At 45.5% G+C, this 70,308-nt stretch overlaps 5 protein-coding genes, 1 long non-coding RNA gene and 1 pseudogene across 12 annotated transcripts; 5 read left to right on the top strand and 2 right to left on the bottom strand.

Moving 5' to 3' along the window:
• Positions 1–18,775: 18,775 nt before the first annotated feature.
• On the top strand, positions 18,776–20,236 carry LOC123135354 (vegetative cell wall protein gp1). The gene has a single exon (XM_044554389.1). It carries the CDS (start codon positions 18,811–18,813, stop codon positions 19,963–19,965), a length of 1,155 nt encoding a protein of 384 aa, XP_044410324.1. The 5' UTR covers positions 18,776–18,810; the 3' UTR covers positions 19,966–20,236.
• A 1,593-nt stretch (positions 20,237–21,829) lies between these two features.
• LOC123133051 (protein disulfide isomerase-like 1-4) lies at positions 21,830–23,900 on the top strand. Its single transcript, XM_044552597.1, has 4 exons — positions 21,830–22,381; positions 23,096–23,225; positions 23,366–23,552; positions 23,673–23,900. Exons 1-4 carry the CDS (start codon positions 21,942–21,944, stop codon positions 23,774–23,776), a joined length of 861 nt encoding a protein of 286 aa, XP_044408532.1. The 5' UTR covers positions 21,830–21,941; the 3' UTR covers positions 23,777–23,900.
• Positions 23,901–32,066: 8,166 nt separating this feature from the next.
• LOC123138555 (protein disulfide isomerase-like 1-4) lies at positions 32,067–40,202 on the top strand (annotated as a pseudogene).
• LOC123133052 (protein disulfide isomerase-like 1-4) lies at positions 32,505–33,232 on the top strand. Its single transcript, XM_044552598.1, has 3 exons — positions 32,505–32,713; positions 32,818–33,001; positions 33,091–33,232. The coding sequence occupies exons 1-3, from the start codon at positions 32,585–32,587 to the stop codon at positions 33,192–33,194; spliced, it is 417 nt and encodes a 138-aa protein (XP_044408533.1). The 5' UTR covers positions 32,505–32,584; the 3' UTR covers positions 33,195–33,232.
• Positions 40,203–42,102: 1,900 nt separating the features above from the next.
• On the bottom strand, positions 42,103–46,735 carry LOC123135355 (uncharacterized). 6 transcript variants are annotated; one of them, XR_006465960.1, is made up of 4 exons: positions 45,335–46,735; positions 45,149–45,259; positions 42,876–43,448; positions 42,103–42,726 (listed from the first exon to the last, which is right to left on the bottom strand). It is a non-coding gene; the product is annotated as an uncharacterized lncRNA (long non-coding RNA). The 6 variants fall into 6 exon arrangements; XR_006465959.1 differs by lacking the exons at positions 42,103–42,726; positions 42,876–43,448 and adding an exon at positions 43,457–44,001 and having other exon boundaries at positions 44,118–45,259; positions 45,335–45,735; positions 45,852–46,720; XR_006465958.1 differs by lacking the exons at positions 42,103–42,726; positions 42,876–43,448 and adding an exon at positions 43,457–44,001 and having other exon boundaries at positions 44,118–45,259; positions 45,335–45,735; positions 45,838–46,720.
• A 4,440-nt stretch (positions 46,736–51,175) lies between these two features.
• On the top strand, positions 51,176–55,743 carry LOC123133053 (protein disulfide isomerase-like 1-4). Of its 2 annotated transcripts, none has more exons than XR_006465143.1 (12): positions 51,176–51,822; positions 51,930–52,032; positions 52,326–52,491; positions 52,605–52,723; positions 52,822–52,902; positions 53,069–53,155; positions 53,291–53,337; positions 53,616–53,684; positions 53,768–53,848; positions 53,936–54,070; positions 54,772–54,828; positions 55,198–55,248. XR_006465143.1 is itself a non-coding variant. In XM_044552600.1 (12 exons), the coding sequence occupies exons 1-12, from the start codon at positions 51,224–51,226 to the stop codon at positions 55,378–55,380; spliced, it is 1,770 nt and encodes a 589-aa protein (XP_044408535.1). In that variant the 5' UTR covers positions 51,176–51,223; the 3' UTR covers positions 55,381–55,743. The 2 variants fall into 2 exon arrangements, 1 of the variants encoding a protein (XP_044408535.1); XM_044552600.1 differs by having other exon boundaries at positions 53,573–53,684; positions 55,198–55,743.
• A 9,351-nt stretch (positions 55,744–65,094) lies between these two features.
• LOC123135356 (FAM10 family protein At4g22670) lies at positions 65,095–69,288 on the bottom strand. The gene is made up of 10 exons (XM_044554390.1): positions 69,010–69,288; positions 68,722–68,907; positions 67,955–68,042; positions 67,764–67,844; positions 67,521–67,585; positions 67,176–67,316; positions 66,966–67,082; positions 66,513–66,866; positions 66,352–66,409; positions 65,095–65,504 (listed from the first exon to the last, which is right to left on the bottom strand). Exons 1-10 carry the CDS (start codon positions 69,271–69,273, stop codon positions 65,407–65,409), a joined length of 1,452 nt encoding a protein of 483 aa, XP_044410325.1. The 5' UTR covers positions 69,274–69,288; the 3' UTR covers positions 65,095–65,406.
• Between the last annotated feature and the right edge of the window lie 1,020 nt (positions 69,289–70,308).

Here is a 70,308-nt window from a genome sequence, read left to right on the forward strand (position 1 = left end):
TGGACGACCCTCTCGTAATCCCTTTGACTCCAGCGCCTCCTCGCCTCGCAAGAACGCCAGAACCAGGCCTTTCCGCTTCAACTTCCCGAATTTATTATGCATGGGCCTCTTCTCCTTCCATCCCCTGCCGATGTTCCAATCCCCCGATCTCCCCATCACAACACCTGTCGAGGGTCTCCTTCCGTTGAGGAGACAAATTGGAGCCCTGTCCGCCACCTCTGCGCATCACCGCGGCCACCGCGAGGGGGCTGCTTCTTCTTCTTCCCACAACACCACACCTCTGTGCATCACGGGTGGATCTCCACCACATCCCCTTTGGTGAGGCGCTTGCTGTGGATCAGTGGATGTGGACTTGCAGGCGCTCCTCCATGCCGCCGACGGTGAGCTGTCCCACCTGAACTGCGCGGACGGAGTGTCCAACACCATGCTATTTGTCATCAGCATCCGGCTGCGAGGCGAAGGTGGAGACGACCCATTGCCTTTCGCAAGAAAAAGGCCATGGTACCGGCTCCTACTTCCTCTCCTTCCTCCTATTAGGATTGTTCAGTAAGAAATTAGTTCATTGACTGAAAGCTAGGTTATATGTTATCTGTAAATGTTTTATTTTGTAGTTAAGATCAGACGGTGACGCTCGGGACATTCAACCATCGGCAAGAGCGTTATACACATAAGGCTGAAGAATATACCACTCCAACTGGTATCTTTGCAACGGGTTCGTATTCTGCTAAATCAAAGATAATAAGGGCATTTGTCAGATATAAAATTCTTTTTATAAGGAGATGGTGTGCAGTTATTTTGTTCCTGTGAATCTATCTTATACGGAAGTATGTATGCATGTGTGAATTTTATTTGCAGTTTCTGGACGCTGATGGGAAAGTGTACGTAGACATGAGGTACTCCTTTGTGAATAGGAAGGACTCGAGAGGAGTAGCCTAATTAAGAAGAGCCAGTAGTACTACTTTTGGTTATACAGTGTACGATATGTATGGCTAGCTGGCTGTAAGGATGGTACTAATCCACGGTCTGATGAGCTTGACTCAAGTAGATCTCTGAATCCTATTAGCTTGAAACATCTGAATTTGCATGTTATTCTCTCTGAACAATTAACCTGCCTGGCTCAGTTATCACACAGTGCGCTCTGTCCTCTCCGTTGCACTGGTGAGTGGCAAGTAAGCAGATCGCCATCCCTTTACACAAGATCCAGCCATCGTCTGCCTGTATGTGCTGCTGCTTATGTAAAATTTGATTAGTATTTGGCTATTTGTTTTTATTTGAGTAGTAATACCAATATCTTTGGGCTGCATTAGTCTACTAAAATTAAGTCACCCACTCTTATGTTGTTTGTGCAGATCTTTGTTTTGTGAAATTCAAACAGGCTGCAACTGAGGGTTGACCCATGTAATAATCCCATCTCCCTCATGTTTTTCCTACATATATTATTTTTAGTCTTTTTTACTATCTGATTTAAAGACTATTGTTGATCATGTAAGAAAGCTAAAAATATTTCACTAACATGATTAGTGTAACCATACATGTTAATATACATAAAAAAGTTAGACGTGTGCTTCTAACTCATTGTCAAGTTGTTTTATACACAGGAAAACCAGAAAATCAAAGACAGGGTAGGCAATATCCAAGGAGCAAACTAACAAACATTCAAGTAATCTGTTGGCGAGAGCCTTATTTGGGTTTGTGTTTCTCACGTAACAAGCTATCTTAATTATCTACCAAGTTTGTATTATGTCCTGGTTGAATTTCTCGGCTAGAATTTATTGCAGTATAATTGGTTTTGTCCTATTTAGATAATACTCCATCCATTCAATAATATAAGATTTTTTAGACATTGAATATGGAGTACGCACGAACTGAAATGAGTGATCAAACACACCAAAATGCGTCTATAAATTTCTGAATCAGAAAAAGGTTGGAACATTTTATATTTGTGAATGGAAGAAGTATTATATTCAACCTTGGAGTTGCGACAATGACACATTACCAATTCCATTTGTTTTCACATTAAGGGGCTCTATATGATTGTTCCAGCTGTCATCAACAACCACGAGCTAGCCATTTTAATTCTATATTGTCATGTGCTATATTTTTCATTTTAATCAATTTCTAACCATAATTTGCCGTAGCAACGCGCGGGGTATCATCTAGTATTACAAGTCAAGGGCCTCGAGGGCTCGAATACATAAGCTCGAATACAAACGAGTCAGCGGAAGCAACAATATCTGAGTACAGACATAAGTTAGACAAGTTTGCCTTAAGAAGGCTAGCACAAAAGCAACATTGATCGAAAAGGCAAGGCCTCCTGCCTGGGAGCCTCCTAACTACTCTTGGTCGCCGGCGGCCTCCACGTAGTAGTAGGCGCCCTTGGTGTAGTAGTAATCGTCGGTGGTGACATCTGACTCCTGGACTCTGTCATCTGGTTGCGTCATCCGAGAAGAATGGAAAAGGGTAAAAAGAGGGAGCAAAAAAACCGTGAGTACTCATCCAAAGTACTCGCAAGCAAGGATCTACACTACATATGCATCGGTGTCAATGAAATGGGTAGTATCTGTGGACTGAACTGCAGAATGCCAGAAGAGAAGGGGAAAGCCTAGCCTATCAAAGACTAGCATCTTCAAGCAGCTTCAAGCATCTTGGAGCATCAGGGAGATAAGAGTAGCATAAAGTAATGTAGTAGTAGTGTCATCAACCTCACCCAGAGATCCTTCCTCGACTCCCTGCGAGAATATCCCAGAGCCATACTATCCATTTCTCATATTCATTTCTCATCTCAATTATCCAGTTCTAGTTGTATTCATCGGGATACAACTCCGAGTGTCCGTTACAGTAGGACAGGCTATCGATAGATGTTTTCTTCCCTGCAGGGGTGCACCAACTTACCCACCACGCTCGATTAACTCCGGCCGAACACACTTTACTGGGTCATGCCCGAACTCGGCCAAACAATACGCCGCAACCTGACCTAGGCTTAATAGAGAGGTCAAGCACGCCGGACTAAACCTATGCCCCCAGGGGTCTTGGGCCATCGCCCCAGGAACTCCTGCACATTGTGTGGGCAGCCGGTGAGCAGACCTAGCTACCTCCTTAAAAGGCAGGTGCTTACCAGTCCAACCCAGCGCGCGCCGCTCAGTCGCATGACGTCTATCAAGTTTCGGCTGATGCATACGACACAGAACGTCCATACTATGTCCACGTGATGGTTAGTGCTATCAGGCCAGAGGCCCATCGGATCAAATATCCAAATCGTAGTGGATTAGGAGCACGCGGTAACGAGCAGAGACTCATGATCGATGTGACCCCATCGCCCCGTCTCGAGAACTTGAGGCAAGGGCTAAGAATGCCCGGCCATGCCTCGTAATTATCTCGCGGGCACCTTCCAGGTCAACCCGACCCCACATCACTCACAATTAAGCTCGTGCGGGTACCCCTCAGGGCCGACCTGTCTTTGGTAACATGGTTCAGTGTAAAGTCATAGTAACCATAGTAATTGTGTGTCCAACGCCAAGGGGAACCCTGAGGAACCACCTTCGTTGGATTAAACTCGATGTAATCATCAAGGTGAAGTAAGAGGAACCACCCTCAAGGTTCACACTTGAGGGGTTGCACGACAGAGGCGTATCGGAAGTGGTTAAGACGGAATCACCCTCGATGACCACGATCGAATAGCTACACTACAGGGTTAACATCAGAAGTGCTGATGAGGTCTCACCCCCGGCACTCGATAGTAACCCAGTAGTGTCGAGCAACTAAGGGGAAAGTGATGTGCAGTGCTGGGGCCTGGTCTTCGATCCCATTGATCGGGTCTTCGATGATGAAGCGGCGGCAACAAGGACAAGGTGGGGGTCACTGATGGATCACTAACCAACCTATACTAAGCAGTTTAGGATAAGAAGGTAAGGTACAACAACAGATACAAAAGCAGGCTATGCATCAGAATAGGAGCAAACAATTACAGTAGCAAAATCTAATGCAAGCATGAGAGAACAGAATGGGTGATATCGGGATGATCAAAGGGAGGGCTTGCCTGGAAGCTCTGCTGAAAGAGAAGAAGGGTCGTTGTCGACGTAGTCGACCACAGGGGCGGCATCGGTCTCGGGGTCTACCGGAGAGAAGAGGGGAAAGAAACAATAAATATAAAGCAAACAAAGCATCACAAAGCATAACATGGCAATATGATGAGCCGGGTGCGACCTAACATATGGCTACACGATAAAGGTGAAGGGGGAAATCAACCGGGAATGTTTTCCCGGTTCCGGACCTGTGTAGACAGATGACCGGAGGGGGAATGTTCCATGTTTAGATAGTTAGAGGCATCTGACAGGTAAACGGACCGCGTACCCGGATTTGTCTCGTTTTTGTGAGCAACTTTTATGTAGAAAACATTTTCACCCGAGTTACGGATTAATTTCTATGAATTTTAAAAGATTTAAATATTTCCTGGAATTATTATTAACTAAAAAAGATAATACTGCATCAGCATAACGTCATCCTGACATCAGCAGTCAACCAGCAAGTTGACTGGTCAAGCTGACGCCAGGCACCCACCTGTCACAGTAATCTAATTAGCTAATTAGGCACTAGACCCACCGATCATTGGGGCCTTAGGCTAAACTAATTAATCTAACTAACTTAATTTAACTATTATTATTTGTTATTTTAAAATCTTTTTTTAACAAAACAGGGGTGTGGTCCTTGTGGTCATAGCCACAGGGCTAGCCATCGTGGAGGGTTAGCGGGCGCCGGATCACGCGTGGGCACCCGGCGCCTGTGCCCGGGCATGGTCAGGCTGATGGGGAGCGACGGGGCGCCAGCGCAGGGGGTCGAGGGCGCGGTGGCCCTGGGCGGAGGCGGACGCAGGGGGCGGTGGCACGCGGGCGCGGGTGAGGCTGCGGCCGGGCGCCGGCCAGCGTGGTAGTGTGCGAGCGGGCGTGCGGTGGCACGGCGAGTGCGGCAGCACGCCAGAGCGGTGGGAGGCGGCGCGGTGAGCGGCGCCAGGGCAGCAGAAGAAAGAGGTGGGGCGAGGCTCGCGAGCAGAGGCGGTTGCGGGGACGCGGTCAGCGAGCGGGCACCAGCAGCAGAGTTGCAGACGGAGGCGGCAACAGCAGCGTGTTGGCAGGAGTGAGCTGCGGGCGCGGGCACCTAAGGCGGTGGCAGCGAGCGCGCTGCGGGAGAGCAAGAGCGGGACGGGCACGGGGCCCTGGCGGGCGCGGCTAGGCGAAGTGAGCGTACGAGACCGCGGGGAGCATGGCTGCGTGCTCGGGCAAGCTCGTCGGTGAGGATGGCCACGAGTACGGGCACGATGATGGCGATGGGTACGGCCACGGCAGGAACGACAGTTATGAGCGCGGACAGAAGCAGGGTAGTTAGGGGAGAGGGAGAGGAGCTCACCTGGGGGACGCACGATGGTCCGGTGGAGGTTTAGGAGCTGCATAGCTCGCTGTAGACGGAGAAGACGCCTAGGTCGAAGGAGAACGGCGGTGGTCGAAGGAGGAAGACGGAGCCGTTAGCATCGGTGCTTCCCAACTCCAGCAGAGGGCACCAGAAGACGAGGCGGAGGCCAGCGGGGTCCATGGACACGAGCTACGAACGCTTAGATGACGGCGGGCGCGGTAGCGTAGCAACGATGGCGACTGGCGCATCGGCGAGAGGCGGATCTGGAGGGGGAGGTGGAGAAGGAGGGAGCGAGGGGACCGGTGAATCTGGGAGGCGAGGAGGCAAGTGGGGAGGGGTGGGATCGAGGGGTCGGGGCGTGGCGCCCTTATCCCCTCCCGGCGTCGGCGTCGGCGAGGTGGTCCGGTTGACCAAGCCCCTGTAGCGACCTGGTCGCATGAACAGGGGAGAGAGGAGGGTTCGGTGAGGATGGGCCGGTCTTTAGTTAGGTGGGCTAATAAGCCCAGTAGCTTAGGTCCTCCTCCTTTTCTTTTCTGTTTTCAATTTTCTCTTTTCCTTTTGCATTTTCTTTTTGTACCAAATGAGTTTTATTTTGCATAAAACTTGGCACATAAATATAACACAATATATTGAGATGGAAACAAAAAATATGGGGTCAAAAGGAGTTGTCTAACCATTTTTGGAAACTAAAAAGGCCCGTTTAATTGCTGCTGGAACAAAATTTAATTCCCAGGGGCATTTTGGGAATTCAAAAGAGGTTGGTTCCAACATGAAAAATATCCAGGGATTATCTTCCACCCTTTGAACATTTTAGTTTGCATGTTAGAGAAATTTGAATTTTGGACTTTAGTTTGATCTTGAATTTGAATTGTGATTTGGATCAAGTGAAGATTAGCAACAGTAACATGATGACGTGGCACCATTAACATGACACTGGGGGTGTTACATCTATCTCTCTCTTCCTCTTCTAATCCTTGTCTCTTTTTTTTAGTAGCAGCAAAGGAGAGGTGTGGAGAAGAGTTGGATGGGGAAGCACCATCACCATGGACGACTTCATCCCCTCCAGGATCAGCATCGACCATGAATGAAGAGAACGATGACGCCTAGCTAGCAGCAGCAGCCATGGCTGGAATTTATTTTTTTAATTCCTAATTAGTTAGCAATAGTGAAGGTCCCAGCCCACGCTACTACTAGTTAGTAGTAGCGCGGGTAGTATCCACGCTACTACTAACGGATATAGTAGTAGCGCGGATGACACCCGCACTACTACTACCAGTTAGCTATAGTGTTGTATCAGTAGCGCGGGCACCCGCGCTACTGATATACCTAAAACTCGCGCTACTGCTAGGCTTTTCCCTGGTAGTGCAATGTTGGTGGCAATGATGTTGAGCGTAAGATACTATTACATTAAAGTTACTCATAGACTAAGGTAACTAAATAGGCAAATAGTAGGAAATTTATCGCACCTGTCCAAATATGTTAAAAAATAGTTTTGTGAAGGACCGAGAGGTTTTAAGTAATCTATTTGAGTAACTCACGGACTAATGTAATCAACCTATATATATATGGTCCATGGATTTAGGTTTTAAGCAGTGTTTCTAGTATAAATGAAAGCTTCATGTGCACTTAGAATTTAGTATATTTATTAAAAACTCTATGAATTTTGCCTTTAAGAAATTTTTTAAGAGACTAGACATATTATTATCGCTTCCAAACATAACTCTATTACTCCAGGATACGAAGTTCTCAATTGTTAAATGAAAGCTTCAAGTGCAGTTGACATAGTAAATATCCATCGAAGTTCTATACGACGATGCAAATCTTGCAATTGCAGAAGCCGAAGACCACACCATCGCACCAATACTGCGTGATTTTATAATACCAACGATGTTGGCAATGATAGAGGCATTCAGACTTTATACACAATGTCATCCTGTCGCGCTTAATCTCACAGTTCTCTGTGCATCTCAAATATATTAAGGGTTAGACCATAATAGTGAGACATCAATTGTGACAACATACCATGTCAAACTATTGCATAATTGGTAACAAGTATTATCCCTCCATGGCATAGAAACAATGTGCTTCAACATCATATTTAAGAAAACTTCCAGTTATCCCATAAGAAACCTACTTCAGAAGAACAAAAGCTAGAACATACCTACAGTCATACTGCTTCCTAACAACACAAGCATCACCATAAAACAAGCAATGGCACGCCGTTTTTCCATCCTTGAATTCCACACCCGACGAGGCGCAAGGAACGATATATAATGTCAAATGGATAAGGAACGAAGTATCTCATCTATAAGACTTACAAGAAAATAAAGTTGCATCCAACAGATATCATGACCACGTATCGGCAGGTGGTCCCCACTAAGGCTAAAGGGATAGAGGATCACAAATGGATATGGTCCAGCAAGCCATCTATAGACCTCAAAAAGGGACATAATGAAATGCATGCAAGAGATAACATGACCAAAGAAAAACCAATTGTCTTGACTTGCAGTTAATCTATTATATTTGAAAAGTACTCCCTCTGTCCTATAATATAAGAACGTTTTTGGCACTACACTAGTGTCAAAAACGTTCTTATATTATGGGACGGAGGGAGTACTAGTCACCAAGTGTACAAAAAAAATTATTTAGTGCTGGGCCAAATTGTTGTTGGGACCACATGCCATGCTGGAGAGGATACCGTGGCCCCAGCGGATACCTGTGAATGTCACCCTTTATTTATTTATTATCGAAAATTAGCCAAAAAGAATCCATGCACTTTCTGTCATGGGTGTTACGACTCAGTAAATTTCACATGTAAAATTCATCCCAGTTGTAGATATCTCTGGTGGGCTGATGAGTTGTTCCTTCCACGAACGCATCTACCTCTGATTGTTACTCCTAGAGGATTTATAGAATGATGATAGTAGTATGCCACACATATCCTGATTTTTTGTCGGTAAAGCTTCTTTTCCAAACTGGTTTGGATGAGGCGGTGTTGAGTATCGTGATTAGTTAGGAAATATGAGATGGACTAAGATTTGTTCTGACTAGTCTTGTACTTCAAATTGATCATGTACTCCTATATATACGCCCACGAGCCTCAAGGAATAAACAATCATTCTAATAGGTTTTCTCTCTCTCGCTGATCAATTGGTCGGTGATCTTTTTTTGTTCTTTGATATAAGATCGAATTGAGTTGCCCGTCCACCGTTGTCTCACCCTGCATCTCTACTCCAACATTGGGCCATGGCCTCCACAACTAGGGGAGGGCATTTGGTAGAAACCAAAAATTCGGTTTATACTATTCGGTTAATTTTCAAATTTGGTTTACAAAAGTAGAAAATGAAATTAACAACCAAAAATGGCTAACCAAAATTTCAGTTAACTGCAAATTTGGTTCGGTTTTCAGTTTAAACAGAATATATACTTTGTTGCTTACAAGCTTACAACTCAGCTGTGATCAAACTCGTTTGTGCACCCCCACCCTCTTCTATAACTGAGCATGTTGTCCCTTGAGAGTACCTACACGATGTGGGACTAAACAAAGTCGTTGCACACCACCGGCTCTCAGAAGTAGGGTTTTTTTAGACAAAGAAGTAGTGGTATTAGTTATTCCGTTTGAGGCTTTGGCCATGCAATTGGTAAAAGGCCCATACCTAGAACGCAAAAGGTTGGCTTAGCTCAGACTAGGTCGTCTGTACGGGCAAACCCTATTTGGCGCTGCACGCGTCCATTAATGTGTATTTTGCAAACGGGCCCCTGCAGCGCCCCGCGCTAGGCCGACCCATTCTAACATTTTCCTCTATTTTTTGAAAAAGTCAATAAATGGCTTAGCTCACACTGGGTCGTCTGTATGGGCGAACCCTATTTGGCGATGCAGACACCCATTAATGTGTATCTATAATACCTAAATAGTTCATCCCCACTATCCTATTTCTTTTAACATGCAAGCTATCCACATCATCATCAGTGCCACATCAGCGTTTAGTTAGAGGATTACATGTGGGACCAACCACACTAGAAAACAGCCATGTTGGCTTCAGTTAATGCGGGTAGGACCGGCGAGAGACCGGTGAGAGAGGCTGCCCACGCACGTCTATTTCCATCTGTGGCGATTCCCATCGCATCCTTCCCAACAGAGCGCCTCACCAGTTCCCCACGGCAGCGGATTCCCCTTCATCTTCGTCTTCTCCAATCTCCATCAAATCCCACTACACATTTACTCTGCCGATTCAGTTGCTCTTACAATCTGGTAGTATTTCTATCCGGAGCGCTTGCGATTTGTTAAGGTAAGTGATGGCGAGGGCGTGCCCCCTTGCAACGAGATCCGCACGCGGTCGTCCGAGCAGTGCTCCGGCTTCCCCGACGTAGGGGCCCCCGCCTTGGAAGAAGAGGGCCTCGTGGCGGATGCCACTGCGCCGACATCGACCCCAACCACTATCGGCGTTTACCTTGCCGTCGTGTGTCGGGTGCCTCGACAGAAGGCCGTGAAGGCTTCCCGTGGAGCTGCTAACCCTTCTCGGTGCCGCTCAACTTCCCCACCACGCATCCGCTGGGCTCTCGCCTGGATGGACGCTCTTCCCGGCAACTCAACCATGGAGGACGTCGCGCCGGGGAGGTCTCCAGCCGGTGGAAGTTTTTCTTTTCGGCCTCGAAGGGTTGGGCTGGTGGTGACATCGGGTAGGGCCTCCATTGGCATTGATAACCATGACTTGCAGGAGTGCTAGATCGACGCACGCAGGTGCCGCCTCGACTGATACAGAGACGACATTGACTGCGGCAATGGTGGCCCTTCCTGGCAAGTGACGTTCTACTGCAGCAATGGTGCCTTTTTTGTTTTGGGGCAAGCTGACCTCATGCATCTGCACAGGAAGTTTGGCTCCTTTCTACCAGCGATGGATTTGCAAGGTTCAGTACCTGTTCTTCAGTACATATTTGGTATTCTGTCTTCAAAAAAAATCTTTTTCAAAAGAGATCACACGAACCGTACAGGCGTACACACCCACTGCTTTATGCCTTCTGCCTTCTATATTTAACAGCCTACTTCTGAAGAAACAACAACCTCTCTCATCTATAGCTTTTGTTGCAGGTATTCAGTAATTGATGTTTGGCGCTTCCTCTCCTAATAATATCCGAGATGGTACTTCACTTCCTCTTCCCGTGATCTCAGGTGGTGCGTGTTGTACGACAACCAAGTAGTCATCTTGGTCGGCCCGATCACTGCATATGCATACTCTGCAGATTTTTGTCTCCTACTGGTATATTCTTCCCAAGTTCCCCTCCATTGCTAATTCTGCATTTTTGTTTGCTTCATTCAAATCTGAATTAATATTTCTTTGGTTGGATATGTAAACTTGCATTCTATACAAGTACCCTGTGTACTGTGTGTTTGGGGCTACCTTTCTAGAGATCGTCACTGTTGTTAGAGATTTCACCAGAATACAATCCATTTGGTTGCTGACGGATAACTTTTCAACATCATTGGCCTGCTTAATATGTGATATCTTTAGTGTGAGCTTTACTTATATGAATTTTGTTTTTTCATGAATGGAAAATTTGATAATGAAACATTTCTTTTTCATCAGGTCACCTGCAGAAGATTATAACCGTTTCACATGCCCTCTCTTTGCATACTTTGAGGGCATAACCACTTGAATTATCGTGTAGTTTCTTTTCAGCAGTAGTATGTACAATTTCAATAATCTCAATTTTGTTTAAAAGAAGTTCAAAACTATCAAATAAACCGTGAGAGCATAATGGCGCAGGCTTTGCCCAGTGATGTCAGATCCATTTCGTGTCTACTATTTGTTTCCTTGACTACAAATTCAGAGTTCATTTGAATTCTTGTGACCGGTCTTTGTGTAAGAGCTAACATTACCGCATCTGTCGCCGACACCACACACCACTTACAGTCTCCTCCAAGCATGGCATCAATGGCATGCCTGCCTGATCCCACAACCGTTGTTTCCTCTCCGATGACTTTCTAATTAATCTGAAAATCAGTTTTTGTTCCCTGCTCATGCTACAACTTGGACCATGGCATCTTCTGACATGGATGTACTCCGATTTTGGTTCTCAAGAATTTACTAATTGATGCTTATTCTATACATTTCTATTTTTAAAAATGTTGATTCAAGGTTTATAGGTTTCCTAATGATGTGTGGTAAGAAGTCTGCTATGAACCAAATTTGGAATTCTTGAGAAGGTACATATGTTTCTCTCCTTTTTAACATTTATAATATTTGTCACCTACCTGTAGCTATTTCTGCTTGCTCTAACCAGTTATACGTCTGCAATGATTTGTCCAAGTTAATTCCCTCTATCTTATTCCGTCAACTAGATCATACAGGGGTTCAAACAGGTTTTTGAAATGGCTATTTTTATACTGATAGTAACTCAAGTATAGCACCTATTGTAGTACAGTTATGTTATAGCAGATATAAGTAGAAGTTGTTTGATTTCAGGTGACGATTCCCCTTTCCCCAATACTTACTGATAGTATATTGCTTTTTTCGTTCCATATCGCAGTATTGAGACTAAATTGGAGAGAGAGAACAAACTTTTATACACTTGGTAATGTTGGTCATCCGAAGGCTTCAGGAATACTCCCTCAGTTCCATAATTATATATGTATTATTGAATGGAGGGAGTATCATTTAGTGACTGGGAAAATCTATTGATGCGTGTACATAATATCAACAAATGTTACTTACTCATTTTATTGTCATGTAATACAAGCATTTGTGAATGTGCTGTATCTAACTGTGATCTATTTTGCACCAACATCTACAAACATCTAAATGGCTGAGAGGATGTAATGTAACTGAAACCTTTAGCCTAACTTGAAGCATGGACATAAAAGATCATTTTTTATTAGCCACTTTTTTTGCGGGTGAGCCACATTTTTTGGATGAGCTGAATTATTCTCAATGTTCGAAACACCATTTGATGCACTGATAACACAACATGGTGCTTCTGCTTTATTACATTATTTTCTTTCACATGTATATCATGTAGTTGGCATTTATTCCTTACAAATTATTTGTTCAAACTTCCCGCAGCAACGCGCGGGGCATCATCTAGTTTTGCAAACGGGCGCCTGCAGCGCCCAGCGCGGCGCTGGGCTGACCCATTCTAATACTTTCCTATGTTTTTGGAAAACGTCAATAAATGCTGGCACTAGAGTTCGAACCCGCAGCCCCTCCATTGCACCCACTACGGTATAACCACCAGGTCACCACCGCGCTAGTGCAAAGATAGTTAGTTTTTCTTCTTTTATGTGTCATTCAGTTCCGTTTATTCTTTTTATTTTTAATTTTTTTTCTCATTCTTTTTAGTTTTCTTTAATGCATGTTTTTTATAATTTGTGAGCCTTTTACCTAAATATATGAAGTTTTTCTATCAATTTCTGAATTTTTTTTCAAATTTGATCATTTTTTAAAATTGGTGATGTTGCAAAATTTCGCTGAACTTTTTTCAAATTGGATGAACTTTCTCTGAATTTTGAATAACTTTTTTCAATTTTAATGAACTTTTCTCAAATTCATTGAGCTTTTTTTTTCATTTTATGAACTTTTCAAATTCAATGAATTCTTTTTCCAAAATCCACAATGGTTTTTCAAATTCTTAATGAACTCTTTTTAAAGAACAATGAACTTTTTTTCAAAATAGATGAACTTTTTCAAAACGGATGAACTTTTTTAAAAAATGAATATTTATTTTTTGAAAATGATGAACTGTTTTAAAAACTGATGAACTATTTTTCAAAATCGATGAACTTTTTATAAATCGATTAATTTTTCTAGTTCATGAAAATACTTTGAATTCGTGAACCTTTTTTTAGTTCGTGGTTTGTTTTTTAGTCTGTGAATTTTCAGATTTTTTCAAAATCATGTTTTTCTAATTTATATATGCAGTAAATAGTATGGTTATACTTACGTCTTAAACAGATCGCGCCTTGATAATTCACTAGAGCCTGTTTGGTATAGTGGTTGGCAACCGCATTGCAGGTGGACGACGTGACATCGAATCCTCACGGGAGCTAAATTTTTACTGTATGAAATCAATTTTTCTTTCGGTTATAGGTTTCATACCGAACCGAGCAATTTAATTTCGGTTATCATAAGGGAAAACCGAATTTCACTGTACCAACAGCAAAAACCAAAAAATTGGTTTTTCCGGTTCTGTATCGCTTTGGCATTTTGTTGGTTGGTTTTTGTGCCCACCCTTATCCACAACTCTCATCCATCCAGATCGGTTGTTGCATCCTTGAAGGAAATATGCCCTAGACGCAATAATAAAGTTTTTATTTTATATTTTCTTATTCATGATAAAGGTTTATTATTCATGCTAGAATTCTATTGATCGGAAACTTAAATATATGTGTGAATACATAAACAAATACTGTGTCCCTAGCAAGCCTCTACTAGACTAGCTCGTTCATGAAAGATGGTTAAAATTTCCTAACCATAGACATTTGTTGTCATTTGATAATGGGATTATATCATTAGAAGAACGATGTGATGGATAAGACCCATCCGTTAGCTTAGCATATTGATCTTTCAGTTTACTGCTATTGATTTCTTTATGTTAAATACATATTCCTTCGACTATGAAATTATGCAACTCCCAGATACCGGAGGAATACATTGTGTGCTATCAAACATCACAACATAGCTAGATGATCATAAAGATGCTCTACTGGTATCTCCGAAGGTGTTTGTTGAGTTGGCATAGATCAAGATTAGGATTTGTCACTCCGAGTATCGGAGAGGTATCTCTGGGCCCTCTTGGAAATACACATCATAAGCTTGTAAGCAAACGATTAAGGAGTTAGTCATGAGATGATGTATTATGGAACGAGTAAATAGACTTGCCGGTAACGAGATCGAACTAGGTATGAAGATACCGACGATCGAATCTCGGGCAACTAGCATACCGATGGACAAAGGGAATTACGTATGTTTTCATAACAGTTTGACCGATAAAGATCTTCATAGAATATGTAGGAGCCAATATGGGCATCCAGGTTCCGCTATTGGTTATTGACCGGAGAGGTGTCTCGGTCATGTCTACATAGTTCTCGAACCCGTAGGGTTCGCATGCTTAACGTTCGTTGACGATATAGTGTTATATGAGTTATATGATTTGGTGACTGAATGTTGTTCGGAGTCCCGGATGAGATCACAGACATGACGAGGTAAAGATTGATATATATGACGATGGTATTCGGACACCGAAAGTGTTCCGGAGGGTACCGGGTACATATGAGATCACCGGAAGGGGTTTCGGGCACCGCCGGCAAAAGATATGGGCCTTATGGGCCAAGAGGGGAAACACACCAGCCACAAGGGGCTGGTGCGCGGCCAAAGGTGGAGAAGGAAAGGGAAAGGAGGAAAGGCAAGTGTGGAATAGGATCCCACTTCCTTCTCTCCCCCCCCCCCTCTTTCCTTCCCCTCCGACAAATATGGCAGGGGGGCGCGCCACTTGGGAGCACCCAAAGTAGGATTCGGCCTACTGGGGGTGACCTCCTGGCTGCTCCCGCGGGCGTCCCTGGTTATTTGCGGTGTGGCTGGCCGCTTAAGCCTCATCCATGCACATATAGGTACATGCACCCATTTACCGTCCTGGACGAGGACGTATTGGACTTCGAGGGCTGGATTCGCTCTGCATCACCGCCGCATCCAGGGTACAGCGCCGGCCGCCAACGTCCTGTTCTCGAGTACAGCGCACTCTTAATCGATCCGGTAACGAGCTACATCGGCGTGGTCTCTTTGGACTGCAGCATTGCCACTCCATGGTTCTCGCCATGGCAGCACCAACCGATGTGTTGCCGCTGCGTCGCCCTTTTGGGTCGTAGTGTCGTGGCTCGTGGTTCAAAGCCATCCCATGGTCCTCCGCTTCAGGCCGTCCCCGTGCTTTTACTGACCCTCACGTCGCCCCATTGGCTCGTAGCCAGCGCAGCACACGGTCTTTGTCATCGCCCCGTGGTTCTCCCTGCGGCTGCACTGACCTGCTGGTCTCACTGCGTCACCCTCGTGCTTGCAGCAACCCTCGCACTGTTGTAGGACCGTAGCGAGCGTGGCACTCGGTCCCTGCTGCTGTCCTGAGGTCGTCCCCACCATCATCCCAACCCACGCGTTGCCGCAGCGTTGCCCTTTCGGGCTGTAGTGCCACGGCACGTGGTCCACTTTTCCGTCCACATGCATCGACTTCTGTGTGGCATGCGCCACTCCGTCTTCCTTGACGCGAGAACGCCATCGTCTGTGCTGGTTTTTTGTCACGCTGTTGGGTTCTTCGTCGCCTACTTCGAGCACCGCCGCCTCTCTCCTAACCTAGCCAAGCCGCTGCCGCTCTGCTTTTGCCTGGATCGCTGATGCCGAAACAAACGAGCTCGTCGCCAATGACCGGAGAAGATTCCACCTAGATCGCTGCTCCAACATGTGCCAACTAAATTTCCACTTTCCACGAACTAATGGTCTAAATTTTTTTGCATCTTGTTTTTTGGAAATATATGAATGGATCTCGTAAATCATGTATTTACCATGAACTGTCTAATTAATAGCATATACACATTGTTTTTAGTTGATTATTAAAAACATACACACTAGAGGACCAAGTTCAGAGCAGATGCCAGAACTAACCCTGTTCTTCCCTAATGTCACATTACTTCTCTGGGATTTGATGAAAATATAATGTAGAATCGCGATCATAGATCATTTCATGCAAAATTAACTTTAATGCACAGTAACTACTACTACGTCTCACGATTTTGACATTTGTGTTGTGTCAAAAAACATCTTATATTATGAGAAGGTGGGAGTAAAATTTTGTTTGACAAATGGATGGGTGCAGGGACGTAATCCATCATAGTCATGGTTATTTGAATAATGGAGATAACCATAAGCTCCAAACAAACCTTCATAAATTACTTTATATTTCTTTCTTTATTTATGAGAGAAAAGAGGGCCCCTCACCCCTCCGATTACATATACAGAAACTATGGTCTTGGATGCAAACTATATCTGCTAGATCCAGATAGAAGGTCCAAAGACTAACGACTAGGACATATTAGGCACACTTTGGCCAAACATATACACACTCAAGCGAACTTGCAAACATCACAAAACACGGAAACTTCATTACAAACCAAGGGAGGAACAAAGCAAAGCAAAAGATCTTCAGAGCGAAGCTGGAGAAATGCCTTGGCAGCAGTGCTGCAACTGTTGCCGGGTTTTTCTTTGCCTACTTTGAGCACCTTGCCGTGCTCCTAACCTAGACGCCGCTGCCACCACTCTTCTTTCCGGTCCACGGCGTCTACCTCGACACCAGCCACCCCGACTCGGCATCGACCATGGCGCCCCTTGCACAGCTACACCACCCTACGCTCTTGGTTACCTTGACATCAACACAAAGGGCTAACACATTGCTTGAGCAACCTCGTCGGTTTCCACTCCAACCACGACTCCCGTGATGCATCGACCTTGTTATTCTTCAGTCTCAACGTCCGCATCGCTACATTGTGATTGCGAGGATGTTGAGTATCGTGATTATTAGAAAACATAGGATAGACTAGGAATAATTCTACATTATCTTGTAATCCAAGAAGATCATGTACTCCCATATATATGCCCACGAGGCTCAAGCAATGCATCAACAATTCCACCAATTCCCCTCTATACCTTCTACATGGAGAAATGCCTTGGCAGCAGTGTTGCAACCTGAAGAACACCCTGACAAATTCTCAGCACACCAGGCCTCCAACCTAGTGAAGCTCTAAAAATCTCACTTGCTATTTGTTCTATTAGTCCTGTTCCCCACCTCAGCGCCTCTGAAGAAATATCATCACGCGTGCTGCAGACAAGGATTAAAGTGGCACTCCACTCACCCAACCCAATCTAGTTGTGAGGTCATATCGTCTTTAACTTGGTACTCTATGGATGGCTTTTCTTTTCATCTATACATACGATTCAATCGGTAGGTTAGGTGTACATATGAATATAGGACTGGTCTTTTTTTTCTTCTAGAACATTGCATGTATACCAACAAGCAACTGATGGTGATTGGTGTATGAAATGTCTTTTCTTTTCATCTATACATACGATTCAATCGGTAGGCTAGGTATAAAGTCATGCTACTGCCCAACTAGATGCAAGCATGCATATGTATATAGGACTGGTCTTTTATTCTTCTAGAGCATTGGATGTATACCAACAAGCAACTGATCGTGATTGGTGTATGAAATGTGAAAGTTACAGCTACAACCGAAATGAGTGCACTGTGCACGGCGTGCACTGATCGTGATTATTAGAAACCGCGTACTTAAAGGTGCACCCCTGTCGCTTTCCGATATTGTCAAAAAAGCTTCGGTGCTAGGCTTCTTTGATTCAAAGGGGTTATAATGAAATTCTGGAGGAGTTTAATCCTTAGAAAATTTTCCTGTACTGAGTCAGAATAGCAATTCATAGAAAAACAAATCATAGGACTCATTTGCACTGGATTGATCCGTAAATAAAAAATCATCCACGCAAACCTCTTGTTTAGAATCATATGACTTTCCGTTGTACAGCAAAACATCCTACGGGCTTTTTTTATCAAGAACTTTATTCTTACACCTCAAAATTTTCTATGAAAAAGGTGTAGTGTGTTCATACCAAATTTTAACAAAATATAATCGGAAAATAAATTTTCATATGTAGTTTACACAAAGGGAAAAACGACAAATACATAATTCAAAATAGGCTTATTTCTATCGCATTTGGACTGGAATATTATTTTCTGTGTAGCCTACAAATCATTGTATGGCTTAATTAAACTTCTTGGATACGCAGATAACATGTATATGTTTTTACATGATTTTTCGTATTTTTTAAAAGTGGTATTTTTTCGCACATAGAGGAAAAAAAGAGAAAAGGATCCTAATCCTAGGGTTAATCAATTTTAGCTAGTTGATGGGAAAATACGAATTAATGGTAATTCGCTTAGAGCGATTTAGTTCGGGGAAAGGGGAAGAGTAAGAAAAATGAGATACAAATTCCATGCTCACAGCCCATCTGCTACCCTGCTATCGGTTCAACGGAATTACTGAAAGTGATAAGGTTGTTCACAACTTGGGCGATTGTATGCTTCTGCATGCTGCTCTCCTACGATCAACTGAAAAGTGCCACATCTATCTGGACGAAAACTACTCCAACTTTTCTAAACTACTTTTTCATATGGTTGGCTGCCAGTTGGAGCACTAAGCGGAGGCGTGCAGTCCCGCGTCTCCAAAAGGCAAAGCTAACAAGCCTAGTCAGAGTTGGAATAAATAGCGTACATGCTTGTCTAGTTTTGATTGGTTGAATTCGCTTATAAATAGGAAGATCAAGGCGCATGCACTTGCAAGTATGTAGCAACACAAGCTTAGCCATGACGATGAGGAAGCGCCCCTCCTTGTCCTCCCTTCTCGTAGCAGCGCTGCTGCTTATGCTTCTTCCATTGTTTGCTCTTGCTGCAGGGAGGCACAACCTGATCACTAGAGACCCCCGATACGACCCATACGCGAACCCAAATCCAGAACCACTACCAGGAAAACAACCAGATCCAAACCCTCAACCATTACCAAACCCACAACCACTGCCCGGACCACGACCGGACCCAAACCCGCAACCACTACCCGAGCCTAAACCTGACCCAAAACCACTGCCAGAGCCACAACCTGATCCAAACGCTCAACCATTACCAGGACCGCATCCTGACCCAAATCCACAACCACTGCCAGAGCCACGACCTGATCCAAACGCTCAACCATTACCAGGACCGCATCCTGACCCAAATCCACAACCATTGTCAGGTCGAATCCCACAACCGTTCATCGGCCCACAGTCAAGCCTGAACCGGCAGCCACGACCAGACCCACGGTCAAATGAATACCCTCATCCATTAGCAGGATCACAGCCCGATCCCAATCCACAACCATTACCAGACCCAAACCCGAAACCATTGCCGAACCAACAACCAAACCCAAACCCTCAGCCATTACCAGGACCGCAGCCTGATCCAAACCCACAACCATTACCAGACCCAAACCCAAAACCATTGCCGAACCCACAGCCAAACCCAAATCCTCACCCATTACCAGGACCGCAGCCTGATCCAAACCCACAACCATTACCAGACCCAAACCCGAAACCATTGCCGAACCCACAGCCAAACTCAAACCCTCAACCATTACCAGGACCGCAGCCTGATCCAAACCCGAAACCATTGCCAGACCCACAGCCAAACCCAAACCCTCGGCCATTACCAGGACCGCAGCCTGATCCAAACCCACAACCATTACCAAACTCAAACCCTCAACCATTACCAGGACCGCAGCCTGATCCAAACCCGAAACCATTGCCAGACCCACAGCCAAACCCAAACCCTCGGCCATTACCAGGACCGCAGCCTGATCCAAACCCACAACCATTACCAAACCCAAACCCACAACCACTGCCAGGCCCACAGCCGGACCCGAATGCACAGCCAAAACCACCACTTGGGACACAAGCAGAAAAGGAAAATGTGGAGCAAACATCCTAGAGGAGCCGCTAGGATGAGATGTTCGTGTACTACGACCGCGCCAGATATAGTACACTCATGACTTATAATGCCAGCTGGATGAAATAAGTGGCGTGTTGTACCCACCACCATCAAGTCATTCCATGCTATATAATGTCAAGATCAATCAAGATTAGGGTATGATGCCCATGTAAATCTTGTGATTGTCCTGACTTACTTTTCTAGCTTTGTATGTGTGTGCTGGTTGTACTATGATTTGTGTGATGATATATATTAAAATTTCTACTTTGTACCTTTAGTTTTATCATTTTTTTACATGAATTGTGTGGAAAGGATTTACCACAAGCTTCAAGTTTGTGCTAGTAAGAAAGGTGGAAACTTATTTACAGGGTAAATCCTAGCGCAAGTTTAAACTTAAGAGTGAACAAATCATGGCGCAAATTTGTAACGTGAAGGGAAACATTTCATAAAATGAAAGTTTGAGGTATAAAGTGGCTAGGCTTCTAGTTTGGGTCAAATGGTTATTAGCTACATATATTACACTTAGATTTTTTAGTTTACGGAGAATATTCGCACAGATTACTTTGGGCTTATCTTGCCCAAAAAAGAATTGTTTTCTCTATAGGTAAGGCAGTATTTGGTCTAGTGGGGGTTTGCACGCTTGTTGCTACGGGGCAAAGGCTTGCCTTGATTATGCCATCAACGATGACGTGGCGGTTGCTGGTGTCCTTATTCCTTCTTGGAGGATCGTCGTGCAGCTCTTCGATCTTGCCCACCCTCGGGATGTCTTTGAGTGAAAGCTTAAGGCCCCTGTTGTGGGGTCGGGCAACATTGTCGTTTCTGCATCGCTCCCCACTTAGGGCGCCGTCTTGAAGATTTATTCCCCTCCGCACTTTTCCTGGGTTGGATGAGCATATTATCACGGTTGGATGGTGCCCAGCCGACGATGCGAGTGGTCGGTGTTGGGACTCGGTGGCGACGACGATGGTGGCGAGTGGAGCTAGGTCGTGCCTGGCCCTTCTGAAGTTGACAGTTGGGTGCGCCAATGGGTACGCCTATGCTTGTTTCAACAAAGAAGGTGGAGCTGCGTACGGAGGGGAGGGGGGCTGCGACAACGATGACTCCATGAAAGTGGTTTCAGTGGACGGTGCTCTCCAGAGGTTGCACTCGACTAGCTAGGTCGGTTGGAGGCTTGCAATTTTCTCGAGTGAAGTTCATCAGCAAAACCCGAGCTGCCAAGTTGTTGACGTTTGTGGCCGATTGTTTGGCAATGGCCGAGACGGTTCTCGTGTATCGTTCGGAGGGAACTTGACATGTCACCCATGCCACAGTCAAAGTCAGCTTGCTTGATCAGAGGTGATTTTTGTTGATTGAGAGGAGGATATATATATAACATAGTTTTCTTTTTCTTTCGAGGAGGATAACTTCCTTTTTTTTTTCCTTTCGAGGATAGCCTTAGCTTTTTACCTTGAGCAATTAGGATAACCTAGATTACTTTTTGTTGATTGAGTCATTTTTTCGACAAAGGGTGGATTTTATTGACTCATGAATCATGATGACGCATCAAAGGATACAAAACACAATGAGCACACACCCGGTCTCTGCAAGTTAGGATGTACACAGCCAATATCAACTCACACATAAACACGCCGACAACTAGCAAAGTCATATTAGATCAAAGCTATGCGTAGGTGAGGAAAAAAAAGTTCCAAAGTTGATTGAGTCATTGAGAGGAGGATAACATAGTTTTCATTCATCGCTTGGTATTACTTGGGCCCAGTAGCATATGGAGTCATTTCTCATTTGTCCTCACGCGTCCGCACCGAGCGCTCAATACAATCGAGTTCTGCATGTCTCAATCACTTGTGCAGCCGAGGCCGGCCGGCGGTGATGCCGATGTCCGTAGAACTCGATTCAAAGTCTCCGCTGATCTCTCTATTGCATCCACTCCACTTCCCAACACGTACGCACTCTATCCCACTCCTCGCCGGACGGCCATGGCGGTGATGCCGATGCCCACGCCCCGATCTCTCATCCTCCTCCTCCTCCTCGCCAGCCCCATCTTCATCCTCCTCTCCCACCCCTCCTCCGCCTCTGTCTCCCACCCAGACCTCATCCTGCCCAAGGTGGTCAACGACATCGAGGCCCACGTGGTCGTCCTCACCGCCGCCAACTTCTCCTCCATCTTCGCCGTCCGCCGCCATGTCGTGGTCGACTTCTATGCACCCTGGTGTTACTGGTCCCGCAAACTCGCGCCCGAGTATGCCGCGACCGCGTCGCACCTGGCCGACAAGGGGCTCGATGTCGCACTCGCCAAGGTCGACGCCACCCAGGAACGTCAGCTCGCGCGCGCTCACGGCGTCGAGGGATACCCCACCGTCCTCTTCTTCGTGGATGGCATGCCCAAGCACTACCCCTACTACGGCGAGAGGACCAAGTAAGAGCATCTCTAGCCGATCCTTCAAAAATAGAGGAGTAAACCACTGAGTAAAGTTAGTGGAGTAAAATAAAGGACGCGAGGAGCCGAAGGTTTTTTGTTTCTTCTTATGCATCGCCGCCGCTTCGGCAAGGGCCGTCGCTGCCACCGTCAGCTTCCTAGCATGTTTGGCACCGCCAGGAGTAGACGAAGGGTAGCCGACCGATGCTGGACAGGCAGTGGCCACCCCGCTGACTTTGGTACCAGCAGGGGCAGCCGGTGTGGTAGACCGGACGGGATTTTCTATGCCTAATCGGTGCGGGCGGCGGCGATGCGCCGGTGGGGTCGTGGAAGGGTCTTGAGAACCCATTCTGGCCGTGGCAACGGTCATGGGCGGTCATGGTGGCGTGTGGGGATCCAGCAGCGGAAAGTATCGCGCCAGGCGGAGGAAGAAACGGGTGGGATGGGGGGATTTTACTTGGCCGGGCGGGGGATAAGTATATTTAGGCGCCGTGGGACAAAATTTCGGTGGAGTAATTTTTTTACTACTCTAACCGATTTAGGACTTCGGCTAGGTGTGGTTTAGAAGAGTAAAACTAAAATTTTACTACTTCTCTATAGAATTTTAAGGGATCGGGTAGTGATGCTCTAAGTGAGTAGGAGAGAAAATACTTCTTCATTCCACTCGCTGTCTGCTGCTGTAGCTTCATTGTTGTGATTTTTCCATTGCTGCAGGGACGCCATGGTCGTTTGGGTATCCCAGAGGCTGGTCCCTGAGGTGCAGAACGTCAGCACCATCTACGAAGCCGAGAAGATCATCACCGGCCACAGCGTGGCTGTGCTCGCCTTCCTCGACTCCCTCTCGGTATGTTCCAATCCCTGTAAAGTCTACCAACAGCAACCATGTGTTAACCAAAACTGATTACTCTTATCAACAAACATATATATAATACAGTCAATCGAGTTTAAATCATTGATTACTCAATCAACAAATGATATATATAGGGTGCTCACAGTGATGAGCTTGCTGCTGCCTCAACGCTGGAAGATAACAGCAGCTTGTACCGGGCTATCAACTTCTACCAGACTACCAGTCCTGATGTAGCCAAGCTGTTCCACGTTGACCCGAAAGCAAAGCGCCCCTCACTAGTCATGCTCAAGAAACAGGAGGAGGTCAAGTTGACCGTATATGGTATCTTCTCTAACTTGCTTTACCTTTCAGCAGCAACCCCTTTGCTTTTTCCATTTCTATGTACTGAGTTGGGGTTTGACTTAAAATTGGATAATTAATAATGTAATGTGTGTCTTGCAGATGGCGAGTTCAGAGCGTCTCCGATTGCTGAGTTTGTTTCGGCCAACAAAATCCCAGTGATCACATACCACCATCACACAGGAAGCCGCCCCTCCGATATTTGATAATCCGATCAAGAAGGAAGCAAGTCCCGTTGTATGCCATGGGTCATTTTTTATATTTATATGTATCGATGGAATTGACGAATTGAGTTGAACCGAATGGAAATGCTTGTTTATATGGATGCAATGCAACGAACCCAAAGCAGCGGCAATGAAGTTGGTAGAGCAGGGTAGGGTACTCCATTGAGGTGCACACAGTGGCGGTTCAAGGAATTGCACACTGGGGCGAGTCAGAAAATAGAACTAAGCAACCGGCCATGCATTGTAAATGAACCTCGTTAATAGTTATATACATTGTAAGAATGTGATTAGGTTGTAAAATATTTCCCTAATAGACCGAACATACAACAAATAAATTGAGTTAGGAATAGATTAATCTTTAGTTAGAAGTTTTGTTGAAAACCACAAATAAAATTGCTGTTAATTGCTTGCGCTCGACACGTAGGGGTCCATACATGAAGTACTAGCTAGCTCCTAAGTGTGGTATATGTCGGTGTACTTTGAAACCGAGCCCTCGATCACGCACAAATACTCTGACTCAATGGCATGGCTCTCTGGCAGAATCAATAGGGCGGTTAACACCATGGAAGCAACCTCACTTGAGCAGTTTCTCCTAGTTGTCGTCGGCCAAGCGGCGGCAAGGGCCCGTTGGGTGCAAATAAATCGCGTCCAATTCTCTTCTGGCATAAAATACGGGCAATGCAATGTGCATGTACATGTAACTGAATACCAGTGCCAAAGTAGATCATTATCGGAATACAGTTACAACGTAATGAGTTGATGACGAGGGATACAAGCACGGTTTTCATGAGTAAAAGTGGGGGATATTATGATTTTATGACCATGGATTGTCTGTTCAGTGCCAAAAACATGAATACTTTTATGTTTCAACATTCGTCTTTTTAATTGATAAGATATTTCTTCAAGAGATTGGGTGCAATATAATTCCGCCGGGTCAATGTAGCTCTGTAGAATGCTTGAATGATGTCGCACGCTCACCAGCACTGCAACTTATTCAATGCTTGATGCTTACTAGATGATTTTCTTCCTTTTCTTTCATGTTGGATGAACCCGTCTAGCCAATACGACAATGACTGGGTAGTGCAACCTAAGAAAGGGGTCCGAAAAAGCTTCGAAAGGCAGGAATGAAGCGGTATATCTTGGGAGAGGACTAAGGCAATCACAATGCATGGGTGATGTGAATTCAACCTTCACGTCATCCTTGTACATGTATAAATTCAGTCGACAAGGCACCGAGAGAAGATCGGCTTCTCATCTGCATGAAGGAATGAGTACCAAGAGAATGCTCGCATACTGGAATCAATCTTTCCACGAGAGGAAAACAGCCTTTTTGATTATTCTTTTTTTAAGTGGAATCTCCTCGTGATGACATAGTATATATCTGGACTTTTTTGTATATAGTATAAAAAAGACAGAAGATACAAAGTCATTGCATGCACGCGCTGTCAATGTTCTCTTATAGAACTATGTCTCATAAGCAGTGGCCGAGCTACGGTTAAGGGAGCCGCCTGCACACAAAAAATAACATGATGGAGCAGCCTTCAAAGAATGGTCATTTTACACATAAGATCAAGGTGTCGGTCCTGCTACCACAGTTAATATTCCTTTTTCTTAATAAAGCAATGTTAATATTATTATTTTTGCAGGTCAATGTTAATATTCTTGATGGACTTAGAAGCGAGACCTCCCATTTGACGCTTTAGTTTAGGCTACACACAGGTGATCCGAGTGGACCGGCCCAGTAAGACGTACAAACCTGTTTCTGTAGCGATGGCGGTCCAGTAGCAAAATTTTTGGTTTATTCGTGCTTCAGTTTTTTGGTTATGTCTTTTCATGAAAGCACAAAAAGAACGTGTATTTCAAAATGTTCAGCGCCTATTTAAAGAAATGTTTACTATAGTTTTAAAAAATAACATGAATTTTCAAAAATGGTTGATGTATATTACAAAATGTTCATCATATACTAAACAAGTTTCGGTGTATATTGAAAAGATGGTCATGGTGTACTGCAAAATTTCAGGATGCACCCACCGGTCCGGCGCACACTCAGAGGCCACCGCCGCCATCTGTCACCAATCCATCTTCAGAGCTGTACTGATGCATCTACCTTGCCCGGTCTAGCTGACGTCGACGCCTCCACGACGCCAGACAGCGTTACCCTCCTGCGCGAGTCCATCATCGCACATCAGACGCCTAATCTCCAGGGCGCCATGCCATCGAGATATGTCACCATCAATGTGCATGTTGAAGCACCGCTCCGCCGAAGACGTCGTCCACTGGTCCCTCGAGCCCATGTACACCTCCAAGAATGACGCCCCCAAGGGGGAAATGACAGAAGTGCGCCGCCGTCTTCTGATCTGCCGATCTAAGGTTTCCCCCAGAGGTAGCAGATAGTGGTCTCGAACTTTTCCACGGTGATGCCTTCAAGAAGGGAACGACACTGTAGAGCGACGCGGTCGCCAGCTTTGGCATCTAGCCAACAGCAGGTTTTCTCCCAAATCTGTTCGAAGAACTCCATCCAACTTATTGTGCACGGATCGCCGCCTTCTCTATTGGAGACTAGACCAAAAGGATCCAGCCGCCACCGTCAGATCCATGCAGCCAGCACCGGGAGATGACGATAGTCTCCTGGACCGGATCTAGCACGAACTGGAGAAGATCGAGTCGGAGACGATGATACTCCTGGATCTCCGGCAGACCAGCGAAGAGCCGCCGGCACCACCGCGTCTAGATCGCCGCCACGCTGGAACACCGCACCCGTCGCGCCGTCCGGTAGTCACCAGATCCGGGACGAGTCGGAACCGGTCAGACCAACGGGCACACCGCCACCCAGCCATGGGGTCGCCGCCCCGGCCACCGCCGCTCCCTGTGCATCCGGCCGATTCTGACCGGCACCACTACAGGCGCCGCCGCTGGGACGCCACACCGCTGTGGGCTGAAGTGGGGGCTGCACCTCCGCGAATCTGGGCGCCCGCGCCACCCATGGATCCGGGGGAGAGGGGAGAGGCCCTCCGCCATCGCGTCGCACGCATAGGCTTAGCCCGGCGCCGACTACCAGCGGCGGCGGAGGGGAGGACGGGCGCAGGGAGGGTCGCTGGCGGGGGAGGTTGGCTCCCCCCATGTCACCCGCGAGGGGGGCGACGCGAGAGGCGAGAGACGAGAGATGAGCTGCGTGTCTACGTGTGTGTGCGCTTGTCTACGTGTAACTATATATGTTGACAGCTGCTCAAAAAACTACGACATTTTTTTAAAACATAACTAGGACATTTTCAAGCACACTTGAGCCAAATATATAAGAACTACAGGGAACTTGCAACCATCACAAAACACGGGAACTTCATTACAAACCAACAGAGAAACAAAGCAAAGCAAAAGATCTTCCAAGCAAAGCTGGAGAAATGCCTTGGCAGCAGTGCTGCAACCTGAAGAACACCTTGATAAGTTCTCAGCACGCCAGGCCTCAAAACTTGTGAAGCTCTAAAATTCTCACTTGCTATTTGTTCTATCAGTCTTGTTCCCCACTTCAGTGCCTCTGAAGAAATATCATCACGCGTGCTGCAGACAAGGATTAAAGTGGCACTCCACCCACCCAACCCAATCTAGTTATGAGGTCATATCGTCTTCAACTTCGTACTCTATGGATGTCTTTTGTTTTTCATCTATACATACAATTCAATTGGTAGGTAAGTTGGTACTCTATGGATGTCTTTTCTTTTTCATCTATACATACGATTCAATCGGTAGGTAACTTGTTACTCTATGGATGTCTTTTCTTTTTCTTCTATACATACGATTCAATCGGTACGTAACTTGGTACTCTAAGGATGTCATTTCTTTTTCATCTATACATACGATTCAATCGGTAGGTAACTTGGTACTCTATGGATGTCTTTTCTTTTTCATCTTACATACGGTTCAATCGGTAGGTAGCTTGGTACTCTACGGATGTCCTTTCTTTTTCAACTATACATATGATTCAATCGGTAGGTTAGGTAAAGTCATGCTACTGCCCAACTAGATACAAGCATGCATTTGTATATAGGAGTACGTTTTGTTTTATTCTAGAGCATTGGATGTACACCAACAAGCAACTGATCGTGATTGGTGTATGAAATGTGAAAGTTACAGCTACAACCGAAATGAGTGCACTGTGCACTAGGCGTAATGATTAGAAACCGCGTACTTAAAGTGCATCACTGTCCAATAGAGGTTTTAAATGAATTTTGGAGGAATATAATTAATCCTTAGAAAATTTTCCTGTATGCGCCGTTTTGAGTCACAGAATAGCAATTCATAGAAAAAAATTATAGGACTCACTTGCACTAGATTTTTTTGAAAAGGGATGGTATGTTAATACAAAATTTCAACAAAATATACTTGAAGAATATATTTTTCTTATAAAGTCTATACAAAGGAAAAATATATACTTCCACAAAATTTCAACAAATATATTTGATCGCGATTCGTGTAAGTATGTATATACTTTATTCTAGAACATTGCAAGCATTGATCTCGTGTATGATATGTGAAAGTTAGAGGCATATCGGAAATGAGTGCACTGTGCACTGCGTGCATGCCACATTAAAATTACTAGATGATACCCCGCACGTTGTTGCGGGAATGTTTGCAATACATTCAGTTAGAATTGGTTGTATGAAACATGAATTTTTAGAGTTATAACATGAGAACTAAAGCTAAAAATAAGTATGATTTGTGGTGTTTGATTATTGTATAATGTAAATATCCTAATAGAATGTAAATTCTCATGCATGTTTGCATGTCAAAGTGGCTTTTTATTATGCATGATTGCATTTTGTGGTGGACCTTTCTTCTTGCATGTTGAATGATGAGGTGGCATACTTGCATGTTGGGAGAAATAGGCTAGTGGGGGCTAGCTATTTAGATATAGAAGATTAGAAACCGCACGGTTAAAGGTACATTATATCCATGCTAGATACACCTTTCTTTAACATTATTATTATAAATCTCGGTCACAATCATCCCTAGTAGAACACAATGATCCTCAAGGAAGTACAACTTTTGATTCAAAGGATCCGTAATGGAATTTTTCGGAGGAATCTAATCCTTAGAAAGTTTTTTACACATAGGGAAAAATACATAGTTTAAAAATAGGCTTATTTTTGCTACATTTGGGCTGGAATTTTCTTTAGCCTGCAAATCATCATATTACCGAATTAAACTTTTTAGATATGTAAATAACATATGTTTATACGTGATTTTTCTTATTTTTTAAAAAATAGTATTTTTCGCACTATTTACAGATTCCATACTCACAACCATTGTCGGTTCAACATAATTATTAAAAGTGATCAGGTTGTTCACAACTTGGGTGACTGTATGCTTTTGCATGTTGCTCTCGTACGGTCAACTGAAAAATGCCACATCTATCCGGAAGAAAACTACTCTCACTTTTCCAAATGATTTTTTATTGTGGTTGGCTGCCGGTTGGAGCACTAAGGGCATCTTCAATGGTTGTAAGATAGTTGTTGGTAGACTTTGCCACATAGAATTTCTGATGATGTGTCATGGAATAAATGAGGAAAGAGAGGAAGCTTGTATGTACATGAACCAACACCCCTTGCACAAGCTCCAATGTAGAATGAGAGAGCACCTTATTTATTATCTCACATCCTATTGGGCAAACTAGATACAACCCATTGGAGATGTTGTATGTTAAGGTGTTGGTTGATGACATGGCATACTTTACCAACAAGTTAACATACAAACTGTTGGAGATGCCCTAAGCAGAGGCGTGCAGTCCCGCGTCTTCAAAAAGGCAAAGCTAACAAGCCCAATCAGAGTTGGAGAAAACACGTACATGCTTATCCAGTATTGATTGGCTGAATTCGCTTATAAATAGGACGATCGAGGCGTACGCACTTTCAAGTACGTAGCAACACAAGATTAGCCATGACGATGAGGAAGCGCCCCTGCTTGTCCTCCCTTCTCGTAGCACCGCTGTTGCTTATGCTTCTTCCAGCGTTTTCTCTTGCTGCAGGGAGGCACAACCTGATCAGTAGAGACCCTTAGTATGACCCACAGGTTAATCCAAATCCAGAACCACTACCAAGAAAGCAGCCAAATGCAAACCCTCAACCATTACTAGATCCACAACCACTACCGGGACCACAACCTGACCCAAACCCACAACCACTACCCGAGCCTAAACCTAACCCACAACCACTGCCAGGGCCACAACCTGATCCAAACGCACGACCATTACCAGGACCACATCCCGACCCAAATCCACAACAATTGCCAGGCCAAAACCCACGGCCAACCCAAACCCTCAACCATTACCAGGACCGCAGCCTGATCCAAATCCACAACCATTCCACAACCATTACCAGACCCAAACCCGAAATCATTGCCAGACCCACAGCCAAACCCAAACCCTTAGCCATTACCAGGATCGCAGCTTGATTGAAACCCATAGCCAGTACCAGACCCAAACCCAAAATCATTGCCGAACCCACAGCCAAACCCAAATCCTCAACCATTACCAAGACCACAGCCTGATCCAAACCCACAACCATTACCAGACCCAAACTCGAAGCCATTGTCGGACCCACAGCCAAACCCAGACCATCAGCCATTACTAGGACCGCAACCTGATCCAAACCCACAACCATTGCCAAACCCAAATCCACAACCACTGCCAGGTCCACTGCCAGACCCGGTTGCACAACCAAAACCACCACTTGGGACACAAGCAAAAAAAGGAAATGGGGAATCAAACATCCAAGAGGAACCGTTGGCATGAATGTTCGGATACATAAAGCGTGCCAGATATAATATAGTCATTACTTATGTTGCCGGTTGGATTAAATCAGTGGTATGTTGTAACCCACCACCATCAAGTCATGCCATGCTATATAATGTCAAGATCAGTAAAGATTATGGCATGAAGCCCATGTAAATTTATTGATTGTTCTTATTAATTTTTTGGCTTGTACAAAGTATGATTGTATGTGTGCACTGGTTGTACTATGACTGTGTGATGATATATATTAAACTTTCTACTTTGTACCTTTAGTTTTATCATTTTTGACAGGGATTATGCGGAAAGGATTTACCCCAAGCTTTACATTTGTGCCAATAAGAAAGGTGGAAACTTATTTACAGGGTAGATCTTAGCGTAAATTTAAACTTAAGAGTGAATAAAGCATTGAGCAGATTTATAACATGAGGGGGGGGGGGTGTCACAAAATGGAAGTTTGAGGCATAAAGTGGCTAGGATTCTAATTTTGGCATGCATTTGCCACAAGTTAAGAATTAAGTGGCAAAATCTTGATTAACTGTATATATTACATTTAAAATTTGAATTTATGGAGAATATTTACACAAACTACTTTGGGCTTATCTCGCCCAAAAAAGAACTACGTGTTCTATAGATAAGGCAGTATTTGGTCTATTCTCCCCATGCAAGTCTTGCTTCAAGTACTCCATCCATTCCAAGAAAAATTAAACTTTTTCCATTGTCAAACTACACTAACTTTAACAAAGTTTGCTGAAAATTTTATCAACTTCTAGAAGTGCCTCTCATCCTCCCTTGTCATAGCAATGCTGCTTTTTGCGAAAAGGATTCAGATCTATTATAAAGGTTCACCAGAAGTATAGAGCATCCCCAACATAATAAAAATCACATCGACGTCCCTAGACCATCGAACAATCAGTACCACGACCAGGACGAGCCGCTGTCATCGCTCACCTACCGGAGTCGGCCTGACCTCGATGACGCCCGGGAAGTCTTCGTGCTCAAGCCTCTAAGGCTCTTGTGACCTTCCTTCATTCCTTCTGCTACTCTAGAATGTGAATCATGTCGATAAGGCCGAGAGAGAAAGAACCATGGCCGCACACTGGCATCCTAGCTTATCGCTAACATGGTTCCTAAGGAACCGCGTTTCAGAAAATGGCAAGATGTACGTGGACAGTACCACATATATGAGTTTGCCAAAGTGCTCAATATTACAGCAAGCAAGAAACAAAATTGGGACTTGCGTAGTGGATTTTTTTGGTTTTTCTGTTTGGACTTTGGAGGATAGCCTTCGGTTTTTTTTTTCCTTGGAGCAAATAGGAGAAGCTAGCTACTCATTGCATTCATCACCAGACGAGGCCGGCCGGCCGGCCGGCGGTGATGCCGATGTCCGTAGAACACTACTCAAAGTCCTCAAAGTCTCCGCTGATCTCTCTATTGCATTTGCATCCATTGCACTTCCCAACACGCACTCATAGTCATAGCCGGCCAGCCATGGCGACGATGCTGATGCCATCGCCCCGATCTCTCGTCCTTCTCCTCCTCCTCGCCACCCCCTTCTTCGTCCTCCTCCCCCACCCCTCCTCCGCCTCATCCCCCGCCTCCCTCCAAGAGTACACCGAGGAGGTCAACGAGGCCCACGTGGTCGTCCTCACCGCGGCCAACTTCTCCTCCTTCCTCGACGTCCGCCGCCATGTCGTGGTGGACTTGTATGCACCCTGGTGTTACTGGTCCCGCAAGCTCGCCCCGGAGTACGCCGCGGCCGCGTCGCACCTGGCCGACAAGGGGCTCGACGTCGCGCTCGCCAAGGTCGACGCCACCCAGGACCGTCAGCTTGCGCGCGCCCACGGCGTCGACGGATACCCCACCGTCCTCTTCTTCATCGACGGCGTGCCCAGGGACTACTCCTACTACGGCGACAGGACCAAGTAAGTAGTGATTCTTCTTCATTCCCCTGTCCGGCTGCTGCTCTCGAATCATCGTTGCGATTTTTCCATTGCTGGAGGGACGCCATGGCCATGGTTGCTTGGATATCCCAGAGGCTGGATCCTGCTGTGCAGAACGTCACCACCATCGGCGAGGCCGAGAAGATCATCAACGGCCACGGCGTGGCCGTGCTCGCCTTCCTCAACTCCCTCTCGGTACGTTCCAATCCCAGCAAAGTCTACCAACCAACCAAATTGCTGCGATTGCACCACACATGTGGCCCATAATTGATTAGTCTATCAACAAATGCTATATATAGGGTGTTCACAGTGATGAGCTTGCCGCTGCCTCAAGGCTGGAAGATGTCAACAGCTTGTACCGGGCTGTCAACTTCTACCAGACCACCAATCTTGATGTAGCAAAGCTTTTCCACGTTGACCCAGAAGCAAAGCGCCCATCACTAGTCCTGCTCAACAAACAGGAGGAGACGTTCATCCTATATGGTATCGTCTCTAACTTGCTTTCCATTTCTATGTACTGAGTTGGTTTGACTTAAAATTGGATAATTAATAATGTAATGTGTGTCTTGCAGATGGCGAGTTCGGGGCGTCTGCAATTGCCGAGTTTGTTTCAGCCAACAAAATCCCGTTGATCACATACCACCCTCACAGAGGAAGCCACTCCTCCGATGTTTGATAATCCGATCAAGAAGCAAACCAGTCCTGCTGTATGCCATGGGGCATCTTTATATATATATATATATATATATATATATATATATATATATATATATATATATATATATATATATATATATATATATCGATGGAATTGAAGAATTGATTGAACGGAATGGAAATACTTGTTTGTATGGATGCAATGCAACGAACCCAAAGCAGCAGAGCCCCAACACGCTGAACAGTTTCCTTAACAAATGAATGGAATGGAATGCTTGTTGGGACTAATGGGTGGCAACAAGCGCCTATTAGCTGCAAATAAATCGCCTCTGGTTTTCTTCTCGCGTGAAATACCCATAATGTGATGTGTGTGTACACATAACTCAATACCAATGACAAGCTCAATCATTAGTCTTATTGTTATCTAATTGGAACACAGTTGCAATGTAACGAGTCGAAAAGGGATGCAAACATGATTTTCATGAGTAAAAATTGGGGACATTATGAGTTTATGAACATGGGTCGTATTGTTGAGTGTCAAAAACATGAGTACTTCTATGCTTCAAACATTTGTCTTCATAATTGATGAGATATTTCTTCAAGGGATAGGGCACAAGTTCATTGGATCAGCGTAGGTCCACAGAATTCTTGAATGATGTCGCACGCTGACCAATGCTCCGAGCTTCTTTAATGCTTAAGGCTTAGTACATGATTTTTTTTCTTTTCTCTTCAGTTCAGTCCATCGTGTTATCTTATACCCTGTTGGATGAACCCGTCTACATAAGACAACAATGACTTAGTCGTGCATCCTGAGAAAGGGGTTTGAAAAAGCTCTTAGAGGCAGGAATGGCGCCGTATATCCTTGAATAGAACTCAAGGCAAGCACAATGAATGAGTGGTGTGAAATCAGCCTTCATGTCATCATTGAACATGTAAAATTTCAGTTGACGGGCGGCGAGAGAAAATCAGCTTCTCTTTTCCATGCAGGAACGAATACCAAGAGAATACTCATACTAGAATCAACCTTTCCACGACAGAAAACAACCTTTTTTTTAACTATCTTATGTGCAGTTTGTCTTTTTAAGAGCAATCTCCTCGTGATGGCAAGTATATATCTGGATTTTATAGTGTATAGTGTAAATAAATGACAGAAGATACAAAATCATTGCTTGCATGTGTCATCGATTTTCTCTTAAAGAACTACATAAGCAGTGGGTGGGGCTACGGCTAGGGGAGCCATCCTCCCATTTTCTCTCCTTCAGTTTTTCTCTCTTGTCTTCGCCATCGCTCCACCACCTCGGCAGCAACACCACACCCCTGCCGGAACTCGACGAATCTGTGACGCCCGGATAATTAAGCTACAGTAATCCTCTACTAATCATGCCATGTCATCAGTTTTACTGTTTCAAGATCCCACGTTGATTCAAACTAATTCTAAATTCAAATTTAAAATAAAGTCAAACAATTAAAGTTTTCAAATGTCAAAACTAAAAAAGTTCATGTGATGGCAAATAATCCATAGTTAGTTATGGTGGTGAAAAACTAGGTTACTTGTTTGCTTATTCAAAAGTTATCACCCAAAAGCAGTGACTAAAACATCCACTTTAGTTCATTTGCATTTATTCAAAAATCAAATGACTTCAAGTATTACCCCAACAATTATATAACAGTGCCAAATATTGCATGTTGTTTATTGGGCCAAGTCTCATATTTAAATATAAGCCAATTGCTATTGAAATTAAAATAAAACTGAAGCTAAATAAAAAGAAACAGAAATAAAAGAAAAAGAAAAAGGAGCCTAAACCTATTGGAACTTGCGCCTTAGTGGCAGAGGAGGCCCAAACCCCCCTTGGTCTTCTCCTTCCTCCTGCCACAGGAAACAGAGAAAGGGCGTGGCGGCCATCCAGGGCGGTAAACCTTATTTGACGCTTGTTAGCGTCAGAATGTTGTGCTTTCGCTGAGGGAACCTCCGGTTGGGCCGGCCCATGTACGGGATTAGCGTTTGCCGTTCGATGCGTTCGCTGCTGCTTCCTTCTCTATTCCTTGCGGGGTTTTTTCTTTCTTTTTCTTTTACGATTTTTTCTTCCAGTACTTTCACTGTTTTGCCCGGTTTTCAGTTGTTTTCTTCCTGTTCATACGGGTATACACAACTAGGGCCAGCGCCCCCGCTGGCCAGTGCTCCGTCACGCGCCACGCTGCGCCTTGGCCATGGCCAGGCCCCTCCCCTGTTCATACGGGTATACACAACTAGGGCCAGCGCCCCCGCTCGCTTAATTAGTGGTTGACCCTTACTAAATAAATCTGTTTAGCACTTTAGTTAAAATAACAGTCAATGACAAGTTGGCCCCACGACCACTATTCACACTTTGACCAGGTCAACTGTTAACTGTTGACTTGCTGACTGTGTATGCTGACACAGCCACTGAACCGCACATGTCATTCTAGTAGGCTAGTGGTCTGTGAGTATAAAAAATAATACACTGTTTAAATTCAAATTTAGGTATATTTCAGAATTCGAGAAAATATTTTAAAACTTTGGAAAATCATACAAAATAAACCGTATCTGGGATCGAAAAACTTTCTACATGAAAGTTGATCAGAACGACGAGACGAAGCTAATTGTGTCGTCTGTTTCCGTGTCGGGACCCTCTACCGAGGTGAACCCGCAACTTATCGCCCGTTTCCAGTAGATGAATAATGCATAACTACCGGTTAATAATTCCTTTGAACATGCCGATATTGCCTATTCTTTCTCTCTTATGCTTGCATTAGAAATTGCTGCTGCTACTGTTTATCCTATTTTTGATGCATAGCATGTTTTGTAACTGCTATTGACACATGTCTGATATCCAAACTGCTTAGTATAGGCTGGTTTGAGACCCATCAGAGACCCCCACTTTGTCCCAGTTGCCCCGCTGGATTATCAGAAGACCCGATCAACGGGATAGACAACCAGGCCCTGACGCCGCACATCACCCCCTAAATTGTATGACACTACTGGGTTACTATCGATTGCCGAGGGTGATACCTCGTCAGCACTTTTGATGTTAACTTGTAGAGTAGTTAATTGGTCGTGGTCATCGAGGGTGATTCCTCCTTCACCACTCCCGATAACGACGCTGTCGTGCAAATCCTCAAGAGTGGACCTCGAGGGTGATTCCTCCTTAGTTCACCTTGACGGTTACATCGAGTAGGCATCCCTCGAGGGTGATACCTCGGATTTCCCCTTGGTGTTTGGAAACACGGTTACTGTGACTTTCTCCCTGAACCATGTTTAAGATGGGTCGGCCCCGAGAGGTACCCATGAGAAGTTACTGTTACTGCAGGACTGGAGGGACAGGCGGTACCGCCCGTAGAGGTGGACCTGAGTTCCCGACTGTCTTTTGCGAGACGGGTTGACCAGGAAGGTGCCCACGAGATAACTACTAGGCGCGGCCGGGCATTCTTAGCCCTTGCAGCAAGTCCTCGAGATGGGAAGACGGGGTCATATTGATCGTGAGTTTCTGCTTATTCCGCACGCGCCTAATCCACTAACGGTTTGGATATTTGATCCAATCAGGGCTCTGGCCTGATGGCACTAACTATCACGTGGGAACAGTTATGGGCACTCTACAACGTGGCATCAACCGAAAGCTCTGTCAGACGTCCAGTTCAGCATGGCGGCCGGGTCGGATCGTGCCGATGGCGCTGGTTAACTTCGTGCCTACACCGTTTCCAGACCTTCGGGCGTGACCCGAGGCACCCTGTGTCACTAAATTTTTCGCGTGGTTTTGTGCGCGAAAACCTTTGTCGAGAAAGAAATTAGGCCATGGAGGCTCCAAACAAGCATTTCCACCATGTCAAGGCGGAGCCGGAGTCGTCAGCTTGCCACCGTGCCTTGTAGGAGCCACCAAAATCTGTGATGCATACCTACACCCGTTTTTACTCCTACCGGAGTGCTTTGGGACGCTCGCCGTCATGGTCACTTTTTCGCCATTTTGGGCGGGAAAATTTCTCCTCATGCCAAAGTAGTGTGTGTTATTGCTCACGATTGCCACGGCGTCTCCCTGACAAAAAGTTATTAATTAAAAACTATTAAGTAAAAACTTGCCTTGTTTGAAACAATAGTAGTATAATATATTATCGAAACATTCTTAATTGTTTATCTGAGTAATGTAATCCATCGGTGCAATATTTTGTAAATATTTAATTTGTTTAATGTTCATGTTAGTCCCCCACATGGATCTACCACGTGAGCGGTTACAGAGCATCTCCCTCGCAGCATTTCTCCCACGTCAAAGGAGGAGCTGGAGTCGTCGCTTCGCCACCGTGCCTTGTAGGAGCCACCAAAATCCGTGATGCGTACCTACACCCGTCTTTACTCCTCCCGAAGCGCTTTGGGACACTCGCCGTCGTGGGCACTTTTTCGTCGTTTTTGGGCGGGAAAATTTCGCCCCCATGCCAAAATTAGGTGTGTTATTGCTAGCCATCGCCACGATGTCTCCCCGACTATAAATACAAAAGGGAGGGATTCAACAACAAAGAACGTGAGCGGGGCGAAATCTAGGGCAGGAAAATGAAATTTCAGCCCGTGTGATGTGCGACCGGACGGAGCGGCAAGGACTTCGATGTATGGCGAACATGAGTTGCCCCTGAAGGCCTTCTAGCAAAAAAGGGCGTGACTCCCTCGTACACACTCCACTTTGGCCTCCGCGTGGCGTAAGCCACGGTCGCACGCATTCGACCGAACCGGTGCATGGCAAAGTAGAGTGCGCTTTTTTTCCGTCATTGCACGACATGATCCGAGTACTCATGGAGCCAAGTACGAATCGAAACTGCAAGGCTATGAGCCCGTTGTGTAGCCCTCCCAAGGCTTATGCTATATTGCCCAGGACAAAAGAATGCCTTTCTTGCCCCTATTTTTCGACACCATCCCGGAGTTGGGGGCCACCAATATCCGTGATGCATGCCTACACCCGTTTTTACACCTCACGGAGCGCTTTGAGACACTCGCCGTCCTGCTCGCTTTCTCGACATTTTGGGCGGGAGAGAAAAAGGAGAGGGTGTCCTATTGTTCGCCTTTGCCGCGATGTCTCGCCAACAAAAGAAAATAAGAAGGGATGGCCCCAGAAATTAAGAACGGGCGAGAGACGTGACCTTGGGCGGGAAAACAAAATTTCGTCCCGCACGTGATGTGATTGGTCCGACTAGCACGGAGATCAAAATCCAGCTAACACGAGTAGCCCGTGAAGGCCTTCCGGTGCCATGATCATGTGTCCCCCTCGTACTAGACTCCGCTTCGGCTCCCCGCGGCCTTCACAGGCCGGAGGCATGACCGCACGCATTCAGTCATGGCTCCGGCGCATGCCAAAAAAGGTGTGCTATTTGTTCAACAAAAGAATGAGAGAATGTTGGGAAGAGGGAAGGAGGGGGAGTGAGCGGGGAGGGTGGTCTATAGCAAGAGGGAGGGAGAGAGAGGCTTACGCCGCATGAACCACAACCACGTAGGGCGAATTGAGTCTGCATCGTCATTGTGCATGCTATAACGCGTGCACCGAGCCTGACCCACACGCCTGTTTTGTCGCTGGCCCCGGTCAGCCCTTCCTCTCCTCACGAGGCTTCCCACGCATCCGGAGCTGCCTAGATCGGAGCTCATGCTCCCATGCAGCGGAGCCGTCCCCACACATCCGTAGCTGCCTAAATCTGAAAGTTTTTTCCCACATTGTAGAAAGAATGTTATGTTGTCCTGAAAAGTTTGAAGTTCGTATGATGTGTTGTTTTGAAGAAACAAAAAAGAGAAAATGCCATGTAGTAAGTTAGTTGTGTAGCATAGATCTCAAAGCAATATTGGAGGATATAGATAAGAGGTGTCTGAAAGCTTGAGCTTCAAAAATCCACGTTACAACTTCTCCTCCTTCCTCGACGTCCGCCGCCATGTCGTGGTGGACTTGTATGCACCCTGGTGTTACTGGTCCCGCAAGCTCGCCCCGGAGTACGCCGCGGCCGCGTCGCACCTGGCCGACAAGGGGCTCGACGTCGCGCTCGCCAAGGTCGACGCCACCCAGGACCGTCAGCTCGCGCGCGTGCATGGCGTCCAGGGTACCCCACCGTCCTATTCTTTGTCGACGGCATGGCCAGGCACTACCCCTACTACGGCGAGAGGACCAAGTAAGTAACTACTAGCAGGGAAAATACTTCTTAATTCGCTTGCCCGGCTGCTGTTGTATCTTCATCGTTGCGATTTTTCCATTGCTGCAGGGACGCCATGGTCACTTGGATATCCCAGAGGCTGAGCCCTGACGTGCAGAACGTCACCACCATCGACAAGGCCGAGAAGATCATCACCGGCCACGGCGTGGCTGTGCTCGCCTTCCTCGACTCCCTCTCGGTATGTTCCAATCCCAGTAAAGTCTACCAACAACCATCTTAACCAAGATTGATTACTGATCTTATCAACCTATAGGGTGCTGACAGTGATGAGCTTGCTGCTGCCTCAAGGCTGGAAGATATCAGCAGCTTGTACCGGGCTGTCAACTTCTACCAGATGACCAATCCTGATGTAGCCAAGCTGTTCCACGTTGACCCGGAAGCAAAGCGCCCCTCACTAGTCATGCTCAAGAAACAGGAGGAGGTCAAGTTGACCGTATATGGTATCTTCTCTAACTTGCTTTAGCTTTCAGTGCCATCCGCTTTGCTTTCCATTTCTATGAACTGAGTTGGTTTGACATAAAATTGGATAACTAATAATGTAATGTGTGTCTTGCAGATGGCGAGTTCAGAGCGTCTGCGATTGCCGAGTTTGTTTCCGCCAACAAAATCCCATTGATCACATACCGCCCTCACACAGGAAGCCGCCCCTCCGATGTTTGATAATCCAATCAAGAAGGAAGCAACTCCGATCCTGTTGTATGCCATGGGGCATTTTTTATATTTATATGTATCGATGGAATTGATGAATCGAGTTGAATGGAATGGAAATGCTTGTTTATATGGACGCAACACAACAAACCACAAGCGGCGGAGCAATGAAGTTGGTAGAGTAGGGTAGGGTACTCCATTGAGGTGCACGCAGGGGCGGTTCAAGAAATTGCACACTGGGGCGAGTCATAAAATAGCACTTTGCAACCCGCGACTCATTGTAAATGAACCTCGTTAATAGTTATCTAGGAATATAGAGTCCAATGCAAACTAAATAAAGTGATTAGGTTGTGTAAAATATTGCCCTGGTAGACTGAACATACAACAAATAAATTTAGTTAGGAATAGATTAATCTTTAGTTAGAAGTTCCTTTGAAAACCACAAATAAAATTGCTGCTAATTGCTTGCCCTCGATACGTAGGGATCCATACAGAAAGTACTAGCTAGCTCCGAAGTGTGGTATATGTCGGTGTGTTTTGAAACTGAGCCCTAGATAAAGCACAAATACTCTGACTCAATGGCAGAATCAATAGGGCGGTTAACACCGTGGAAGCAACCTCATTTGAGCAGTTTCTCCTGGAAGCTCTCGGCCAAGCGGCAGCAAGTGCCCGTTGGGTGCAAATAAATCACATCACATTCTCTTTTGGCGTAAAATACCGGTAATGCAGTGTGTGTGCACATGCAACTGAATACCATACCAGTGACAAAGTCAATCATTAATGTTATTGTTATCTAATCGGAACACAGTTACAACATAACGAGTTGATGATGAGGGATACAAGCATGGGTTTCATGAGTAAAAAATGGGGGATAGTATGATTTTATGACCATGGATTGTCTGTTCAGTGCCAGAAACATGAGTACTTCTATCTTTGAACATTCGTCTTCATAATTGATAAGATATTTCTTCAAGAGATTGGGTGCAATTCTGCCGGGTCAATGTAGCTCTGTAGAATGCTTGAATGATGTCGCACGCTCACCAGCACTGCAAGCTTATTCAATACTTGATTCTTAATAGATGTTTTTTTTTCCTTTTCTTTCATGTTGGATGAACCCGTCTACACAATATGACAAAGACTGAGTCGTGCAACCTAAGAAAGGGGTCCGAAAAACTTCGAAAGGCAGGAATGAAGCGGTATATCTTGGGAGAGGACTAAGGCAATCACAATGCATGCGTGATGTGAACTCAACCTTCACGTCATCCTTGTACATGTATAATTTCAGTCGACAAGGCACCGAGAGTTGAGTATAATGTTTATTAGGAAAGACGAGATGATTGGCTTCTCATCCGCATGAATGAATGAGTGTTGAGTATAATGTTTATTAGGAAAGACGAGATAGATTAGGATTTGTTCTGGCTTGTCTTGTACTTCAAATAGATGATTGTATTCCTATATATACTAGTATAATGCCCGTGCGTTGCTACGGGCTCCTTGTATATGACAATGGTTGTATGATATATACTTTACCCTCGTACTAATCATGCTTACCCATCATTGTCGACCTTTTTTATGTAAAGACCCTCTTTCTCACCCTGTCTCTCATCTCCACTCTCTTCTTTCTCTCTCTCCATCCATTTTCCTATTGTGCCCCCATCTTCTCCATCCTCTCAAATTCCCTCAATCAGTTATTTAAGTGTTCGATTATACACAAAAATAATATTTTTCAGGACTAAGTATTATACTTGCCACCACAATAGAAGGAATTTCATGGAAATTGTTGTGGGCAATTTGCTCTATCCTTAAAAAGTTTTCAAGAGTCATGGAAAAATATTTTTGTGGAGCACTACAACACACTCCACACATATGGTGGTGTGATTTTTCTGTTTCTGATAAGAAAACTTATAATTTTTTTATCTATTTGTGTGAAGCATTGTAAGCAGGATAGTTCGGTTATTGTGGATGTCATGATATGAACGGGAATATCTGCAAGTTTAAAATATTTGATGGCAATGACTATCATAAACCAAGTCATTACAAACACTACTTGTCTTGGTCCATCAAGTATTCTCGAGGTTTTAGTACTGTAATATCAAGTCAACACTGTTTAGAAAACTTAGCCCGTTGAATAACCTTAGCAAGAACTTTTTTTACACAAAGCGAAGTCCTACTATTTATACATCAAAGCTTAACCAGCCTGCAGATTTTTCCTACATCGAAACCAATTAACTCTTCTATGAGGTAGTTATTTCACCAAATTGCAAATTTCTTCTGATTACCGCCATCCCCTTATAGCATCACCCCTCATAAGCACTCCTACTTTATACCAAGAACTTGAATATTCATCAAATGTTATTGTCTCATTTTCTTCCTTGACGTTGAATCCGTATACTATTTATTTTCATGGATATAGGGTGCTTTGCTTCAACTATGGTATAGATATTCTGCCATGTCGTTTGTAGAAATGTGTCTACTTTGTAGTATCCAATGTATCGTGCACCCGCGTCTTCTCGCCTTATATTCTCAACTGCAGATAAGGCTTCGAAAACAACGGTCACGTGCAAGATCTTGGCTAAAAAAGACATTGATGGTAGCTATGTGCAGGCTTTCTTCAGTCACCAGCTCTGACTGTGGTGTCCCCGCTGATAATTCTACCTTGGTTGTAGGCAAGTAGGTTGGTATGTTCATCTAGTATCAGGAACTCCTCTTCGCATCTGAATTTTGGCGAAACAACAATTCTACTGAGACCAGAAGCATAATCATGGAGGTAGCTTAGTTTTCAAGGCATAAGCCTGGTAAGCTATCCCAAAAAAGGAACAACCATCATGCAAATCCATATGGGAAGGAAGTATTAATTACTAACCAGAAGAACTTGATGCCGAGGAATGGTCATTATGCGTGCCCAAATAAAAGGAATTGATTATAACTTGGAAGATTATGCGTACCTAAAAGAATAACTGAGTAGTGAATGTTCAAGCATCAAAAACTTTTTGACTGGCTTTTCCTTACCACACATCAAGTCAATCTTAACATTTTTCCGACCCCATGTCTTCTTCCTTCAGCGGCAACTTAGAAGATTTCTGCACACAGGGTAAAACCATGAAGCACTTGTAAAAGAATCTGAACTACTGTACTTAACTATAGAATAAATACAAGACATATCAGACTTGAGTACAAAAGAAATATGTGTGTCCAGAAAGAAGTCGAATAATTCATGGCAATTTTAGTCCATGATTTGTAGATAGTCCAGAATATAGTCTACTTGGCCACCGAGCTAGTGTCACCGCACCATTTGGCAACCTCACCCTTTGAGCGGCATCGCTCTCCCGTGCTCTGGCTTCCTGGACGCCTTGCCTGTCGTCGACCTACTACTTCTTGAGGGTCAACACGGCAAGCCCTTGATGGTTGCACATTACCACATGGCAGCAGAGGCAAACTGCAAGTAACAACGACAGTCCAAGAAGAACAAACAGAATGATTAGGAACTGGTCCTTCTCTTGCTTACCTATCTTGAGGTCCATGTTGCCCGCATATTTGAGAATTTACATTGAGGAAATTCAATCTTAAATTAGATGATAGCAAGCTATATAAACAAATATTTTGCTAGCACAGAATGAATGGTAATGTGTAGTGTATCACGAAATGAATACTAACTTCAAAATGATGCCCCTAGTATAAATATGCAAGGAAAAGGTGCATACATTTCTCGACAGATTCCATGAATCGAGTACATAGTTTCTAATAATTTAGTAGGAGTAGGACATAATTTAGGGATCAAGCAAGAGCATCCAGTTGAATCTACGTAACGGATATGGAATCATTCAGAACGACACCAAGCTATGAGTTGAGTGAGTGATTAGTTAATGGCGGCTAGTGAAGCTAAGCTAGATGTGGTTAGTTGGGGGTCAAGTGTCTGTCTTATCTGATTGTCTCCCGGACGAAATCAGTAAGACCAAAATTGTCGTACACCCATCATAGTCTGACAAAATCTGTAAGACCAAAAATGTGAGTACTCATCATCTGCATCAGGTGAGGAATCGGTGATTTTTCACTGAATGATGGGTAAACAAAAATGCAGCCGAAGCATCTTCAGAGAAGCACATACCCTTGAAAATATAGAGCCAACGTTGAACATCTTTCAACCATTTTAAACAAAATGATGACAGATCCACTGCGCCCCCTTGCTAGCTCACTAAAACGCCTGCCCACAAAATCAACACTGAACACTCGTGGCGTTGAATAAAATAAATCAACAGCACTTGCTCCAAATAAATGTCAATCTATACATGAAACTGTATGGATAAATCAATAACGATTCTGCTGGTATGCCTATGTGTGTACTTGCACATCACGACAAGGCAGACTTTGCCATCCATGGGAACGAGGCTGAAACTGTACACACCGGCCTTGGACAAGGATCTCGAACTGTTGGCCGGCGGTAGGGGAAGGAAGAACTATGCGGAGAGGCGCTAAAGGGGTGCTCTCCCTCACAATTATTCCATCGCCGACCGCCACAGCGAGCCAACCATCATAGATCACAAATGCAGGGACCCCTTGACTGACACGTCGACCATGCCTCAACCGGCCAGCATCGGCGCATTGCCACCACGCTCCTTTCTGCTCTCCCTCCTCTCTTTCATGGCTGGCACAAGGGGATGGGATGAGACGGACGGGAGGCAAACCTTCTCCTCTCTTTCAAGCGGGTCATGGAGCTGCATTTTTACATGAGAACATGGAGCTAATGTAGTGATCAATTATGCACTATTTATTCGGTACAAGTTATCTCCAGAGAGTAACTGCCGCATACGGCATGAAACGAAAAACAATTGAAGCACAACTCAAAATATGGTTAAGCAAAGCCTGGGACGAACCTTGGTGCCAATACATAAATTATTTCAGTAAGCAAATGTAGATAAGAATAAACAACCAGTACTATAAATATCAAGGACCTACACAGTAACACATGGCAAATTTGGCTCTAGGGCACTACAATTGCATGCCTTTCGCTCCAGGTCAACAAAAAGTTGAAATTTTCTTAATACAATTACAATTATGTGGCAAATTGCTGAGCTAATTCAAATCTGATGAAGTAAGATCAATTTATTAAATCAATGAACAGCATCAAGTGTTACTTACAGGGGCTGGACACTCGTAATCGATGCCAGCGGAATTGATTCTTTTGCGACACTTCTCATTCCCCTTTACAATTCCTTCAAGCATCCTCTAGTGCTCTTCTACTATTTTATCCTAGTAACACAAAACAACTTATATTAATCTACAGCATAAAATTTTGCATTCCAGCTGTAGTTAGCAACAGATTACCTTACTAAGCATCTTCCTGTTCAATTGCTACCAATTGGTACAAATCCCTTCTGCACACCTTTCTATCTAGAAGAGATACATTATATGGACATTTTAGATCATAAGAATTATGTTCTCATTTTAATCAAAACGCAAAAAATAGTAACTATGTACAGCTATATGTTACAAAGTACAGGGAAAGAAAACTGTAGTGCTGTGAGTTACTGCAACCTCCGTATAAAGTACACAAAAAGAACAAGGATTCAAGAACAAATACAGGCACATAAATGAAATTTAACACAAGAAGCTTGCAAGTTCTTGCAAGAGCTTACCACCGATTCTTAAGCTTACCGGCTGTTTGGCCCACCTAAACTGCATGTTCCATTATGGAAATCGACTAGCAGAGGCGAACATCTACAATGCTATAAATGAAAATGAACTAATCAAGTATTCATACAGATCAAATCTAAGAAGCTAGCAAAAGCTTACTGCTAGGAAACAATATAGTGAGCTAGAGAATATACACGAAGGAACTCACGCGCGGCTCCCGTGTCGTCCCCCGCGGGCGACCCGGGGGCGACTAGGTTTTCCCCCGGCGCCGCCACCCCCTCCAGCATCTCCTCCCCTAGCCGCCACCTGAGGGACGCCAGGCAAGCCGCGGCGGCCGCCGATGAAGGTGGCGGCGAGGCCTCTCGTCGCTTCGTTCCCCTTGCGAAGGACCACGGACTCCGGGGTGGTGGCCCCGGTCGGCGAGCCGGCGCAGCCTCTGTGGCAGGCGGCGTGCGCGGGACACTAGTATAGCATGGCCCAGTAGTATAGCATGGCAGACGGACAAGAGTGTAGGGCCACTGATGGAACACTAGCATCCTATACTAAGCATTAGGATAGCAGGTAAGGGTAACAACAGTAGTAGCAAGGACAGGCTATGCATCAAGATAGGATTAACGAAAAGCAGTAACATGCTACTCTACTCTAATGCAAGCAGTATAGAGAAGAATAGGCGATATCTGGTGATCAAGGGGGGGCTTGCCTGTTTGCTCGAGCAAGTAGGAGGGGTCGTCAACTCCGTAGTCGAACTGGGCAGCAGCAGCGTCGGTATCGGAGTCTAGCGAGAGAAGAGGGGGAAGAAACAATAAATATAATGCAAACATATGCATGACGATGCATGACATGACAATGAGGGTTGTTAGGGGGGCCCAATCACGGTAGCAGGTGATACCGGCGAAGGGGGGAAACATCCGGGAAAGTATTCCCGGTTTTTCGCGTTTTCGGAGAGATGAATCGGAGGGGGAAAGTTGCGTGTTCGATATGTTAGGGGTGTGTGGTGAACGAACGGGCTGCGTATCCGGATTCGTATCGTCGTTCTGAGCAACTTTCATGTAGAAAGTATTTTCATCCGAGTTGCGGTTTATTTTATATTAATTTAAAAAGATTTAATCATTTTCAGAATTTACTTAATTATTTTAAATCAACATTATCCAGAATAGTGTATGCTGACGTCAGCATGATGTCAGCAGTCAACAGGCCATTGACTGGGTCAAATTGACATGTGGGTCCCGTTCGTCATTGACTAGACTAACTAATCATGATTAATTAGTTAACTAAGTGATTAGGTTAATCTAATACAGAATTAGTTAAGTTAATTAATTCTTTGATTCTTTAATTAATTAATTAATTAATATTTTTATTTATTATTATTTTTAAACCCTTTTTTTGTTCAGGGGCTGGGCCCCACTTGTCATAGGGCCAAAGGCCTATTGGGTTTGGGCGCTCGGGTGCGGGTGTCACCCGAGCGAGCGCTGGGCGCTAGCGGGCGAACCCGACGGGCACGGGTGGGGCGAACGGGCACTGGGGGGTTCGGGCGCTGGGCGTCGGATGCCAGAGCGCTCGATGCGCGCGGCGGGGGCGCTGGAGGCGATGGTGTGGTGGCACAAGGGCAAGCCAGAGCGGGGAGGGATGCGGGAGGCCGGGGCGAGGCCAGGGGTCGAGCGGAGCAGGGGGAAAAGGGGCGGCCGGCGCGCTGAGTGCGGTCGCTGCAGCGGCAGCGACCGCGGCCGCGGGCGAGGTCGCAGGGAGCGAGGCATGCGGGTTGCGGGGCTGGCGGCGGCCAAGCGCGACCACGGCGGGCTAGGACGCAGAGGAGGCATCGGCCACGAGCGGGGCTCAGGGGGTCGTGGCCGGAGCGCGACGCGGACGGCGACGGGCGCGAGCGTGCGTGGAAGACACCAAGGAGGGGGGTGCGCTCACTTTCGTTGCAGGGGAACAGGGGGCGGCGAGGCTCGTTGTAGCCGTTGGGGAGGAGGACGGGGACGACGGCGCGACGAGGTGGCGAGGTGCAGCGGTGATGAGCGACGGGGCGCGTCGGGGACGGCGGGCGCAGCGCCTCGATCCAGATCCAGCGAGGGAGAGGGAGGAGTGGATCGAGGGGGGAGTGGGGATCGTGGGGGGAATGGGTTAGGTCACGGTGGGCGTAGCGGGGCCTTAGTAGGCCAAGCGAGCGGGGTGTATAGCTGGGCCGGCCGGCTGATTAGCTGGGCCGACGCCCCGTGGGGAGAGGGTGTTAATCCCTTTTTTTGCTTGATTCCTTTTTTTCTTTCCTTTTAATTACTACTTGTTGTTTTATTTTAGTCACACTTTATTTCAGTTTTTATAAAATATGACCATAGCTCCTAAAATAAGGTTTCAGAACAACCCTCTACCATAAAAAGTTTGGTGGTCAATTAAACTAGTTTAATACTTGTTTATTATTTAAAATCATTAAAATAATTGTTTTGCTACGGTTTTATTCATTTTAGAGTATTTTAACATTTATAAAAGTGTGATTTCTCCAGCATAATTACCTATGCATTATTTGGCACAACCCGAATATTTTGTTTTAATGTTTGAAAACTTTGACGTTTGCCTTTAATTCAAATATGAATTCGAATTGTTTTGAACTAACACGAGATTAGCGACAGTAACGAGGTGACGTGGCATCATTAGCAGAGGTTACTGCAGCTTGATTATTCGGGCGTCACACTCGCAACGACCACTGTCATGTGTCGCACTCTGGGTGCTCCCTCCGAATTTTGGGTTTTTAAATTTTTTCGCACGCGTTTTTGACTTTTTAATCGGTTTTTTCTGGGTTTTTTCGACTTTTGGGGTTTCCATGAGTTTTCCTTAGCTTTTGGAGCAAAAACAAAATTTACGCGAAAGAACACATTTTTTCTCTTCCGTTAGAGGCACAGTTTTGCTTCCGCGAGAGGGCCATGGTTTTGCTTTTGCGAGAGGCACAACCATGCCTCTCGGAAACAGGAAAAATAATGTGCTTTTTTTTTTCTTTCGCGGGAGGTACGATTTTGTTTTCGCGAGAGGCAGAGCCGTGCCTCTCGGAAACGAAAAAAAAACTTTTCTGTTTTTTTTCTTCCGCGAGAGGCACGGTTGTGCTTCCGATAGAGGCACGGTTGTGCTTTTGCGAGAGGCACGGCCGTGCCTCTCGGAATGAGAAAAACGCATTTTATTTTTTTCCTTCCGCGAGAGGCACCCATGGTTGTGCTTTCGTGAGAGGCACGGCCATGCCTCTCGAAAACGGAAAAAACTCATTTTCTGTTTTTTTTTCGCAAGAGGCACAGCTGTGCCTCTTTCGGAAAGAGAAAATACCGTGCTCCTGCTTCAGCTTTTTCTTCTGGTTTTTTCGTAAAAAAAAAATTTGTCAAAACCTATCAACATATCAACATGAGGATCTAGTTTTAAGATCTCGACGCGAGTAACCAACGGTGAAAATGGTTCTAGATTTGGACGCACGTTTTAAGAGATAAAACGTTTTGAATAAACAGATCTATAAGTGTCGCACACGTAGCACGCCACTTGTCACAATATAAAAAGGTGAAAGTGATGTTTGCAAGGAGTGTACCTCTCAATTAGTGGCTTCGCCTAATCGCTCGCTGTAAAAAAGGGTCCTTGTTTGCTTGGGTTCTCACTTTCCTGGTTAACAAGGTTTGTTCGGTTCCTAGTTGACCGACCCTTATTGACAGTTGACCATGACCCACATTGTCCATTGACTTGTCAGGATAGTTCACAAAATTCAAACAACGTGAAAAAAAGGGTTCATGAATTTGAAAGAAAGATCAGGCAATAAAAAAATTCACAAAAAAAGAAAAGGTTTGTCATTTTGAAAATAAAACAAGATTTAAAAAATGTGAATTTGAATAAATTTCATGAAATAAGAAAGTTTGACAATCTGGAAAATTTAACAAGTTTGAAAAAAAAACTCATCAATTTTGAAAAAAAATACGAATTCAAAATGGGTGAAAAAAATTACGTATTTGAGGAAGAAATCATGAATTTAAGTAACAATGTTCGAAAACAATTCTCTTATTTGAGAAAAAATAGACAAATTTGAAAAAAGTTTTTGGATTTGAAAACAGTTCATGTATTTTAGTAAATAAAAGGAAAAGAAAAAGGAAAATCAAATAAAAACCATCCACAAAACCCAAGCAAAAAAAATTGGCCGAAAGCTTCCAGAAGCTTCCACTCGTGCCTAAATGGTGGGCCGGTCCATTCTACACAAATCGAAGGAGGGGGTGTGCGCCTTTTACGGAAAAGGCTGTAATGGGCGCTTAAGGCGCCAGCCAGCACGTGTTCTAGCATTTGCGATGGCAAGGTGGGGGAGGCCCCGGCCTGGAGCACGGCAATGGCATGACAGGCACAAACGAATCTATTCGAATATTTCTACGCTAAACTTTTATACTTGTTTAAAATTGCTATCTTGGTCAGAATAATTTTCTATTATTTTGCTAAAATAGTTACCATATAATAATGCTGCTAAATATTAATTATACTTATCCTTCTTTTACAATTATAAATGTCATGTGTATTACTATTTTTTGTTACGATAACTTTAATGAATATTTGTGTAACAAAAGTTCTCTTAGAGAATTTCATAAATTATATATATTTGACTATGTATGTGTTCATGGATATTTCAATAGCATGGTAGAGATCTAAGCGTACAATTTATTTGCTATCTAGTTGTGATTCTAGTATATTATTTTATAACACAAATACTGAGACTTCTAGAATGAAGGTTGTTATAGAGTATAAATTGAACTTCTAGCAAATTTGTTTTGAAAGCTGGATTCAATAATAAGTTGACAATATGATTTGTACTTAGCATTGGAATGACATCCCTATAGTAATCAAGGGTGAACATAATTTTTTTTCCGAAAAAGTCTTCCGCCCAACTTTATATATAAGCCACCGATACAAGGAGATGAGAAGATCCTCTTGCACAGCAGGTCAAACAAAAAAATAGAACTGGAGAATCCACATCCTGCCACAAAGTAACCTAGACTAGACTACCGACAAGGGACGGAACAACGCCTCCAAGGAAGGCAGCGGGCCTAGTTTTGCAACACTCACAACCAAGTTGTTGCCAGAGAGGGCCCCATGCCCTCCCGCTCCTGATCGTGGAGCCCAAACCTGCCCGCGGACATCGAGGAATGAGAGTGTGCCAACGAGGACCTGTGCAAAAGATAAGGAGGTAAATGCAACCGTTCCACACCAGCGCCGAAGAAGCTTCAAGGCACGGTCTGAAAATGTCCATCAGTGGCGGCGCGACACGTCGGAGACAACCTGGGCTCCACTACAATGCTCCCGGGAGAGAAACAACAACAACGTGTCGCCGTTGCTGAGACCGGAGAAATGGTCAGGGGGTTTCACCCCAGAGCCCTGGCCGGCCTAGAGAGATGGACCGCGGCGACGCCCCCAAGAGAGCCCTGGCAATTGGTTGGGCCTGGCCCAGCACAAGGAGTTGTTGGACTCTCTCCTCAAAAATGGAGTCTTTGGCAAAGTCCAGCCGGCGGATCCATTTCCATTTCCCACTCCCACTTCCCCACACGCTCCCCCACGCTCCTCGCCCGCCGGCCGGCCATGGCGGCGATGCCGATGCCGACGCCCCGATCTCTCCTGCTGCTGCTCCTCCTGGCCACCCCCTTCCTCCTCCTCCCCCACGCCGCCTCCGCCTCAGCCCCCACCTCCAATCCGGACATCGACCTGGAGTACCTCATCAAGAACGCCGGCCTCGACGACGCCCCAGCTGCCACCGCCACCGACGACCCCGAGGACGGCGCTCCGAACTTCCCCGACCTCGACGCCGACTACGAAGACGACGAGGAGGACCTCTTCGGCGACGACGACGGGCCGGAGGAGTCCTCCCACTCCCACTCCTCGGCGGCCGACGAGGCCCACGTGCTCCTCCTCACGGCCGCCAACTTCACCGCCATCCTTGCCGCGCGCCGCCACGTGATGGTCGAGTTCTACGCGCCCTGGTGCGGCCACTGCCGCGCGCTGGCGCCCCACTACGCCGCCGCCGCGTCCGCCCTCGCCGCAGACGGCGTCGACGTGGCGCTGGCCAAGGTGGACGCCACGGAGGAGCACGAGCTGGCGCAGGCGCACGGCGTGCAGGGCTACCCCACCCTCCTCTTCTTCATCGACGGCGTGCCCAGGGACTACGCCGGCGAGAGGACCAAGTAATTAGTAGTGACTAGTGAATCCGCTCTGCTCTGGCGCCTCCCAGATCCCCAATTCCCTGCTCCAGCTGATGCGTGGTTCCTCTCCTTCGTTTGCTCTGCTGCAGGGACGCCATTGTGGCTTGGATCAGCAAGAAGCTGGGCCCTGCGGTGCAGAACCTCGCCGCCGTCGACGACGTGGCTGTGCTCGCCTTCCTCGACCACCTCTCGGTACGCAATGCGCCTTCTCCAGTGGCAGCAAAGTCAACCAAACCCAAAATTGCTTCAATTGCCAACCCATGTTACCCAAATTAGTTGACCCAAAATTACAATGCACCTATTTTCCCCAATGCCCTGTTTCTTTTGCTTGCTCACTTCTACTAGTAGATAAAATGTCAACCTGCATGCTCTGTTTCCGTGTGCTGAGAACAAATCTGAGATGTGCTTGTATGTTTAGCTTATTGGGCACTACATAAATACAGTATGGTGATGAATCTTAATTACTGTGTCAACAAATGCTGTAGGGTGCGCACAGCGATGAGCTTGCTGCTGCTTCAAGGCTGGAAGATACCGTCAGCTTCTACCAGACCACCAGCCCCGATGTAGCCAAGCTTTTCCACATTGACCCGGAGGCAAAGCGCCCATCAGTAGTCCTGCTGAAGAAAGAGGAGGAGAAGTTGACCGTTTTTGGTATCTTCACCTCCAAGTTGCTTTAGCTTTCAGCGCCAGCCTTTCCTTTCCATTTCTTTACACGTTTTGGTTCGACCATTCAATTGGATAATAATGTAATGTGTGCCATGCAGATGGCGAGTTCAGAGCTTCTGCGATTGCCGAGTTCGTTTCGGCCAACAAAATCCCATTGATCACCACCCTCACACAGGAGACCGGCCCTGCGATTTTCGATAATCCGATCAAGAAGCAAGTACGTAACGCTGTCTGCCATGGGGTTTTATTTTCATCATGTTGTCGGCCCATGCATCACTCCTTTGCTGATCTGCTGTCTTCTAATTTCGAAATCAGATTTTGCTGTTTGCTGTTGCGAAGGAGTCCTCAAAATTCCTGCCCATCATTAAGGAAACGGCAAAATCATTCAAGGGGAAGGTATTTTTTCTGTTGATCGGACAAGTGTTTCATGAACTTTTTCCTCTGTCGTGTCCCACGTTTTATACTCGAATCCAAGCCATCACTTATTTCCTTTCTAATAACCCGTGTGTTTGCTGAGGTGGAGTCTCACTAAGCACTGATGTGGCCTGTGTCTGAAATGCAGCTTTTATTTGTCTTTGTGGAGCGTGACAATGAGGAGGTTGGCGAACCTGTCGCCAATTACTTTGGAATTACTGGAAACGAGACCACGGTAACACCTCTTTTCTTTTTGTCATGTTTGTCTGTGTTTTGATTTATTGCACAGAAACAGCATGCAGCAACTTGACTTTGATTTTAATGTGTCTGCTCTTTCCATTTTGTACATGCTGATTCGATTACTTTGCAGGTTCTTGCTTACACTGGGAATGAGGACGCTAAGAAGTTCTTCTTAAGGTAATTGCTTAAAATATTTTTGCAAATTCAGTACCAGGTTGGAAGTAAAATCAAAAGAATGTGGTCAACAGTTGCAAGAGAATATAGTATGTTAGCAATATGTAAGCTGACGAACGTGTTTTTGCTTTTTGTTATTTGATTTATGCTGTTCTTTTTTATACCGCTGTATATTTCTGCTTATGCCGTGCTATATGTTGTTTGGTAGGATGGTATCAAGTATCATTGTTCAAGAAAGTACAATGTTCCTTACAAAAATCTTTCTACTTGTTAATACCCAGGAATTTGCTCAAGATTTCCTGGAGGACAAGCTCACACCATCCTACAAGTCTGACCCAGTACCTGAATCCGTGAGTCGAGAAGAATTATCTGATATCTCTTTTCTCTGTCATTATTTACACGGCAATAAGACATTCTATGTGTTCCCATGCAGAACGATGAGGACGTCAAAGTTGTTGTTGGCAAGAGTCTAGATCAAATAGTTCTGGATGAATCAAAGGATGTCCTTTTGGAGGTATGTAATGTTCAGTTCTTGCCAGGTAGGTATTTGAGAAGATAAAACTTGTGTGCTGTCCATAACGCCGCGCCATTTCGGACGCAGATATATGCACCATGGTGTGGGCATTGTCAGTCACTGGAACCTATCTACAACAAGCTGGGCAAGTATCTCCGTGGCATCGACTCCCTTGTAATAGCCAAAATGGACGGCACAAACAATGAGCACCCCCGTGCCAAGGTCTGTGTCACAGATAGTTTCCCTACTGTTTTCTTCAAAGGTCAAACTGGATATTACTTGCTAAACTAGTCTGAGTGCGGGGCCATCAATAGTCATGGAGCATGTACATGCATTTTATATGAAACGATGCTAGTTGTAAAACAAGTGGAAGTTATTTCACCACTTTCTTCACTTGAATGTGCAGTTGCACTTGTTTATGGTGCGCAGAAAGTATCGGTCCATTATCTGTCTGCCGCCATCTACTATATGCTAAATATATTTATTAGTCACCTATTTATCCATATTCCACAGTATCATGGTACATTTTGTCTAATGGGTTAAAGAGGTAACCCCGCCGGTGCGTAGCAAAGTATTAATAGGCTATTGTCAGATTTGAATCACATGCTGTTAGGGGTTAGAGACAAGTTAATTTGGGAAATGGGTCATATTTGGCAAGCCAGATTTGGCTAGGGTGATAGAGATAGGTCCATAACATCTTGAAATAGTGCAACAGTGTTACGATTACGACTGCTACGCAAAGGATCGGATTCCCAGATACAGAAACTTTAAAGTTGCCTTTCATTTAGCCCTGTTTTTCTTATGATTAACTTTTCTTGAATTCATACATGGAAAATACAGATACTCGATCTCTTCCGTTCACTACTATGTAGACTTTTCCAGAATACTGATGGAACTGACGCTTGCTTCCTGTTACATTACAGCCCGATGGATTCCCCACGATACTCTTCTATCCAGCTGGGAAGAAAAGCTTTGAGCCTGTAAGTCACTTAATTTTACGTTTCGCGCTTTATTTAGCGACAGATCTGCTAGTTTGTGTTGTCTTTCAGTTTGCAGCAATAACATTATCCTCAGCTATCTCCTCGACACGCTTTTGGCAGTGATACCATCTACGTTTCGTTAGAACTGTCTCCAGACTCCTTAAACTCACCTAAAGCATGCATGCGTGTTTAAGTTCAACGCGTGATTCAGAGCCGCTGATTTGTCCTCGGCTCCTTGCTGAAAGGATTCCATGTTTATATGCCTGCAAATTTGATATGGAAGGAGAAGTAGCTAAGCTCGCAGGTGCTGGAATTGGCATCCACTAATTCAGTTTCTTTGCTTTCATTTGGCTGAATAAACTGTTGCAGATAACTTTCGAGGGGGACCGGACGGTGGTGGAGATGTACAAGTTCCTCAAGAAGCATGCCGCCATCCCGTTCAAGCTCAAGCGCCCAGACTCGTCAGCAGCGCGGACCGACAGCGCTGAGGGCCCAGGCTCCTCAACCGGGCCCGAGAAGAGCTCCGGTTCCAACCCAAAGGACGAGCTGTAGGGGATTGCATACACCATTGACAAGTAGGAGGTGCTGCTGTGGACAGCAGGAGGTGGAGAACAAACAGCTGCTCCCTCCGTTCGAAATTACTTGCCGTGGAAATGGATGTATCTAGACGTATTTTAGTTCTAGATACATCCATTTCCGAGACAAGTAATTCCGAACGGAGGGAGTAGGTATCAACTCGGGCCGTTGGAAGTGTATGTTGTGAATACAAATATTAGAATAGAATCCATCAAAAGCAAGAAGTCCTTTGCTTACATCTTGTTCCATATCTTCAAACTAGTAGATATATTTGTTCTAAAATCGTGGTCTGACAAGAGATTTTGGATCAGTTCTCAAGAAAAACTGCAGAACTTGGAAGAAAACTCAGTGTTCTCTGGAGCTCCCCGTACTCGAGTAAATAGCACAAAACTACCACATTACGGGCTAAGGCTATGAAAAACCTAGCATTTTTCTTAATTTCTCAGAATGCTACCACTATTTTGGTTGGCTGTTCCAAAAAACCCCAAATTGTTGTGTGATTAAACTCTGAATTGTTTTATGACAGTTAGGGCCCACTCATAGATACTGACCGTTGACCACTAAGTTGGGCCAGGCCCACCTGTCAGCGACATCTCCTATGAAAGTAAAAAAGAAAAAAGAAAAAAAGTTGACCGCCCCCTTCCATCCACGGGCTCCCTCGATGCAGAGCTCTGCATCAAGGGAGACTTCCCCGCCGGCCTCGGGTCTTCTCCGGTGATGTCGTCCGGCCGCCGCCCCGGAGCACCTCCCCCACCTCATTGCCGTCATGCTGCACGAAGGAGCCTCTGGAGGTCCTCGTTGTCTGCGGGCAGGATCAGTGCTCCACGACCCAGAGTGAGAGGGAAGGCGGTCCTCTCCGATGGCAGCTCAGTTGTTTCTCAAGAAGGCGTGTCAATAGCCTAAGATGCTTCATGGTGGGGTGTGGGTACTCCTGTAATCTTGTTTTATCTTTGATTGTCTTTAATCTTGTTTTTCGCCAATGAGGCGTGTCAATAGCCTAAATCCTTGGCATTTTTCAGTCCTTCAGACCAGCAGCGAGCGATTCAAGGAGAGGCTGCCATGTTCATTCTTTCAATTTATCGGGAGGTGAGTGGCTGGACGTTTTTTCTTCTTCTCTTTAGTTATTTTTTATTTATTTATTGTGACTTCACCTCTTGTAAAATAATATTCCTGAGCCGTCATTTATTAGTGGGGTGTTGTTCTACTGAACTAGAACAATGTATTAAGACGATCTACACAATCTGATTCATGTTTGTCGCTCGGGTAGATTGTTGTCGTGTTTGTCGCTCGGGTGAACATATGCCATTTTTTTCATTTATTTTTTAAATTCCAAGAATTTTTAAAATCCACAGTTTTTTTCTTTTTTCTTTTTTCTGCTTTATTTATTTGCTTTAAATTCATGGACATTTTTAAACGGGTTTTCTACTTCTCATCTAGATGAAATTTAGTAATGTATGTATCGTGTCTAAGTTTCTTATTGTTTGATCTGTTTGCTTTAAATGCCGTGCAAATCTTGACATACACCTTGGCGTTTGGTCTTTTGTTGCCCCTCTGTTTCACTAATTCTTATCTAGATGAAATTCAACCATGTCTCATTTAAGCCCCTCATTGTTCGATCTTTTGTTGTTTTTTTCCTTGTGAGAACTTGATTTCGCGCCATTGACCCCGTTTCGGATCATGGTTGTCGCTTCAGTTGCAAAGGTCTAATTAGTTGCAAGTCCATCCTCGTCTCACAACTGGGCTCTTGATCTTTCTTTTGTCACACTTGCAAGTCAACCAAAGACTCGCAACTAGGCCCAATCCATTTTTGTCCCAGTTGCAAGTCCATCATTGACATGCAATTGGGCCCCTAATCTTTTTTGCCTCTAGTTGCATGTCCACCCTTTACTCGTAACTGGGTCTGGAGTTTTTTGTCTCTAGTTGAAAGGTCACCCTCTGACTCGCAACTAGGCTCGATGTTTATTTTGTTTTGCAAATAGGTTCGGCTAAGTCATTTTTTTTGCATTAGTTGCAAGTTGAGGGTGGACTTACAACTGGACCTGACTTTTTTTCCGCCTCACTTGCAAGTCCACCATCGACTCGCAACTAGGGGTTGGCTTTTTTGTCCTAGTCAAGATTTGCGGGCGATTGATGGTGGTTACGACGGAGATTTAGAAGGCACTAAGTAAACCACACCTACATATGCAAACTAAGTGTTATTTTGACCTCAAATTGCATATAAATCAAATACTACGACATATAATTCCTCCCAAATTACTAAAACCCACAATTAATCACTATATAAACCAATGCAAGAGCTAATCTAGCAATGAGAGATGAAAGGACAAAGTTGCTAACCTTTGTGATCATTTGAATGGATGGGGGCCTGCAAATCTTGACAAATTTGGGGCAAATTTTGTGATGAACTCGAGAGGAAGAAGGGAAGAACAGAGGAGAGGGGGAGGGGGAAGAACAGAGTGCGGGTGGACGAAGGGTTTATATAGGACGACCTTTAGTACCGGTTCATGCCACGAACCGATACTAAAGGTGCTAAAGGTTCGCCACGAACCGGTACTAAAGAGCTCCTCTCGCCTAGCCGTTGAAACCGGCACTAATGGACACATTAGTGCCGGTTCTGTTACAAACCGGGACTAATGTGTCTCACATTTGATCATTTTTCCACTAGTGACATATCCACAGCTTGGCGGTAAATTTGATATGTTTTCCCTTTTCAAAATTCCATGCTTCCACCTAAAACTGAAAATGCACCCTACTGCAATTTATACCGCATCACTCAAAAGTGCTTATAAATTGCCCCTTCCATACAGTCAGAAAAATGAATCCATGCCCAAATTAATAACAGATGCATCCTCATCATGGCATCAAGCTTCCTAATTTCAATGTCATGTGCCGTATTTTTAGCGTCCATATTTCATGCTTCTATCATTCTTGATGTCATCAGACAACACACACACACACACACACACACACACACACACACACACATATATATATATATATATATAGAGAGAGAGAGAGAGCATGGATTTCTATCAACACTAGCTAGAGTGGCTGTTATCTGAACCCTTTGCTTGCATCGAGATCCGAACTTTCTTGTAGATAAGGTTCCTATTTCTTGAGTTTTGGATGATCTCTATTACCAAAGAGGAAGCCATGTGGGGTCCTTTACACAGCAGCGGACCAAAATGGAAGCCTATGACCTGCGATGGCAGGAGTATTCATAGAATGCGTGCAGCCCCTTTCAAGCATTGGTCTTCGAGCATGAACCATTCTGGGTAAGCATGTGTTGTATGTTTTGTTGTGTAGTTAACACTCAAAGGTTCCATCCATCCTAAGCTTTTTTTAGCAAGTATGGGCATGATTTGGCTGCAGCGACCGCAAACGGTTCGGCACCTTCAAGACCGCTTGTCAATAACTGCCCTTGCTGCTGGGCCGGCCACGTTTTGACAAGCTAGGAACCGTTCTTGCTGGAACTGTTACTGCCATGTTTTCAGTTGCAAGCCTGAGAAAACGTTGCATGCTGCAACTCAGCTTGAATTTTCAATGAATCATCCATTCATAGTTACTTGCAAGCTGTGTTAACCGGTGATCAGCTCATCATTTTAGAGCCGAAAGGGCCATTAATTGCAGACCAAAAATGAGTCTGTAGTGAAGACAATCAAATCAGCGCGATATATAGCTGTATCTCTTTGACATTGTTCAACAGGTAGAGTGAGCTAGGTGCTGTTTACATGCTCGGCCACATCGTATAGCAGCCGGATGAGAAGCACAAATGCGGGTGCGCGAGCGTGCAGATCGGCGAGCCAGGAGATGTTTGCATGTATGCATACATTACCTAACTCACTTAGTCAATAGTAATGAGTGTTAGTGGGCTGAAAGCTAGCTATTGCAGGTTGCTAATAGAGTGTGAGGATCAGTAAGTTGGCAAGCCGGGAGACTAGTTCTAAGGGTGTTGAGTTAGTTGAGGCATACACGTAAACTTGAGTCGATCCTTGAGAGTAGGTTGCATGTGCATGTGAGTTAGTTGTGTTAGTCCTTGTGTTAGTCATGTACTAGCTAAGTACCTAGTGGTGAGTGGTAAACGGATCAAGCCGTTGTGTGGCTTTATCGTGTGTGTGCATGCATGTCCCACTTTTTGTTGAGAAGAAATAGAGAAAGAGACACAAGTTGTGTGCAGTGCGAGGAAAAAAAAACTCTATGCTTTTCTTCTTCCTTGTGTGTGCGTTTGTCCCTGCGCATAATAACGATCACTCCTTAGCTAAGTGAAAGTGCTCCGGTGGCTAGCGAAATGGCTGCGGGAAGAGGCAGTGCAAGCTGTGGGAAATGGTCAAACAAACCTGCTTGATGGAGGATGGTTGCTTGCCTGCATGTCTTGGCCGGCTGAAAAAAAAGGAGCGCAGATACAGCGAGGTATGGACAAAAGACTGTATCACATGGGTGCTCCTATTTATGTTTTCACTATTGGTCAAAGTCAAAGTGTTGCGCGTCCCTTTCTGTGTGGTAAGTGATGTTGAAAGGCTATTGCTGTTTTGTACTCCCTCCATTCCACAATATAGTGCGTCCGTGTTTTGCGAGATTCAAGTTTGACCGTAAGTTTAACTACCGAGATCGACTGCGGCGGGGGGCAAAAATTATACCACTGAATTCGTATTTTCAATATGAATTCAATGATATAATTTTTGTCCCCGCCACAATCAATCTTATTGGTTAAATTTACGGTCAAACTTGGATCTCAGAAAGCGCGGACGCACTATATTGTGGAATGAAGGGAGTATATATATAGCCTTCTGTTACACTATCACGAGGAGCAAGCGTTTTTCTAGAGATGAGTTGTGGACTGCTCCATGAGCTCGATGAGGATGCAACTCCAACGTGCCGATCCAAACGGACGTGGGTTTCGGCCATTTGGGTCGGCCGAATGGACGGGATTGTTCGTTTTTTAGGCCGGTCACGTTGGCCACCGTCCAATGATGGCCGACGCATTTTTCCACGTCCACTTAGAAATTCATCTTTGAGAACATGCATTCAAATTTAAACATGATTAAACATGAACGGCCGGTCCATCGCCGGTCAAAGTCCATCTAAACAATAAGAAACATAAAAAGATTGAACACGCCTCCCAACCACCCAACATGCTGCCCTAGGCGTCGTCATCGTTTTCATCGTCGCCGATGAGGTCGACGAAGATCGGCACTGCCTTCGCGGGAGCGGCAACCGTGCAGATCCGGAGGCCTGCCCCGCGGGGGGGGGGGGGGTATGGAGGTGCATATATAGAGCTCCAACGTTATACAGACAGAGGTTTGAGTGCGCGAAGAAGAGAAATCACATCAACAAATCGGTGTGCCCCTGTCGTGGGACCACATGCGGGGCGATTGTTTCGCCGCCATATACATACGGTCAAGTAAGGTTCCTTGTGCGCAACTGATGGTTCCCCGAGTCGGATTGGGTGCGGTTCCGTCAATAAAGAAGGACGGTATGGCCTTGCATGGTTCCAAGTTGAGGAATCTTGCAAGGTTCCTTGTGCGCAACAAAGGGTTCCCCCGTCGGATTGGGTGGGGTTCCCACATTATAAGAGGAGGGTTCTCGCTCTCGAGATGGCGGACATGTACCAACTATATACAAGGAGCGTTATCAATCATCAAGATGGAGGGGGCCTGCCCCGCGGGGGGAGGGGGTTGTATGGAGGTGCATATAGAGAGCTCCAACGTTATAGAGACAGAGGTTTGAGTGCGCGAAGAAGAGAAATCACATCAACAAATCGGTGTGCCCCTGTCGTGGGACCACATGCGGGGCGATTGTCGCCGCCATATACATATGGTTAATCAAGGTTCCTTGTGCGCAACTGATGGTTCCCCGAATCGGATTGGGTGGGGTTCCGCCAATAAAGAAGGACGGTATGGCCTTGCAAGGTTTCAAGTTGAGGAATCTTGCAAGGTTCCTTGTGCGCAACAGAGGGTTCCCCCGTCGGATTGGGTGGGGTTCCGACATTTGAAAGAGGAGGGTTCTCGCTCGCGATATGGCGGACATGTACCAAGTATATACAAGGAGCGTTGTCAATTCATCAAGATGGCGGGGGCCTGCCCCGCGGGGGAGGGGGTGTATGGGGGTGCATATAAAGAGATAGAACGTTTATACAGACATAGGTTTTGAGTGTGCGAAGAAGAAATCACCTCAAAAATCGGTGTGCCCCTGTCGTGGGACCACATGCGGAGCCGATTTGGTTTGCCGCCATATATACATACTGTCATGCAAGGTTACTTGTGCGCAAACAGATGGGTTCTTGCGCTTCAGATGCGCGGAGATGGGGGGGGGGAGGGGGGGGGGTAATGCATATATGCACATGGGTGCTGGTTTAGGCGCTCTGCTTCGGGTATGGGAACTACAACCGTCTGGTAGATGGAACTCGTGAGCAAGCTTTGCTATTTCAGTGTTGTTCGGCCTGTCAGAGGATTTAGCTAGGACGGTTCCTTGTGCGCAACAGAGCCCCCCCCCCCCCTCCCGGATGGGGTGGCGTTCCGACAATAAAAAAGGACGGTTCTCGCTCTTCGAGATGGCGGGATGGGCGGAGGGGGAGTAATGCATATAGGCACGTGGGTGCTGGTTCAGGGCTCTCCTTCGGATATGGGACCTACAGCCGTCTGATACATGGAACTCGGGAGCAAGCATTGCCATTTTCCAGTGTTGTTCGGTCTGTCGGAAGATTCAGCTATGTGGTGTGAAAAATGCTTACCGAAGGACAGGCACACGAAACACTGGCTGCCGATGAAGGGGCACGCCACATGGTCGCAAGTATTGGATACGCAGGCTCTTTGTACTCCATTGACACAGAGGCAAAGGAGGCACCCGTGGTGTATTTAACTTTTGGATATACACAAGCTTGATGTGGAGCTCCTCCACATCTCTGTTGACCGTTCCAGGCACAGCGGCGCTGCGGAAGCTCGGTGTGTGGGGGAGAGGTGCACCATTGCCGGGTTAGGCTACGGCGTTTGAGATGGGCCGCGGCACACCAGGATCTCGTGGGCCATAGCACACTGATCTACGGTGTGTGGAAAACGGCGCGACCTTTCCTGATCTGGTCCAGATTAAGGCTGGAATTTTATTAGGAATTATGAAGTGACGGATGGGGATCGTTTGATGCCATTATCCATCTTTCCGTCAATTTTTCCACTCAATCATATTGCTACCGGACACTCAAAAGGACAGGGTGCATTTGGCCAAAAACAGCTAAATCCAAATGTAATATAGGTCGGTTCATTATGAGCTACGTAAAGCCTGGCTGTGACTAGCGGATGAGAGAGACTGATAAGATGAGTGGCGTCTTATCCACTTAGGTCTTGGAACCTTCGTGTGATGAAAAGCAGGGGGTGTTTGGAAATCTCATATGGAATTCAACAATTTCAACTCAACTCCCAATTGTAATATGCTCAACTTGTTCAGATTTGTTGTTCGTCTCTATTCATCAGCTTGGACTTCTGGAATAATTGATATGAGCATGGGTTCAATACAACTGTCGGACGCTCACCTCCGGCGTGGGCGCGGGCGTGGAAAGCTGATTTTCCGCTCATCGGGCGTCAGATTCTTCTTCTTGGGCGCGGCGGCGGTCTTGCGGGGGGCGCGGGGCATGCCTTTGCAGGAGGGGGCGGAGGTGATGCCGGATGAGGCGAGGGAGGCAAAGCCAGCGGCGGCATCGAGGGCGTCGTCCATGGCGAGCGGCCGGAAGCGCGCGTAGGCAGGAGGTTTTTGAGGAAGTGGAGGGAAATGGTGGAGGCTTTGCCATCGACTGGCGAGCTAGGGGGAGTAGTTGGCGCACGGCGCGCGCGTCCATCTCGTGTCCGCGCTGATGCAAATGAGGCTCAAAATTAGGCCGGGAATAGGTCGGCGTACGAAAAGCGGCCTAACTCCACCACTCAACTCGTAACTGGCTCAATATGTTTTTGTTTTGTAACTAGGTCTGAGTTTTTTTATTAGTTGCAAGTCCACCTTTAACTTGCAACTGGGTCCGGCTTTTTTTCACCTCAATTCCACGTCCACCAACGACTCGCAACTAGGTGTTGCTTTTTTTGTCCGGGTTGCAAGTAACCATCGACTCACAACTGGGCCCGCCTCTTTCTTTATCCAAGTTGCAAGACAATCATCGACTAAAAACTAGGCTCTTGATCCTTTTCCTTGTCTGTCGCAGTTGTGAGTCAACCTACAACTTGCAACTAGGTCCAACCCCTTTTTCGTCCCAGTCGCAAAGTCCTCCATTGATATGAAATTGGGCCTTTGGTCCTTTTATTTACCCTAGTTACAAGTCCACCTGACTCGCAATTGGGCCGATGTTTTTTATCCAATTGCTAGTCCAACGTCGACTTGCAACTTGGTCGAATCCTTTTACTTGTCCGAGTTGCACGTCCATCATTACATGCAACTGGGCTCTTTGATCTCTTTTTTCTCCTCTTTACAACTCCATCCTTTGACTCACAATTGGGCCTGAATTTTTTTGCCTCAGTTGCAGGCCCACCATCAAATCATAAATAGGGATGATTTTGTGTCTCTTACATGACTAAGCACTACAATTCATTTTTTTTTGAATGTGGAAGATTTTTGTTATGCGTAGGATACAGAGAAAGCATGTCATCACACATGTACATGCATTAGTTGATCCTTAGATGAGCTTTGCATGTGCATGCATGTCAAGGTAGGTACTAGTACATGCATATATCTAAGGTCAAGGTATAAAAGAGGTGCACGACGATCAGCGCATACAAATATGCACTGAAAAACTTAAATGGTTCACCATACACTAAAAGGTTCAGTTTGTATAAACAAAACGCTTTGAATGTTCAAGCATGTTTCGATTTAAAAAAATTGTTCAAGTTCAAAAAATGTTCATGTTTTCATTAAAAAGTTCATGTTTTCAAAAAATATTTAGAAATTTCGAAAAAAAACTTTCCATTTTCGAAATCTGTTCGTGTTTTTGGGAAAGTGCTTTTCATCAAATTTTCATCAGAATTTTAAAAAATCATTCACTTTTTAAAACAATCCAGAATTCACAAAGTGCTCACATTTTCAAAAAAATGTGTCATAACAAATGTGCATTACAAAAATTGGTTCGCACTAATAAATGTCAAAAAATGTTTCAGATCTTGCGCTGGTATTACACATTCGTGTTTATCATTTGCCACCAACAGCCGATAGTTCTATTGGCTCTAAGGAAGCGCCATGATTTTACGTCGTTTTCACAGAAACAGCTCTCGACAATCAAAAATATTTGTGTTTTTTCATCAAAAATATTGAAATGCTTGAAATAATTTTTCGTTTTTAAAAATTGTTAACAAATGCTAATCATCTCTAAATAACTCTGAAGCTTTACACGTACTGGACCAGGGGTGACATCATCTTTGATGAGCCTCGGTCACCAGAACTGTTCAAAATTTTAGAAATTGTTCATGTTTTCATAAAATATCCAGCATTCGAAAATTATTCACAATTTACAAAAAAGTTTTTGAAAAATGTCCTAACTTGTAATCGAAAATGCTGTACCGAAAGAATCGAGGGAAAAAAGAAACAAACAAGTAACAGGCAGAGAACCAATTCAACTAGCAACGCTACAGCAGCAAACAGAACAAGTAACCATTGCAAAGCACAGCAAAATCAGAACTCGAATAAGAATCGGGCAACACGAATCACAGGCATAAAAGGCATTCATCAGCTGTAACGTCTTCTCCGCCAAATATATAAACAAGGAACTGTCGGTAAAACCCTCAAGCATCCGCAGACCGTCAGCCACCGCAAAGTTCACTACCACTACTTACTACCAACATGTAATAAAAGGCCAGGCACGGCATCCCCCATCCAACAAGCGTCTCGTCTCTGCGCGCTAGTATCGCCAACCGACAACACACGCATGTCTCTCGATGCCCAAAAAGACACTGCCAACACTAAACCAGAGTTTTTTTTTGTCCTGCTGATGATCGCAAAACCGTCAGTCGGTCACGGGGGCAAAGGCTCATGGGGCGTTCACCGGTTCCCGTTCATCTTGGCCATCATCTTGGCGATGATGGGCCCCACCTTCGGGTTCGCCTGGTGCTTGGCCAAGTTGGCAGGGTTGCTCATCACTGCACCAACAAACACAGGGTCAGCTCACTGCAAAGCAAGTATTATTGAACAAGAACAACACAGGCAGCTCTAGGAAACAACCCTGAAGCAGCAGGCGTATAAGCAGAGGTTACGGTTCTTGTCAGCATTATATCCAAGTTTAGACAGTACAAATCATATAAGAATAATATCCAAGTTTAAGAATACGCAAGGTTCAAAGATTTAGTATAGCTCGTATAAAATACTACCTACCATCTAAATATTTGAGCCATGCAATACTACCCCCCGGCCAGTAAGGAAGTACAGGACCAGAACAATGTAGCCTACTGCAGCTCTCACACACATCGCTAAAGCAGCAAATACGTCGTGATACAAGCAAACAGCTTTGTCCTAACAATTAAAACTTTCATGTCTTGACAGTAAATTAGTCCAAGCTTCTCTAGAAATGGATGCATACAAGGAATGTTGGAACCATGAGTACTAACCTGAATTATTAGAATATATATATTTAACAATCTAGTAGTATAAGAATAAGGATATCGACAAACACATCATATATAGTGCCTCTAGTGATAAAAAATGATGTACCACACCAGATTTCAGGATTGAATGTACATCACTAGCATGCTTGCGTGTTCAGAATATTCAATCAAACTAATCCGTGCCTTCCATAACTCACCACATATGACAACTCTACTCTAAATACAGACTAAATATTTTGTACAGAAATATGTTGCACTTATGACCACTGCTATTATTAAGAGAAATTTTCCAGCATCAGGACTTGACCAGGAAGATCAATTACAACAGGCAACTGTACTATAAAGTAAATAGGGATTTGAGAAGTAATTGAGTAGAAAACTGTACCATCTTGAAGGGCCGCCATAACCTCTGGGTCACCAAATGCTGCCATCAGGTCAGGGTCCTGTTTCAAAGAGAAGAAAGAAGAACGTTGTGTAAATCAGGTTTCTCCGGTATCAAGAGTAATGGTTACAAGGAAGACAGGCAGACACTGGGCAAGCACTTACATTCAAGATGTCACCCATATCAACATTACCGGGAGCACCCCCAGCTCCAGGCATACCACCTCCCATTCCTCTACCACCCCCCATTCCAGGCATACCGCCTCCCATTCCTGCGGGCATACCGCCCCCCATTCCTGCGGGCATACCTCCACCCATTCCTCCAGGGAAACCACCCCCCATTCCTCCAGGCATACCACCCATACCTCCAGGGAAACCACCAGGCATCCCTCCAGGGAAGCCACCAGGCATTCCACCCATGCCTCCTGGGAATGGGAAGCCACCGGGCATTCCACCAGGCATGCCTCCTGAAGAGCGGCTTGATGATTGCTCCTTCCTCTTGGCCTTCTCATAAGCAGCCTGTTGAAAGCACAATGCATGAGCATTAGTATGACCCATAAACAGTAACCCTGGAAAACTCCTACCGCAAGTGAAAAAAATAGTATGATGATGAATCACCTGTGCCTCAGCACGGCGACGAAGCCTGTCACGCTCAGCTTTCTTCTCCGCCCTCTCTTTCCTCAGCCTGTCATACTTCCTGCGATGCTCCACTATCTTGTGTGCATTAGGCTCCACCTGCAAGGTCACCAGCATCAGGATCGTTGATATGAGCATGTGCGTTGTGTCCAAACATATATATAGGACATATTTGATGCAGCAAGATCCCACCTTCTTGAGCACAGCATTGATCTCATCATCGTAGTCAATGTTTGACGCAGCATGCAGATCACGAGCAGCTTCCTCCCACTTGCCAAGCATGGCATTAGCCATCCCACGGGTCTTGTAGCCCTTTGCAGAGTCTGGGTTGATCTGAAAGAAATACACAACAGAAGGACGGGTAATATCAGATAAAAGAGCATCATGCCCTGCTTGCATGCAATCAACATAAATTCTGTATACTTAACCCAGCATCCCTTTACACTCCAGAAAACTCTGCATCTGGAGGGCAGGTATGGTGCATGAGACGGAACAGGGCAGTAAAATAAAGGGACGGAAGGGGAACAGAATCATCACCTCTAGAGCAGCGTTCGCATCACGGATGGCAGCAGCAGGCTTCTTCATTTTGATGAACACAGATGCTGCATAAAACACAAGGGGGGTTCCACAACCCAGTCAGGTACTGCTAGTAAATTGGGCAGTAAGTAAATGTAGATCATCCATGAATGATTGCCGATAGTGGATTCAACCGACATAAGGAATGTTTCTGTACAGCAAAAAGAGGAAAGAATGCATGAGTGGCAGTCACATCGTTTATACCTCTGGTACCATACATGATTGCCGAGGTTGGATTCAGCAGTATAGCCTTGGTGAGATGCTCGACGGCCTCTTCCAGTTTCCCTGACAAAGTATAGTAAAACAGAGCAACAGATTAGAGAACGAAGGAACAGAGGTGATGCCAGCCAGGTAGCTAGCACATAGGCAAACAACAAGGCAAGAGCGAGTAGTACCTTCTGACATTGCTTCCATTGCCTGGCCCTTTGCTTCCTGGGAGGCGTCACGGCTCTCCTCGGTCACCTCGACGGAAGAGTCTCCCATCTGTCAAACAAGATCAGCACATCGGTCAAGGGATGTGGTAAGAGCAGGGATGTGGTAAGAGCGGGGAGGCAGCTGTATTGAAGAAGTAATCGCGCGCTAGAACAAGCTACAACTAGCTTATGTGACTGGATTACGCAGAACTGGAATAGAACAGGGCTGTGAAGCTTGACAAATTGTAAAGAAGAAAACGAAGGAACATCCTTGGTAATAATAAAGCTAGACTAGAACATGGCAGTGAAGCTTGACAGATTGTAAAGATGAATAAAAAAAAGGAACATCCTTGGTAGTAATAAAGCTAGACTAGAACAGGGCGGTGAAGTGTGATAATAAATTATACAAGGAAGCATCATGATACTGGGTTGTGAGGTACTCCCTCCGTTCCAAAATAGATGAACCAACTTTGTACTAACTCTAGTACAAAGTTGGTTCATCTATTTTGGAACGGAGGGAGTAACAATTTAGCCATCTAGGGCCAGGCAGCAGGATTGTTAGTCCACTGTGATATACCGCGACGGGGCCAAGAACAGGAGCAATATAACTAGGCCGGGAAACAAAACAATCCATGGCGCGCTAGGCTAGGCTATGGCTTGCCACGATGCGAGTTGACCGCGAATCTAGAGTAGCAGAGCGGAGCAGCGATTGGAAACAAGGAAACAGAGGTGGGGGTGAAGAGGGCGACCTTCTGTGGCGCGTCGTCGTGGTCGGGGTGGACGACGCCGTCGTTGTCGAGCTCGAGGTCGGACTCGACGATCTCCTCGTCGAGCTCGTCGGGCTCGGGGGTGGGGTCGCGCATGTCCTGGTCGTCCTCCCCCTCCCCCTCATCCTCCTCGTCGTCGTCGTCGTCGATGTCGTCCATGGACCTCGCCTGCCGGCCCAAATCCAACCCAAGAAAAGGAGATCAGACAAGAAAGGAAGCAGCGAGAGATCGGGGCCGGGGAAAAGAAGGGGAAGGGACGGAAGATCGGACCTTGGGCGCGGGCTTGCCGGCGGCGGCGGCGGACGCGGGGAGGGTGGCGCCGAGGGAGGTGAGGTAGTCGCGGAAGAAGGCGAGGGCGGGGTCGGCGAGCAGGGCCGGGTCCTTCTTGCACGCCTCCACGAAGGAGCGCAGCTCGCTCAGCTTGGACGGATCCATGGCCGCTAGGGTTTGGGTTCTAGAACAGGTGGGGAAGTGGGGAATGGGAACGGGAGAGGGGAGACGCGGCCCGGTCTTATCACGGGGCCAACTCCCCATTTCCCCCCTGGCGTTTCACGAAATTACCTACCCAACCCCATCTCAACCCACCACAAAAACCATGGGCAGGCATTCATTTCAACCCCTGGTGTTCCCAAGACGGGACAAAACCACAAGCGTTTTTTTTACCAACAACATAGAGTGAGGCGTTCAAATGAAAGATCTAGGCTTTATAACAAATCTTCTTGGAATGGAAGATTAAAAAAGCGGAATGGTTTGATTCATGGGCTCGTTTCATAAATGGCCACTGGATTCTTTGTGTAGGGTGAGGAGACTCTTGATAAAAGGTGCTGATATCGATTCAATTACTGCCTGGTAGCCAGTCTTTTTGCGGAAGATCTATGCATATATATATATGGGTATGCATTTAAACCTGGGGGGCCACAAACCTGGGGGCGCACCCACCCCCCTAGGACATGCCCTCGAGCTTGTGGGCCCCTCAAGCACCCCCTGGCATGAGACCGACGCCAAAAAATTCTATAAATATCCAAACCCCTAGAAAGAACCCTAAATGAGAAGTTCTGCCGTTTGTAAGCCTCTGTAGCCACGAAAACTCAATCGGGACCCTGTTCCGGCACCCTACCAGAGGAGGAAATCATCATCAGAGGCAATCTTCATCATCCCGGTGGCCACCATGATGAGGAGGGAGTATTCACCCTCGGGGCTGAGGTTGTGTGCTAGTAGCTATGTGTTATCTCTCTCTCTCTCTCTCTCTCTCTCTCTCTCTCTCTCTCTCTCGGTCGTGTTCTTGATTTGGCACGATCGTGATGTAACCATGGGCTGTGTTAATACAATCGGATCATATGGTTTTTCTTCCCTCTCTATCTTTGTTGTGATGAATTGAATCTTTTCCTTTGAGGTTTTGTTATGTCGGATTGAATCTTTTGGATGTGAGAGCACTTGATGTATGTCTTGCGATGGGATATTCGTGGTGACAATGGGATGTTCCATTGATTCACTTGATGTATGTTTCGGTTATCAACCTGCAGATTGCCGTGATGACATTGGGGTAATCTACGCATAGGGGTTGAACTG

This window comes from Triticum aestivum, chromosome 6B, assembly GCF_018294505.1.
Source record: "Triticum aestivum cultivar Chinese Spring chromosome 6B, IWGSC CS RefSeq v2.1, whole genome shotgun sequence".
In the NCBI taxonomy this organism is placed as follows: Eukaryota; Viridiplantae; Streptophyta; class Magnoliopsida; order Poales; family Poaceae; genus Triticum; species Triticum aestivum.

Excerpts from the sequence above, each read along its gene's own strand:
- LOC123135354 (XM_044554389.1), top strand. The coding sequence starts at position 18,811 with ATGACGATGAGGAAGCGCCCCTCCTTGTCCTCCCTTCTCGTAGCAGCG.
- LOC123135356 (XM_044554390.1), bottom strand. The coding sequence starts at position 69,273 with ATGGGGAGTTGGCCCCGTGATAAGACCGGGCCGCGTCTCCCCTCTCCC. Across the intron at positions 67,083-67,175 it reads TCAATGCTGTGCTCAAGAAG|GTGGAGCCTAATGCACACAA; the intron begins GTGGGATCTTGC and ends GTGACCTTGCAG. Across the intron at positions 65,505-66,351 it reads TATGGCGGCCCTTCAAGATG|TGATGAGCAACCCTGCCAAC; the intron begins GTACAGTTTTCT and ends TTGTTGGTGCAG.
- LOC123133053 (XM_044552600.1), top strand. The coding sequence starts at position 51,224 with ATGGCGGCGATGCCGATGCCGACGCCCCGATCTCTCCTGCTGCTGCTC. Across the intron at positions 52,492-52,604 it reads GGAGAAGTTGACCGTTTTTG|ATGGCGAGTTCAGAGCTTCT; the intron begins GTATCTTCACCT and ends TGTGCCATGCAG. Across the intron at positions 54,829-55,197 it reads GGAAGAAAAGCTTTGAGCCT|ATAACTTTCGAGGGGGACCG; the intron begins GTAAGTCACTTA and ends AAACTGTTGCAG.
- LOC123133051 (XM_044552597.1), top strand. The coding sequence starts at position 21,942 with ATGGCGGTGATGCCGATGCCCACGCCCCGATCTCTCATCCTCCTCCTC. Across the intron at positions 22,382-23,095 it reads TACTACGGCGAGAGGACCAA|GGACGCCATGGTCGTTTGGG; the intron begins GTAAGAGCATCT and ends CCATTGCTGCAG. Across the intron at positions 23,553-23,672 it reads GGTCAAGTTGACCGTATATG|ATGGCGAGTTCAGAGCGTCT; the intron begins GTATCTTCTCTA and ends TGTGTCTTGCAG.
- LOC123133052 (XM_044552598.1), top strand. The coding sequence starts at position 32,585 with ATGGCCATGGTTGCTTGGATATCCCAGAGGCTGGATCCTGCTGTGCAG. Across the intron at positions 32,714-32,817 it reads CCTTCCTCAACTCCCTCTCG|GGTGTTCACAGTGATGAGCT; the intron begins GTACGTTCCAAT and ends TGCTATATATAG. Across the intron at positions 33,002-33,090 it reads GGAGACGTTCATCCTATATG|ATGGCGAGTTCGGGGCGTCT; the intron begins GTATCGTCTCTA and ends TGTGTCTTGCAG.